At 50.7% G+C, this 72,089-nt stretch overlaps 2 protein-coding genes and 1 long non-coding RNA gene across 3 annotated transcripts; 1 reads left to right on the plus strand and 2 right to left on the minus strand.

The window, feature by feature from the left end:
- Positions 1-360: 360 nt before the first annotated feature.
- On the minus strand, positions 361-17,835 carry LOC123763116 (uncharacterized protein DKFZp434B061-like). The gene is made up of 2 exons (XM_069302337.1): positions 17,704-17,835; positions 361-1,905 (listed from the first exon to the last, which is right to left on the minus strand). Exons 1-2 carry the CDS (start codon positions 17,833-17,835, stop codon positions 361-363), a joined length of 1,677 nt encoding a protein of 558 aa, XP_069158438.1.
- Positions 17,836-20,627: 2,792 nt separating this feature from the next.
- LOC123763115 (collagen alpha-2(IV) chain-like) lies at positions 20,628-23,408 on the plus strand. Its single transcript, XM_045750065.2, has one exon. It carries the CDS (start codon positions 20,628-20,630, stop codon positions 23,406-23,408), a length of 2,781 nt encoding a protein of 926 aa, XP_045606021.2.
- A 6,614-nt stretch (positions 23,409-30,022) lies between these two features.
- On the minus strand, positions 30,023-45,143 carry LOC138350717 (uncharacterized). Its single transcript, XR_011222242.1, has 2 exons — positions 44,909-45,143; positions 30,023-30,220 (listed from the first exon to the last, which is right to left on the minus strand). It is a non-coding gene; the product is annotated as an uncharacterized lncRNA (long non-coding RNA).
- Positions 45,144-72,089: the final 26,946 nt, after the last annotated feature.

A 72,089-nucleotide genomic window follows, 5' to 3' on the forward strand; every position in this document is an offset into this window, starting at 1 on the left:
CACATGCAGACGTTTAGGCAGAAAAAAAATACTTTTTGAAGAAAATGTATATTATTTTGTTGAAAGAAAGTTAATATATGAAAGATATCAATATCAAAATACCTAAAAAAGGTATATATAATAAATTTTCCTGTCCAGAATTATTGGCGATTCTGGAGGTTACCGGCTGGAGTAATATCGCGCGGTATCCGGTAAATTAAGACACCGCGAGAGTACGCGGCATTATTCTTAGTATACTGACACACTGATGTATACTTGGGGCCGCTAAATATTGTATAATAGTGTTAGTATCTACGGCCTCAAGGTCGATACCTCCTCCTCCACAGGTCTCTGATCTGAATTCTAAATTTAGATTCGCATTCAAGTGACAGCTAGTGGTCGTCCTTGGTGGTAGTGCCTTGGTGGTCGTCCTTGGTGGTCGTCCTTGGTGGTCGTCCTTGGTGGTCGTCCTTGGTGGTAGTGCCTTGGTGGTCGTCCTTGGTGGTCGTCCTTGGTGGTCGTCCTTGGTGGTCGTCCTTGGTGGTCGTCCTTGGTGGTCGTCCTTGGTGGTCGTCCTTGGTGGTCGTCCTTGGTGGTAGTGCCTAGGTGGTCGTCCTTGGTGGTCGTCCTTGGTGGTCGTCCTTGGTGATCGTCCTTGGTGGTCGTCCTTGGTGGTCGTCCTTGGTGGTCGTCTTTGGTGGTCGTCCTTGGTGGTCGTCCTTGGTGGTAGTGCCTTGGTGGTCGTCCTTGGTGGTCGTCCTTGGTGGTCGTCCTTGGTGGTCGTCCTTGGTGGTCGTCCTTGGTGGTCGTCCTTGGTGGTCGTCCTTGGTGGTCGTCCTTGGTGGTCGTCCTTGGTGGTCGTCCTTGGTGGTAGTGCCTTGGTGGTAGTGCCTTGGTGGTCGTCCTTGGTGGTCGTCCTTGGTGGTCGTCCTTGGTGGTCGTCCTTGGTGGTCGTCCTTGGTGGTCGTCCTTGGTGGTCGTCCTTGGTGGTCGTCCTTGGTGGTCGTCCTTGGTGGTCGTCCTTGGTGGTCGTCCTTGGTGGTCGTCCTTGGTGGTCGTCCTTGGTGGTAGTGCCTTGGTGGTCGTCCTTGGTGGTCGTCCTTGGTGGTCGTCCTTGGTGGTCGTCCTTGGTGGTCGTCCTTGGTGGTCGTCCTTGGTGGTCGTCCTTGGTGGTCGTCCTTGGTGGTCGTCCTTGGTGGTCGTCCTTGGTGGTCGTCCTTGGTGGTCGTCCTTGGTGGTCGTCCTTGGTGGTAGTGCCTTGGTGGTCGTCCTTGGTGGTCGTCCTTGGTGGTCGTCCTTGGTGGTCGTCCTTGGTGGTCGTCCTTGGTGGTCGTCCTTGGTGGTCGTCCTTGGTGGTCGTCCTTGGTGGTAGTGCCTAGGTGGTCGTCCTTGGTGGTCGTCCTTGGTGGTCGTCCTTGGTGATCGTCCTTGGTGGTCGTCCTTGGTGGTCGTCCTTGGTGGTCGTCTTTGGTGGTCGTCCTTGGTGGTCGTCCTTGGTGGTAGTGCCTTGGTGGTCGTCCTTGGTGGTCGTCCTTGGTGGTCGTCCTTGGTGGTCGTCCTTGGTGGTCGTCCTTGGTGGTCGTCCTTGGTGGTCGTCCTTGGTGGTCGTCCTTGGTGGTCGTCCTTGGTGGTAGTGCCTTGGTGGTAGTGCCTTGGTGGTCGTCCTTGGTGGTCGTCCTTGGTGGTCGTCCTTGGTGGTCGTCCTTGGTGGTCGTCCTTGGTGGTCGTCCTTGGTGGTCGTCCTTGGTGGTCGTCCTTGGTGGTCGTCCTTGGTGGTCGTCCTTGGTGGTCGTCCTTGGTGGTCGTCTTTGGTGGTCGTCCTTGGTGGTCGTCCTTGGTGGTAGTGCCTTGGTGGTCGTCCTTGGTGGTCGTCCTTGGTGGTCGTCCTTGGTGGTCGTCCTTGGTGGTCGTCCTTGGTGGTAGTGCCTTGGGGGAGACTCACCTTCAGTGTGGGGTGCTCACTGGTGGCCTCTTGATGTGCCACTCCGTAATAACCTGACCTACTAACCCAACAAGACAGGTATACGCACCCAAGCAACCCACTCAACCCGTCGAGTCCTAGTAATAGAACACTTCTATATTTGTGAGGCGTTACTTTTCATAAAAGGTTGCATTTTTAACGTTGGTTACCATAACGACCAATTAGGTTGTACCGTTGATATGTTGCAGCCTCGTTGGCACCCCCTGTGGGGCTTCCAGTCTAGTTCAGAAGCCTGGACAAGAAATGACAGATATACCTGACCTTGTGTCTCTGTAAGGTGTATACACAGAGACGGGGCCAAGGAGCCGAAGCTCAACCCCCCCCCCCCCCCCCCCCAGTACACCTAGACAAGTATTTCATAAGTTATGTAACACAGACACTGAGCAACACCAGGTGGTCCAGTGTGAGGGACAGGAGAGCCCGACTCCTCCTCCGCCTCCTCTTCACAGGAGCAAGAAACTTCTGTGTACAAGTTTGGAATTTCAGAAAAGTTTTAAAGTTAAATGTGATGTATATAATGCTTAGTGTGGTGATGACCTCGGTCACACGACACGTCGTGAACAACACCGCTCGTGCACTGGTCATGGAAGCAACCCATTCATACCCATCCTTACCCATCATCACCCATCCTCACCTAACCTCACCCAACCTCACCCAACCTCACTCATCCTCACCCAACCTTACCCAACCTCACGCAACCTTACCCAACCTCACCCAACCTCACCCAACCTCACCCAACCTTACCCAACCTCACCCAACCTCACCCAACCTTACCCAACCTCACGCAACCTTACCCAACCTCACCCAACCTCACCCAACCTTACCCAACCTTACTCAACCTCACCCAACCCCACCCAACCTCACTCATCCTCACCCAACCTTACTCAACCTCACCCATCTTCATCCAACCACACCCAACCTTACTCACACTCACCCAACCTCACCCATCCTCACCCAATCTCACCCATCCTCTCCCATATCCTCACCCAACCTCACCCATCCGAGCCTATAGCAGGTTAATCTAAGCTAATTCATCCCAATCTAATAATGTGTGGGTTCAACAAACAGAAATCGAGCTTCGTTGTAACGTCTTGTGGACGACATGACTCACCCCATCACCCATCCCATCACCACCCGCCCTATCACCACCCGCCCCATCACCACCCGCCTCATCACCCACCCCATCACCACCCGCCCCATCACCACCTGCCCCATCACCCACCCCATCACCACCCGCCCTATCACCACCCGCCCCATCACCACCCGCCCCATCACCCACTCCATCTCCACCCACACCATCACCACCCACCCCATCATCACCCGCACCATCACCACCCACTCCATCACCACCTGCCCCATCACCATCCTCCCCATCACCACCCACCCCATCATCACCCGCACCATCACCATCCACCCCATCACCACCCACCCCATCACCACCTGCCCCATCACCACCCACCCCATCACTACCCGCACCATCACCACCCACCCCATCACCACCTGCCCCATCACCACCCACCCCATCACCATTCACCCCATCACCACCCACCCCATCACCACCTGCCCCATCACCACTCACCCTATCTACACCCGACCCATCACTACCCACTCCATCACCACCTGCCCCATCACCACCCACCCCATCACCACCCATCACATCACAACTCGCCCCATCACCACCCGGCGCCTTCACCACCCACCCCATCACCACCTGCCCTATCACCACCCGTCCCATCACCACCCACCCCATCACCACCCACCCCATCACCACCTGCCCCATCACCACCCACCCAATCACCACCTGCCCCATCACCACCCACCCCATCACCACCTGCCCCATCACCACCCACCCAATCACCACCTGCCCCATCACCACCCACCCCATCACCACCCACCCCATCACCACCCATCCCATCACCACCCACCACGTCACCACCCACCCCATCACCACCCACCCATCACAAAACAAAATTCACAAAGATGTTATCAAAAGGTCAATATTAGTATGTTTCATCTGTACCATGTATCTAGTTCCATGCAAGATTCTTTTTTTGTCAATAATTCAAAAATACCCTACACTCTAGTTTGCATATTATATCCAAAAATCCCAGCTATAGGAACAGAATTAAAATCAGATTAAAAAGTAAGTGAATCAAATATATATTTAACATGATAAGTATCATCATTCAAGCAATTCAAATTTATTGTTCAAGATTAATACACAAAGTGAGTCATTACACAAGAATTCGAGACCACTACAGCCGTCTGCCCCTGATCATCACACAACACTTTGAACACGACTAAGTCACCTTAATGTTCAACTCACCGAGGACTGGGCCTAACTTGGATAGAGAGGAGGTGAAGGGGGTTGACAGGCAGAGTCCTCACCCAGCCGGACAGCCTGACTGGCTGCTGTTCTCTGCTCTGCTCTGCTGTTCTCCTATTGCTCCCGAATCTACAGCTCCCTGGGTTTTTATTGGTAACCTAGGAACTAAGCTCCGCCCACAAGTATATAGCCCCAGGCCATCTATCAGGCCACATCTTAACTAGCGGCTTGTTTGAAGGACACCCCTCACCCCTGGCTAGCTGCCTGCAATTATGAGCTTAGCAGAAACAAGGTCAACTTCACATGACCTGACCTTGCTCACTTGGTGGTCATTAATACTCTAGAGGTGTGACTTTCAGGCCGACAGAATGGCGCCTCTCAAAATCTTGTCTGTGACTCATGTATCTCAATGTATATATTAAATACAAAACACCTTTATGGTGTTACATCACCACGCTCCCCATCAACACTCGCCCCATCACCACCCACCCTATCACCACCTGCCCCATCACCACCTGCCCCATCACCACCTGCCCTATCACCACCTGCCCCATCACCACCTGCACCATCACCACCTGCCCCATCACCACCTGCACCATCAACACTCGCCCCATCACCACCCACCCCATCATCACCCACCCCATCACCACCCACCCCATCACCACTCACCCCATCACAACCAGCCCCATCACCACCCACCCTATCACCACCCACCCCATCACCGCCCACCCCATCACCACTCGCCCCATCACCACCTGCCCCATCACCACCCACCCCATCACCACCCACCCCATCACCACCCACCCCATCACCATTCACCCCATCACCACCCACCCCATCACCACCCACCCCATCACCACCCACCCCATCACCCCCCACCCCATCACCACTCACCCCATCACCACCCACCCCATCACCACCCACCTCATCACCACCCGCCCCACCACCCCCCACCCCATCACCACTCACCCCATCACCACCCACCCCATCACCACCCACCCCATCACCACCCACCCCATCACCACCCACCCCATCACCACTCACCCCATCACCACCCACCCCATCACCACTCACCCCATCACCACCCACCCCATCACCACCCGCCCCATCACCACCCACCCCATCACCACTCACCCCATCACCACCCACCACTCACCCCATCACCACCCACCCCATCACCACTCACCCCATCACCACCCACCCCATCACCACTCCCCCCATCACCACCCACCCCATCACCACCCGCCCCATCACCACCCACCCCATCACCACTCACCCCATCACCACTCACCCCATCACCACTCACCCCATCACCACCCACCCCATCACCACCCACCCCATCACCACTCACCCCATCATCACCCACCCCATCACCACCCTCCCCATCACCACCCACCCCATCACCACTCACCCCATCACCACCCACCACTCACCCCATCACCACCCATCCCATCACCACTCACCCCATCACCACCCACCCCATCACCACTCACCCCATCACCACCCACCCCATCACCACTCACCCCATCACCACCCACCCCATCACAACCCACCCCATCACCACTCACCCCATCACCACCCGCCCCATCACCACCCACCCCATCACCACTCACCCCATCACCACCCACCCCATCACCACTCACCCCATCACCACCCACCCCATCACCACTCACCCCATCACCACTCACCCCATCACCACCCACCCCATCACCACCCACCCCATCACCACTCACCCCATCACCACTCACCCCATCACCACTCACCCCATCACCACCCACCCCATCACAACCCTTTAACGATCTGTGCAGATCATCGCTCTCCCCTTCCCCTTCCCCTTTCTCCCCTCCCTTCCCCTTCCCTCACTCGTCTTTCCTTCCTTTGTTCCCCTTCCCTCCCTTGTTGACCACCTTCGGTCATAAACCCATTGAGTGTAGGCAAGGGACATTGTCCAACCGTCTCAGGCCATATGTCTTCCTCTTCCAATCCCTTTACTGAACTTCCAATCCTCAATCCTACCCTTCCCCCACCCTCCAATCGTTCCCCTCTTCCCCCTGCAACCCGTCCTCTACTCAAGTCCATTACATTCAGCGGTCGACCCCACAGACGCATTCATAAATTTTTACATGCTGTTCATTCAAAACGGGAATATTCTCATGTATAAATTAATATTATAATATATTAACATATTGTGCATATATAGGCATAGGTTAGGTTAGGTTAGGTGTTTAGGTTCTGTTGGCGATTATTTCTATTTTTAGTGCGTGGGTGAAGCATTTATAGCATTGTGATTCGAACAAAATTCGTCAGTGAAGCATATGTTCCGGATATGTTCGAATATCAGCAGTTGTGAGTCGTGTGTAAACCGCTTTTCATTCATAAACAGGGGGTTTGGCGGGTGCATGGAATCACTTTTGGATCTTTGTTTGGAGGACGGGCTGCCCCCTGCCTTCGCCATGACCAGTGACGAATTCGAGCAGCAGTCCGCTCAGGGCTATCAACCGTAGTCTCAAATTTCGCCTCGGTGCCATAAACTCGGCCTACAACCAGCGTCTTGGGCCTCGGGCGCCAGGTTCCAGGGATGTGGGCGTGGGAACGTTGAAGATTTCTGTCAAGGGAAACAGAACCTTAAGGACAGGCCTACAGCCTAGCCAGGAGCCTTGATTGGTGGAAGACAAAGAGGCCTAGTGGGCGGAGGCTCCCAAGGTAGTGCCAGACGTCCCATTGGCTGGGCCCTCAGACCTAGAGCAAGTTTTTATACTCATTGGCTTAGGCGCCGAAAGGCGGGGCTTAATTGGACTTAGGAAAACTTAGAGGGGAAGGAGCCTGTTCCACTGAGAGAGTTTTAGAAAAAAATATTCCTTAGTGTGCCTTAGGGCTGACTGGAGTATAGGTCAGGTGACCTGAGGGCAGCCATCAACATCTTGGCCAGATTGCAGGTATAATGCAACATGAGTATTTAATGTATAATCGGTATATCATGCCTTTAGGATGTTATATTAGAGTTGGATATATGTTCATATGGTTTAAATATACGTGCCTGTTTCAATAAAGTGAATATTTGATTTAGTGGTATTTAGTTAATTCCCCCTTTGGTTTATTAATGCTGTGTAATTTGTTATATATGTTTTTTATGTGCGGTACTGGAAATCCCTCTGTGTTCTTCTCCATTTCAGGGATATTAGAATTACCCCTAAATCCTCAATAAGTAAAGTAAAATTTGTATAAATTAATTCCCAAGATTTATTTACCAATATTCGTATGCCTTGAGTTCCCATGATTATTGAGTTCCTTCCTTCCTGGGAGTTCAGTAATTTAGACACATTCAGGTATGTCAGGGAGAAGGTGGTGGCAGTCGAGTATGTGTAAGTCTAATTTAGTCATAATTAAATTCATAACCTTTTTCATTCTTGCTCTCTCCCCCATTTAATATTTCAGTTTAATAATTAGCTGTAGTTCAGTGAGGGTCGTACTGAGCTGCAAGTAGTGTTGAGCTGGGGTGTTGATTGGAGTAGGGAAGAGAAACAGTTGAGGGTTACTACAACCCGCCCCATCACCACCCGCCCCATCACCACCCACCCCATCACCACTCACCCCATCACCACCCACCCCATCACCACCCACCCTATCACCACCCACCCTATCACCACCGACTCCATCAACACCCGCCCCATCAACACCCACCCAATCACCACCCACCCTATCACCACCGACCCCATCAACACCCGCCCCATCACCACCACATTTTTACCCATTAATCCTGCCACTTTCTGTTTATATTGTTATAAAGAAAAGTCATAGGGGGTTTTATTACCAGAAACCAGAAACCAGAAGCATTTTACCCAAAACATTATCTATAAATAAAAATGGAAATGTTAGTTTGTTCAAAATTGCTAATCTCCAAAAGTTCTTCGCCGATTGCTTTGAAATTTTCACACAACGTTCCATTCACACTATTCACATCTGAACAGGTTTTTATGTACATACTATATTGATGTCATGTCTGTGACAGGAAAACCATGCTTTTTTTTTTAAACTGTGTTTTTCATGTGTTTTATCATGTGAGAGAATTTGTTGAAACCTCTTTACCGATTGCTTTGAAATTTTGAAACGACGTTGCATTCGAATAGATGCGTGTTTTTATATCCCTGCTATATGCTTGCTTTACCTGTGATAGGAAAAAAAACATGCTTTTAAAAAAAAAAAAAAACAGTGCCATCTGTTGGACGTAAGAGCAACACATACTGCAATCTCCCAAAGCTCTTCACCCATTGCTTTAAAATTCGGACACAACGTTCCATTCGAATATGCGTGTGTTTTTATATACCTACTATATAGATGCCACACCTGTGACAGGTAAAAACATGCTTTTTCAAAAACAGCGCCATCTGTTGCACGTAATAGCAACACAGATGCTATACTAAATACGTTACGAATTCCATTTCAATGTTTCCGATTGCATTGATAAATTTAATTTTCATAGATTTTGATTTATATATTTTTTTTTAATTATTTTGTGTGACATTGTGATGGAACTGAGCTCTGTTGTTTACCATACCATTCATTTTGTAAGTATAAGTATAGATGCCACACCTGTGACAAGTAAAAACATTTTTTTTTTAAGAAACAGCGCCATCTGTTGCACGTAAGAGCCACACATGCTATACTAAATATGTTACGATTTCATTTCAATGTTTTCGATTGCAATGACAAATTAAATTTTCATACATTTTCATTTTCATTTTGATTTAATTATTTTATGTGACATTGCATAGGAACTGAGGTGTGTTGTTTATCATACCATTCATTTTGTGATTATAAATATAGATGCAACACCTGTGACAGGTAAAAACATGATTTAAAAAAAAACATCACCATCTGTTGTACATAAGAGCAACTCACGCTATATTAAATATGTTTCGATTCCATTTCAGTATTTCCAATTTCATTGATAAATTGAATTTCATAGATTTCGAATTATTTTAATTTTGGTATAATTATTTTGTGACATTGCTTTGGAATTGAGCTTTGATGTTTACCATCCCGTTAATTTCATGAGTATGGTTTATTTTTTGTATTTTTTTCATTGTTTCTCATTTCGTTTTTTAATTGTTTTTCTTATATTTCAGTGATGGTAACTTCAGACCATTTGATGTTCCCAATTGTTTTATGGGAACATCAGATCATTTGGGAATGCATTGGACAAGGTAGTGGGGAATGGTGGGGAGAACGAGGGGATGGGGGAGCGGAAAATGGTAGGGAGGACGAGGGAACGGTAGAGTGGGGGATGATGGGGGATGACATAGGGATGGGGGAGGGAGGAAATGGTGGAGAGGACGAGGGGACAGGGGAGTGGGAATGGTGGAATGGTGGGGAAGACGAGGGGACGGTGGTGGGGGGTAAGGAATGATAGGGAGGACTGGGAGACAGGGGAAGGGTTACTGTTGCTCAGCAACACACATGCGTTGCTGAGCAGGTACAGCTAGTGTGTGTGTGTATATATATATATATATATATATATATATATATATATATATATATATATATATATATATATATATATATATATATATATATATATATATATATATATATATATATATATATATATGTCGTACCTAGTAGCCAGAACGCACTTCTCAGCCTACTATTCAAGGCCCGATTTGCCTAATAAGCCAAGTTTTCATGAATTAATGTTTTTTCGTCTACCTAACCTACCTAACCTAACCTAACCTAGCTTTTTTTGGCTACCTAACCTAACCTTACCTATAAATATAGGTTAGGTTAGGTTAGGTAGGGTTGGTTAGGTTCGGTCATATATCTACGTTAATTTTAACTCCAATAAAAAAAAATTTACCTCATACATAGAGAAAAGGGTTGCTTTATCATTTCATAAGAAAAAAATTATAGTAAATATATTAATTCAGGAAAACTTGGCTTATTAGGCAAATCGGGCCTTGAATAGTAGGCTGAGAAGTGAGTTCTGGCTACTAGGTACGACATATATATATATATATATATATATATATATATATATATATATATATATATATATATATATATGTCGTACCTAGTAGCCAGAACGCACTTCTCGGCCTACTATGCAAAGCCCGATTTGCCTAATAAGCCAAGTTTTTTCTGAATTAATATATTTTCTCTAATTTTTTTCTTATGAAATGATAAAGCTACCCATTTCATTATGTATGAGGTCAATTTTTTTTATTGGAGTTAAAATTAACGTAGATATAAGACCGAACCTAACCAACCCTACCTAACCTAACCTAACCTATCTTTATAGGTTAGGTTAGGTTACATAGCTTAAAAAGTTAGGTTAGGTTAGGTAGGTTAGGTTGTCCAAAAACAAATAATTCATGAAAACTTGGCTTATTAGGCAAATCGGGCCTTGCATAGTAGGCTGACAAGTGCGTTCTGACTACTAGGTACGATATATATATATATATATATATATATATATATATATATATATATATATATATATATGTCGTACCTAGTAGCCAGAACTCACTTCTCAGCCTACTATTCATGGCCCGATTTGCCTAATAAGCCAAGTTTTCCTGAATTAATATATTTACTATAATTTTTTTCTTATGAAATGATAAAGCAACCCTTTTCTCTATGTATGAGGTCAATTTTTTTTTATTGGAGTTAAAATTAACGTAGATATATGACCGAACCTAACCAACCCTACCTAACCCAACCTAACCTATATTTATAGGTAAGGTTAGGTTAGGTAGCCAAAAAAAGCTAGGTTAGGTTAGGTTAGGTAGGTTAGGTAGACGAAAAAACATTAATTCATGAAAACTTGGCTTATTAGGCAAATCGGGCCTTGAATAGTAGGCTGAGAAGTGCGTTCTGGCTATTAGGTACGACATATATATATATATATATATATATATATATATATATATATATATAACATATATATAATATATATCTGTATATATCTATCTGTAAGGTAATTGGCTCGTCCACTGGCTGACAGTTAATTACAAGTTTTCGTTCATAAGATATGCATTTCGAAATACTTTTTTGTTTTTTGTTTTTGCTAGCGTCATAGAAGCCTTCATTAGGCCCCAGATAATTTAGTAAGATAATACGCTCTAATAGTATATACATTTACAGTCATATATTAGCAAAATTTTCACCGTATTTTAGTGACTAGAAATTTCTGTAATTTTGAAATGGCATTTGCATTCAGTAAAAGGACAGAAGTCATGCAGTAAGTCAATTTCATTTAGAAAATCTACAAAATATGTATAAATCTTATGTTTGCCGGATAGGTAAGGAACAAAGAATAGTTCTGCGGTTGGAAGAAAACGCTCACAGAGTGGGGGACTTATTTTATTTTATAATAATAATAATTAATTATTTAAATACAAATAATTAATTAATAATAATAGTCATAATTAATGATTAAATAATTTATAATCCTTAAATGAAGAAGCATAATAGTTCATTATAACGAATAAATAGATAATTAAAGTGGAATTAATTATGGTGACTAATAATGATTAGTGAATAACCATAACTTATTATACAGAAATAAAATTAATGGATAGCCGTTATAATGATAATGAATTTACGGTAATTCCAATTCTTGGTATTCTTGGCTTATCACTTTGGGGGTTCCGTCAGAGCACTCACAAGGTAACACAAATTCGTTGCAAGATGGAACAAGTGTCCCCAGCAAACTGCTTTAGCGTCTTCCCTTGGAAAGTAAAACCGGGGAAGCAAGGTTTCCCGGGAGGAGGGTGGGCGTTTTGTAGTGTATCTGGCGAGGCGGAGGCGAGCAAGAGGCGCTGAGACCGCGGGCGCGCTTTTAAGTACCCCGCTCGATGGGCGCGCACGCTACTTAGTCGGTTTAGTCTCCAAATCATGGTAATACACTTTCTTCCTCGCAGAACTTCACCGCTTTTGTTGTGAAAGCAGTGACTATTTCTGCGGTTGGAAGAAAACGCTTACAGAGTGGGGGACTTATTTTATCGCGGGCAAAAATACGCAATCCGGCCAACATCGTTTAATACTTTTAAGTTCTGAAAGGTATTCAGTTAATTTTCATTCTGAAAATGATGAAAGCAGTTACAACCACAGCCACGTGTGCCAGGGACAATCACAACCACAGCCACGTGTGCCAGGGACAATCACAACCACAGCCACGTGTGCCAGAGACAATCACAACCACAGCCACGTGTGCCAGGGACAATCACAACCACAGCCACGTGTGCCAGGGACAATCACAACCACAGTCACGTGTGCCAGGGACAACCACAACCACAGCCACGTGTGCCAGGGACAAACACAACCACAGCCACGTGTGCCAGGGACAATCACAACCACAGTCACGTGTGCCGGGGACAACCACAACCACAGCCACGTGTGCCAGGGACAACCACAACCACAGCCACGTGTGCCAGGGACAATCACAACCACAGTCACGTGTGCCAGGGACAACCACAACCACAGCCACGTGTGCCTGGGACAATCACAACCACAGCCACGTGTGCCAGGGACAACCACAACCACAGCCACGTGTGCCAGGGACAATCACAACCACAGCCACGTGTGCCGGGGACAAACACAACCACAGCCACGTGTGCCTGGGACAATCACAACCACAGTCACGTGTGCCAGGGACAATCACAACCACAGCCACGTATGCCAGGGACAATCACAACCACAGCCACGTGTGCCAGGGACAACCATAGTCACGTGTGCCAGGGAAAATCACAACCACAGCCACGTGTGCCAGGGACAACCACAACCACAGCCACGTGTGCCAGGGACAACCATAGTCACGTGTGCCAGGGAAAATCACAACCACAGCCACGTGTGCCGGGGACAACCACAACCACAGTCACGTGTGCCAGGGACAACCACAACCACAACCACGTGTGTCAGGGACAACCACAGCCACGTGTGCCGGGGACAATCACAACCACAGCCACGTGTGCCAGGGACAACCACAACCACAGCCACGTGTGTCAGGGACAACCACAGCCACGTGTGTCAGGGGCATCAAACAAACACAGTGAGGGACGGGTTGTGGCTGGGATGGGATTCTCACACCTCGCGGCTCCCACAGGTAATTGTTCCTGACGTCACAGGATGACAACTATTCCCGCCAGTACGCCTGCACTCCCACGCTCCGCCCTCCTGCCCTCCCACGCTCCGCCCTTCTCCAACACTGGCCTAGTCTCTACGCTCCCCCTCGCCAGGAGCCGGAGACCAACAGCACACTCGCCTCAGCGCCTGGGATATAGACGTATCTGGCAGCATTCTCAAAACTCAAATGTCGAGTACACAATGTGTCAACTTTGTGAAAGAGAAAACATGCACTCTCTTGAACATTATATTGTAGAATGTCTCATATTGACTGACTTTCGCCCTCCTGGGCTGAGGTATCTTGAACTCTGTAACTACTATGGGAGCAGGTCGGCCGAGCGGACAGCACGCTGGGCTGTGATCCTGTGGTCCCGGGTTCGATTCCGAGCGCCAGCGAGAAACAATGGGCAGAGTTTCTTTCACCCTATGAAGTGAAGTGCGTTCTGGCTACTAGGTACGACATATATATATATATATATATATATATATATATATATATATATATATATATGTCTGAAAACTCACACCCCAGAAGTGACTCGAACCCATACTCCCAGGAGCAACGCAACTGGTAACTACAGGGCGCCTTAATCCACTTGACCATCACGGCCAGACAAAAGGAAGTGATAGCCGAAGCTATTTGAACCACTTCCCCGCCGGCAACTCGGATGGTAATCTTGGGCATAGCTTTTATCAAATCACCTCATTCTTTGGGGCACACGTGAGGAACACAAATGCGAACAAGCCTGAATGGTCCCCAGGACTATATGCGTCTGAAAACTCACACCCCAGAAGTGACTCGAACCCATACTCCCAGGAGTAACGCAACTGGTAACTACGGGGCGCCTTAATCCACTTGACCATCACGGCCGGACAAAAGGAAGTGATAGCCGAAGCTATTTGAAGCTTCGGCTATCACTTCCTTTTGTCCGGCCTTTATATATATAAATATATATATAAATATATATATAAATATATATATATATTTATATATATGTATTTATATATATATATATATATATATATATATATATATATATATATATATATATATACATATATATATACTAGCTGTACCCGGCCACGCGTTGCTATGGCTCAGCAACACAGCAACACTGCGTTGCTGAGCCACAATAACCTTCCCCCGTCTCCCAAACCTCCCCACCATTCCTCCTGCTCCGTCCCCTCATCCTCACAACAATTCTCCACTCCCCATCCCCTTGTCCTCCCCACTATTTCTCCCTTCTTCCGGTCCCTTGTCCTCTCCAACAATCCCCACTCCAGCGTCCGCTCGTCCTCCTAACCATTCCCCATTCCACTGTCCCCCCTACTCTTCCCCCCCCCATCTCCCAATCCCCCATCCCCTCATACTTCCTACCATTCCACCCACCCCCTCGTCCTTTCCACCAACCCCCACTCTTCTGTCCCTCTTGTCCTCCCCACCTTTCTCCATTCCCCTATCTCGTCCTCCCCACCATCCCTAACTGCCCTGTCCCCTCGTCCTCCCCACATCCCCCTCTCCCGTCTCCTCTTCCTCCCCAACATTCCCCACTCCGTAGTTCAATGCATTCCCAAACGATCTGATATGCTCATCAGAAAATTGGGAACATCAAATGGTCTCATGTTCTCATCACTGAAATATTAAAAAAAACAGTTAAAAAACGAAATGAAAAATAACGAAAATACACTAAAATATACTATATTCAGGAAATGAACGGTATGGTAAACAACACAGTTCAATTCCAATGCAATGTCATGCAAAAATATTAAATCAAAATGAAAATCAATCGAAATCTATGAAAATTAAATTTGTCAATGCAATCAGAAACATTGAAATGGAATCGTAACAATTTTAGTATAGTGTCTGTTGCGCTTATGTGCAACAGATGGCGCTGTTTCTTAAAAAAAATGAATGATTTTTACCTGTCACAGGTGTGGCATTTATACTTATATTTACGAAATGAACGATATGGTAAACAACACAGCTCAATCTCAACGCAATGTCACCCAAAATAATTAGATCAAAATGAAAATAAATCAAAATTTAAGAAAATTCAACTTATCAGTGCAATCGGAAACATTGAAATGGAATCGTAACATATTTAGCATAGCGTGAGTTAATATTATGTGCAACAGATGGCGCTGTTTAAAAAAAAAAAAAACATTATTTTACCTATCACAGGTGTGGCGTCAATATAGTCGGTATATAAAAACATGTGTGTATTTGAATGGATCGTTTTGTCAAAATTTCAAGGCAATCGATGAATAACTTTCGGAGATTACAGGGTGTGTTGTTCTTACGTCCAACAGATGGCGCTGATTTTCAAAAAAATTTTGTTTTTTTCTGTCACAGGTGTGGCATGCATATAGTAGGTATATAAAAACACGCGCCTATTTGAATGCAACGTTGTGTCAAAATTTCAAAGCAATCGGTAAAGAGGTTTCGAAGATTTCCCTCACATGAAAAACACCATTTTTTCAAAAAAACTATTTTTTCCCGTCACAGACGTGACATCTATATAATATGTATATATAAACCTGCTCGGGTGCTCGGGTGCTCGGGTGCGAATGGAACATTGTGTGAAAATTTCAAAGCAATCGGTGAAGAACTTTTGGAGATTAGCGATTTTGAACACACGAACATTTACATTTTTATTTATATAGATATATGTATATATGTATGTATGTGTGTGTGAATGTATATGTATGTGTATAAAGTATATGTGGAAGCTGATTAGAATTACATTTCACCTTTGTAAATGCACATTAATGACACTCTGTAAAAGACACATCAAACACTTTATGTAGGGCAGACGTAAATCTGTATATCTATGTATTTACGTATGAAGGTTAGCTTTGCATTTTAAAAGCACTACAATCACCTTCTGTGGTTGATTGTTCAATAAATCCCTGAACTATATGTTTAACAGATCTCTAACCCTGTCCATGGAGAACAGAAGGAAATGTGTATATGTGGTTAGCATTGTAAATGTCTGGCCACGTTTGTGGTAGAATATAATAATAATAAAAAATAATAATCAAAAATAAAAAATAAAAATAAAAAAGAAAAAACTTAGCTGCAATGTCCTCCTCCCAGGCGGGCAGACACCCTGGGGGCGGAGGAAGCCCGCGCTGCTCCTGCTGCTGTAAACTCTTCTAGTATGTAATGGTAGGCAGCTTATGTGTGTCCACGGCTGCCGTCCGCGACGCCTGGGTCTTCTCTATGGTCCCACAGTCTGTCCTGCTCCGACGAAATTATTATTTCATACTTCTTGGTCGTATTTAAAGTGCTCGAAAACATTGAGCTATGCCCGAAACGCTTTGCGTAATTGTGGCTTTAGGCATTGTATGTACTAGCTCTATCTATAAGTCCACCAATCTTTGTAAAAATCTCTTGTATGTATGTACCTTACCTAAATAAACATTTATTTATTTATATTTATATTTAGAGCAGCGGGACTTTCGTACCCCAGGTCCGAACTACACTAGCGGACTCAGTGCTGCACTGGGCAAAAGACTCTTATAATCTTATAGGAAAATCATTGCTGAAGCTTTGACTATAGGCCATGGTATACGCCCTAGGGTCTTCCTCCATTTGTAAGTTTAAAGATTAGGTTAGTTTGCTGGGACTAATTAGCCACGTGTCCGGGGGATTATGGTCAACAGCCCACCTGGATCACTCACACAAGTGACATGATCTGGGGTCGTGACCCCACACACACACAGACCCATGAATTAGTTGACTCGTGTATAATTACGATCCCTATACTGGGAAAGGGGAAAATTTACCTTTGCTTGCCCTAGAGTTGAGTTTTTTATCAATTATTTCCGATTATGGGGAAAACTGACTCGTGGGATTTATTTATTTATGAGCAATTTATTAATTTATATTAATTGATTTCTTAGGTTAATTGATTTATTTTGATAGCGGACTTCATGAATTTAAAGTGGACTTTATGATACTAAATTCCTACAAAAATGTTTGCTACACAAGATGGGGTTTATTACTTATATTGTCTATCAATCGAAATTATAGATTGGCAGACTTTCACTACAATGTTAAGACCACATTGGTTAGTAAATCAAATATAACAAATACAGATTATCTGTATTGTTGATTTTGGGCTGGAGAACCAGATATGAACACGGAAGATCACAGACAAATACTCCTTGTAGTTGATGCTCGTGTAATCACACGTCCTGTGTTATAGCAGGTAATTGATTGCTAATTCTTCTCCCCCTTCAATTTCACCCGTCAAAGGGCACCCACAATAATACTCGTAACTATATATGTTACGTCTTCATGTGGTAGAGTGATAGTTGGAGTTGCTTCTACTTCATAGACTCTGGAGAGGGCGTCGGCTATGATGTTGTCAGACCCCTTGATGTAGAGATCTCCAGGTTGAATTTCTGCAGTTATCAAGCCCATTGTACAAGCGGTCGAGTGTTGAATTGGGCTTGCTGCAGGAAGTGTAGGGTGTTGTGGTCCGTGTTGATGGTGGTAGACCGAGCACTTTTCAGGTATTGTTTGAAGTGCTGCAAGTTCAGGACGATGAGTAGCTCCCTGTCGATTGTTCTGTAGTTCCTTGTAGCTGTGGTCGCTAACAGGTATATTCTCCTTGCCTCGTTGTTGTATTAGGTCACCCCCGATGTCGGTACCACTGGCGTCGACATGAAGGATGAAAGGCTTGGTGATATCTGACGAGGTGAGAATAGGATTAGAATATGGCAAAGGAGCACTATTATGGTCCTGAAAATGGTTATGAAGATCAGTTAGGATTTCCGAATTGGAAAGCGCTGACTCCGTGTCAGTGCTTTCGGGAGGAGAGGCAGGGAAGGTCTGACTGTGGATGTATGGACTTTTAAAGGAAGAATATGTTATCAATACAGTGGGAGGAGTACCATTATATAGCTTCAGGAGGTTGACGTGGCACAACTGGGTCTTCCGCCGCCTATCTGGAGTCTCTAGAACGTAGTTGTGGTTGTTTCTGCACTCCTTGATGCGGTAGGGTCCTGAAAACCTGTTTTGCAAAGGAGAACCTGGGATAGGGAAATAGGCAAGCACGAAGTCTCCCGGTTTAAATTTCCTTACTTTGCTGTTCTGGTCGTAATGAGTCTTCATCCTCTCCTGTGCTTTCAATAGATTATCCTTAGCAAAGTTATGCACCCACTCTAGAATGTGTTGTAGGTTTTGAAGAAACTGGGGCACATTCTGATGCTCACTGAAGGTGGCATCACGTAGAGAGTCTTTAAAAGCTTTGAGAGGAGTACGGCACTTACGTCCGTAGAGCATCTCATAAGGAGAGATACTCCTAGAGACTCATTGGGAAGACTTCTCAATATACACATGATTAAATCTATTTGCTTATCCCAATCCTTAGAGGTTTCATTGCAAAACTTCTTCAGGAGTGCTTTAATAGTCTGATGACTACGCTCAAGAGAACCCTGTGAAGCAGGATGATAGGGGCTGGACAATACCTGTTGAACTCTTCCAGTGTCCTCTTGAAGAGATCACTGGTGAAGTTGGTGCCACAGTCGCTCTGAACCTCCCTTGGAAATCCATACTGGGTGAAGATCTTCAATAAGTGTTTCACCGCCGTAGCAGCCGTAATGTTCTTTACTGGAACTGCTATGGGAAATCTGGTGGTAGGACACAGGATGGTTAAGATATAGGCGTTACCAGAACTGGTCCGAGGTAAAGGACCAACACAGTCTATAATAAGTCTGTGGAAAGGTTCCGCAGGCACCTGGATGGGTGTCAGTGGTGCTCTGGGGATAGAGATGTTCGGTTTACCTGCCATCTGACATGTATGACACTGTTTGATGTACTGTTTGAAGCTCACTGAGGAATCCTTCAGAAGATTCCTTCTGAAGATGTATTTAATATACGAAAGTACTTAAGGAAATTCCTGTTTCATTTTCCTCCGTGGTCTGACATTGTCACATTCTTAATCACGTGTTTATTTTTGTGATATACACACACACACACACATATATATATATATATATATATATATATATATATATATATATATATATATATATATATATATATATATATATATATATATATATATATATATATATATATATATATATAATCGTTTGTGTTTGTTTATACCAACACAAACGAAGAACAGTGACAAGTCGAGATAAGACAGCATCTTTCTGAAGGAATACAATCCATGACACTTGACTAACTCCCCTGTACTTATTTAATTGTAAGTGAACAGGAATCTTTAGATGTAAGTGAACATCCAAAAGTATCCAAAATTTCTCGCCCCTGCCCGCGAATGGCACCCAGGACCATTTGGGTACTGTCACGGTCCTCATGTTATCGTACGCAACCCCATCCTCCTGAAATGATGGGACTTACGGTAACTTTGTGGTTGAAAATACCAGTATGTAGTGATGGGCCGCGATTGGTCCACTTTTTGTACTATTACTTGTATAGAAAACGGGAAAAAATACAGCTTAAAGCCAAACTTAAATATTCCTAGGCCTAGTGCAGCACATATATATATGTACCGAATTAGGCCTAAGATAGCGTGTGTTACAGCTAGGATTGCTGGGAGCTGGTGAAGCTTGCAGCACAGGACCACTACCGCTCCTGTACTGAAAAGCTTCCCACACACCACAGCTTCCCCCCCCCCCCCCTTGACGTGTACCGGGGTGACCCACGATGGGTTATTCATTGACTCACTGTGTACCCAGCGGCCACAATGTCCACGAGCAAACGCCAACTCAACGCCGAATACACTTCATCAACGTCGAACCAACGCCATTCTTGCCTGTTGTTCCCGTTAGGTAATGATTTTCCGCTTCTGTAAAGGACATTTTTATTATATGTTTTATGTTATTTGATCTCTAGCCTAAGTTTTTTCTTGACAATATGCTGTTTATTTTGAAGGCAGCCAACATGCGTAGTTCTGAGGTGTTCGGGTTAGCCTATATATGTTCCTCTCAAACATTTATATTTGCTGCTGATATTTCCTATCAATTTCTAATCACTCATCCCTTTTATTCTTAGCTTTTGATTTGGTAAATTTCATCATAATCTTCACGTGTCTTGCTACTGTCTGTTTCCCCTCAATAATAAACACAACATGTTAGCACAAAAATGGAAGTTAACATGCTAATTATTTAGCTTTTTATATTTCCTGTCACTAAATTCGTGAGTAAAACATTGAATAAACATTTCTTTTTGGCAAGGGTTCCCTTATGCAACACAATGGCCTGTACGGTCTGTACGGTCTGCACGGTCTGTACGGCCTGCACGGTCTGTACGGCCTGCACGGTCTGTACGGCCTGCACGGTCTGTACGACCTGCACGACCTGTACGGTCTGTACGGCCTTCACGACCTGTACGGCCTGCACGATCTGTACGACCTTCACGACCTGTACGGTCTGTACGGCCTTCACGACCTGTACGGCCTGCACGATCTGTACGGCCTGCACGGTCTGTACAGCCTGCACGGTCTGTACGACCTGTACGGTCTGTACGGCCTTCACGACCAGTATGGCCTGCACGATCTGTACGGTCTGTACGGCCTGCACGGTCTGAACGGTTTGTACGGACTGCACGGTCTGTACGGCCTGCATGGTCTGTACGGTCAGAACGGTTTGTACGGACTGCACGGTCTGTACGGCCTGCATGGTCTGTACGGCCTGCATGGTCTGTACGGTCTGTACGGCCTGTACGGCCTGCATGGTCTGTACGGCCTGCACGGTCTGTACGGCCTGCATGGTCTGTACGGCCTGCACGGTCTGTACGGTCTGCACGGTCTGTACGGACTGCATGGTCTGTACGATCTGCACGGTCTGTACGGCCTGCACGGTCTGTACGGCCTGCACGGTCTGTACGGTCTGTACGGCCTGCACGGTCTATACGGACCGCACGGTCTGTACGGCCTGCATGGTCTGTACGGCCTGCACGGTCTATACGTACTGCAAGGTCTGTACGGCCTGCATGGTCTGTACGGCCTGCACGGTCTGTACGGCCTGCACGGTCTGAACGGTCTGTACGGACTGCATGGTCTGTACGGTCTGAACGGTCTGTACGGCCTGCATGGTCTGTACGGCCTGCACGGTCTGTACGACCTGCATGGTCTGTACGGCCTGCACGGTCTATATGGACTGCATGGTCTGTACGGCCTGCATGGTCTGTACGGCCTGCATGGTCTGTACGGCCTGCACGGTCTATACGGACTGCATGGTCTGTACGGCCTGCATGGTCTGTACGGCCTGCATGGTCTGTACGGCCTGCATGGTCTGTACGGACTGAATGGTCTGTACGGTCTGAACGGTTTGTACGACCTACATGGTCTGTACGGCCTGCATGGTCTGTACGGCCTGCACGGTCTGTACGGCCTGCATGGTCTGTACGGCCTGCACGGTCTATATGGACTGCATGGTCTGTACGGCCTGCATGGTCTGTACGGCCTGCATGGTCTGTACGGCCTGCACGGTCTATACGGACTGCATGGTCTGTACGGCCTGCATGGTCTGTACGGCCTGCATGGTCTGTACGGCCTGCATGGTCTGTACGGACTGCATGGTCTGTACGGACTGCATGGTCTGACCGGCCTGCATGGTCTGTGCGGACTGCATGGTCTATACGGCCTGCATGGTCTGTACGGCCTGCACGGTCTGTACGGCCTGCACGGTCTATACGGACTGCATGGTCTGTACGGCCTGCATGGTCTGTACGGCCTGCATGGTCTGCATGGTCTGTACGGCCTGCATGGTCTGTACGGCCTGCATGGTCTGTACGGACTGCATGGTCTGACCGGCCTGCATGGTCTGTGCGGACTGCATGGTCTGTACGGCCTGCACGGTCTATACGGACTGCACGGTCTGTACGGACTGCACGGTCTGTACGGCCTACACGGCATGTACGGCCTGTACGGCCTGCACGGTCTGTACGGCCTGCACGGTCTGTACGACCTGCATGGTCTGTACGGCCTGCACGGTCTATATGGACTGCATGGTCTGTACGGCCTGCATGGTCTGTACGGCCTGCATGGTCTGTACGGCCTGCACGGTCTATACGGACTGCATGGTCTGTACGGCCTGCATGGTCTGTACGGCCTGCATGGTCTGTACGGCCTGCATGGTCTGTACGGCCTGAATGGTCTGTACGGTCTGAACGGTTTGTACGGCCTGCATGGTCTGTACGGCCTGCATGGTCTGTACGGCCTGCACGGTCTGTACGGCCTGCATGGTCTGTACGGCCTGCACGGTCTATATGGACTGCATGGTCTGTACGACCTGCATGGTCTGTACGGCCTGCACGGTCTATACGGACTGCATGGTCTGTACGGCCTGCATGGTCTGTACGGCCTGCATCGTCTGCATGGTCTGTACGGCCTGCATGGTCTGTACGGACTGCATGGTCTGTACGGACTGCATGGTCTGACCGGCCTGCATGGTCTGTGCGGACTGCATGGTCTATACGGCCTGCATGGTCTGTACGGCCTGCACGGTCTGTACGGCCTGCACGGTCTATACGGACTGCATGGTCTGTACGGCCTGCATGGTCTGTACGGCCTGCATGGTCTGCATGGTCTGTACGGCCTGCATGGTCTGTACGGCCTGCATGGTCGGTACGGACTGCATGGTCTGACCGGCCTGCATGGTCTGTGCGGACTGCATGGTCTGTACGGCCTGCACGGTCTATACGGACTGCACGGTCTGTACGGACTGCACGGTCTGTACGGCCTACACGGCATGTACGGCCTGTACGGCCTGCACGGTCTGTACGGCCTGCACGGTCTGTACGGCCTGCACAGTCTGCACGGCCTGTACGGTCTGTACGGCCTGCACGGGCTGTACGGCCTTCACGGTCTGTACGGCCTTCACGGTCTGCACGGTCTGTACGGCCTTCACGGTATGTACGGCCTGCACGGCCTGCAAGGCTATTCCCATCTCCCGAAATTTTCCTGTTCTCATTTTCAAACAATTTTGGAATCAAAACACTCAGATTTTCATGCGTCTTCCTGATAGTTCTATATTATTTTATTCCTTGATTATTCTCATTTGTTTAATTAATACAGATTTTTGGTCGATCAATATATAATATATTAGAGACGCTCACACCCCTACCCTCCGTCTCCTCCCTCCCTCCCTCCCTGACACTCACACCCTTACCCTCCGTCTCCTCCCTCCCTCCCTCCCTGCCACACACACCCCTACCCTCCGTCTCCTCCCTCCCTCCCTCCCTGCCACACACACCCCTACCCTCCGTCTCCTCCCTCCCTCCCTCCCTGCCACACACACCCCTACCCTCCGTCTCCTCCCTCCCTCCCTCCCTGCCACACACACCCTTACCCTCCGTCTCCTCCCTCCCTCCCTGCCCACACACACCCTTACCCTCCGTCTCCTCCCTCCCTCCCTGCCCACACACACCCTTACCCTCCGTCTCCTCCCTCCCTCCCTGCCCACACACACCCTTACCCTCCGTCTCCTCCCTCCCTCCCTGCCCACACACACCCTTACCCTCCGTCTCCTCCCTCCCTGCCACACACACCCTTACCCTCCCTGCCCACACACACCCTTACCCTCCATCTCCTCCCTCCCTGCCCACACACACCCTTACCCTCCATCTCCTCCCTCCCTGCCCACACACACCCTTACCCTCCATCTCCTCCCTCCCTGCCCACACACACCCTTACCCTCCATCTCCTCCCTCCCTGCCCACACACACCCTTACCCTCCGTCTCCTTCCACCTGCAAATTCTGTAACTCCTCTGATCAACTGTTGTTTCCATTCCGAATCTCCATAAACATGGGTAACCAAGACGGATTGTTGCTATTACTGATTCTCTCCCGCGGCCACCTCCTCTTCGTCCATAATGATTGGGATTGCCAGCTGCAACCACATTATACCACCGGACAGATTCACTGGTGTGTTCTTCTGTCCTTTCCTCAGTGCCCTTCTCACGGTGATGTTGCCTGATACTACCTCTAACTTTAACGTCATTGTGATGGTCAGAACAATAATGTACACAGGAACACCCACTGTTAGTCTTTCTGTACACTCTGAACTTTAAATATTTATTAATCCTATTAATCGTAATATCCACGAAAGGCAACATTCCATTTGTTGTTTATTTCTCTCTATAGTAAACTTGAGTTTAAACTTCAACACAAAATGGCTTTACTTCTCGTTTTCAAATTTGAGTATATCAGAAAATAATGAACATTGAGAGAAAACCTAATCTATTTCCTCTAAATTCGTATGAATATTTGCTATTTTGATCATCTCTTTTTCAATAATTAAATACTTTATTAAACAAACTTACAGTTACAAAATTCATTGGTTATGAAATACAAACAAAAAATAAATATAGTTTGTTTTGAAGAAGCTGTAAATTTCCTCCCGGTGTCGGAGGAGCGTCTTAAACTCCTCCAAGACTGGGCAGGAAACTCTCTGGAGTGATACACTGAGGTGCTGTAAAATAAGCCTGCTGCTATAGAGTCTCTTGTTGCTTCGATGATCCTGGAACCCAATTCATTGTATTTTCTTCCCATATACTAAGAGCCTCGGATCCTCTAGGAACAAAGTTGTACTGGAAGTCTATTTTCCTGTATTGTTTCTTTTGACTCTTTTCCTGTTTATGTCAATGGCACCTGTTTGACCAGCAGAGAGGGTAACATATGTGGCTGCCAAGATGGATACACATATATATAGTCCCAAGTCAGTTATCTACCATTTCTTCATGGAATGTTACACAACAGTACAGACCATTCAGTCTATCAGTGAGGACAGTAGAATTATGGGACATTAGAAAAGAAGGCTCTCTCTCTGCTGGACACTGGCAGAGGTAAGGCAATGACGTTATTGATGTCCTCGTTCATTGTGTGCCATGCCATGGGTTTTCTTCAGAGCGGGCCGTGCAACCCATGTTCTGCCCGCCACTTTTACACTTGTGTGGAGTGTGGATTGGAGCAGCCAAAACCGAAGACCACTGTGATACAAAGTTGCTGTGAATAATGACGTGTGCCTGTGTCAAACATGAGCAGGACACGAAGCTGTGTGGCGGGAACTATTACTGGGTATTTTTCTCCAGCAAAGTTGTATCTTCTTTATCCATGATGAGGCTGTTGCCAGCTGGATTGCATGTTGGTTTTTGGTAGGGTTGATCTGAGTGCCGAGGCGGCAAGGATATCTCATTTTCTGATGCATTCGGCAAAGTATGGGTCATGAGTCCCTGCTGAGTCACTTAGATTATTTGTAGAATTTCCTCGACCAAGTGATCAAGGGCTAAGAAAGCTGTGCAGACATCAAGGCCACCGAGTCTGACTGGAAGAGTGGCTTGTTTGAACAGAATGTTATTGAAAGAAAGGTTGACAACGTTTTCTTACCTCATCTATAGAAGAATGTCATACTCTTCAAGCTTTAGGCTGTCGTTTGAAGCTGCGCACATCAAAAATTAGGTTAGCCTTGGAAGGAATAGGCATTATGCGGAAAGAAAAAATGCACCAAGAGCATCGCTGTAGGCAATCCCATCTTCCATCCTTTTTAGGTCAGTGATTCTCTTTCCAAGGATCTCGTCAATGACGTTTGGTGCAAGAGGAGTTCTGAGGAAAGTGCTGTCTGAAGGCGTGATTATATAATCTCTCCTTGCAAGACAGCTTATACTCATTTTATGACGATTACGTCTAAGGAGACTTTCTCACACTTTGAGAAGTTTAGAGAGATACGTGTGTGTGTGTTATATATATATATATATATATATATATATATATATATATATATATATATATATATATATATATATATATATATATGTCGTACCTAGTAGCCAGAACGCACTTCTCTGCCAACTATGCAAGGCCCGATTTGCCTAATAAGCCAAGTTTTCATGAATTGTTTTTCGACTACCTAACTTTTTCAGCTACCTAACCTAACCTAAGATAGGTTAGGTTAGGTTAGGTAGGGTTGGTTAGGTTCGGTCATATATCTACGTTAATTTTAACTCCAATAAAAACAAATTGACCTCTTACATAATGAAATGGGTAGCTTTATCATTTCATAAGAAAAAAATTAGAGAAAATATATTACTTCAGTAAAACTTGGCTTATTAGGCAAATCGGGCCTTGCATAGTAGGCTGAGAAGTGCTTTCTGGCTACTTGGTACGACATATATATATATTAAATATGACCGAAAAAGTAAGATTAATAATTCTAACACGAATTTTCTCTATCTTTCGTACATTTCTTTTCACTGTTGATGGTAATTCAAAAATCAATTCTCCAAAATTCATTTTTATTTCTAGTCTGACGCGACACTTGAGCGCGTTTCGTAAAACTTATTACATTTTCAAAGACTTTAGTTTACACATACACAACTGAATAGAACTTACACATCTCCGATTTGTTTATATCTACATTTGAGTGAGGTGGATGGGGTGAGGTGGCATTAATAGGGTATTAATTTCATCAACACAAGACAGAACACGAAACAATGGGTATTGAATGGAAGTGATTGTAGAAAGCCTATTGGTCCATATTTCTTGATGCTTCTATATTGGAGCGGAGTCTTGAGGTGGGTAGAATATAGTTGTGCATTAATTGGCTGTTGATTGCTGGTGTTGACTTTTTAACGTGTAGTGCCTCGCAAACGTCAAGCCGCCTGCTATCGCTGTATCTATCGATGATTTCTGTGTTGTTTACTAGGATTTCTCTGGCGATGGTTTGGTTGTGGGTTCTCTTCCCACAACCAAACCAAACCAAACCAAAGACATGTGGTGAAGATGTTAAGTGGGTCATGAGCATCAATATCCTCAATCCTCCCATCCATCCTCTTAAGGTCGGCGATTTTTTTTATCAACGACCACATCAATGGCTTTCAACCCCAGGGAGGCTCCTAGGAGTGTACCGTCTTCAGGTTTAGTTATATGGATATTTGGCAGAACACCCTCTATTCTCTCTATGATGCCTCTGGTTAGAACATATTATTTCACACTTAGAAGGGTTCAGGTTGAGTCCTTAAACTGCACCTTGCTCCTGGATTCTTCTGATGTCCTCCAGGAGTCTTGGGAACCAGCTAGGGAACCATCATCCAAGAACCAGATGTTAAGCTCGCTGGAGAGAACTTTGTGACTTGTTTGATGACTAAGCAGAAAAGGAGAGGAGCAAGGGGGTCACCCTGTTGGACGCCTTCTCGCGAGTCAATTTCATATTCGCCAAAAAGTAGCTTTAGATCTATACTGTAGCATGAATGTACAAAAGGGTAGAGGGAAGGGAAATGACTATGAACCGCACGGAGTACAGCGTTCCTCCGCACCAAATTGAAGGCATTTTTTAAATCTAGCTTGATCAGGGCCTTTTCGTGTGTGATGTTAGCAACAAAAGTTCGAGCTGCGTGAGCTGCCGCGTCACATCCTTGTGGAATGCCGAACCCGAGCTGTTTTGGCTTTAGCATGGTGGCCGCTGCATCACTAACTGTTCTCGCAGCAGCCTTTGCGACGAGACGCCGGAGGGAATTCCCCACAGCTATTGATCTGATCCTTCCATCCTTTTTCTTTAGAGCACAGGGGGATGTTCCAAAAAATGGTAGGTCTTATGGTCTCTGGTATGTTGCCAACTAGACATGTGTTGGTGAATCTGGTTAGTTCCACTGGGAGGCCCTGTGTAATGTCCCCTAGTGCAGGGTTGAGCATTTGTTTGATGTGGTTGGGTTTTAGTCCTGTGAACCCACCTGCTGATCCTGTTGGGAAGGACAAGGCTGCTTTATGAACCACAGATTCTGCCACCCAGAGAGGTTCTGCTCGAGTAGACCCTACTTGTAGAATCTCGTCCTCACGTGGAGCCCTGGGTGGGTGTGTGTTTCTCCCTCAGGGCTTGAGCTGTTGTGGCATCTCTGTCAGCAATTGAGTCCTCACTGGTGATGACTCTTATTGCGCGAATAGTGTTTCCTTCTATTTTCTTGGTGACTGATGCTCTGATTTTTTATGCCTCTGATACGCCACTGTTGCTCTTCCTGCCGTGGGTGTTTCTCGCACAAGTGGGAAGGCGCACCTGGTTGTCCTCCCTGGGAAAATCGTTGATGGCTTTGATGACTGAGGCAGCTAAGGTTTTGTCTCTCCTTGCAGAGGTGGCTAGACATATGTTGCCAAACAGTAGGAGGTTGTGCCATACTTGGGTCGTTCCTGGAGAGTCATTAACCTTTCCCAGGAGGGAGGATAATTTGGCTGCTACATGGGGGGCGGGCTGCTCTAGGGATGTGTTGCAAGGTTCTGGCCGATGTCGTTTTGATAGCTTCTAATAAATTATCTGTGAAATGAAACTCTGGGAGGTGTTTTGGCTGACGGACGGTGTGGGCTGTTGCCTGGTGTTCTCTCTGGTAGGGCGCAGAGCACCCAAATACCTGGCTCTGTTGTAGTAATGATTGCGCACATGACCGTCACTCGACCGGATATAGAATACCCTGCCACACACACCTGACATCTGCCTTGTCTACCCCTGCTTGATGGCTCATCTTGGCTTGGAGAAGCCTGGCTGTCTGTTGAGAGCTGTGACAGGGGCGGGCGCTGGGCGGGAGGGTGGACGATGGGTGTTGGCTGGAGGGATGGTCAGCTGGGCATGGCACCTACCACTCAGATGAGTGGTAATACATACATCCCCTTATAAAATGGGTGCGTATACACCCAGTACACAATGGGTGGGTGGTGCGGAGGTGAGTGACCTGGTAGTGGGTGGCGTGGACACATGGGAGCCGCCCGGGTTCTGTGGGCGGGTGGCAAGGTGGCCTGGTGGGTGGGGAGGCTAGGTGGTGGGGTGGGGCAGGAGGGGGGAGGGCAGGTACTTCCCGGCCTGAGGGCTGGGTGGGTGGTCACGGTGACACTAACACTAGTGTGATTCCCCGTATATCACTGTACAATAATGAATATATCACACACTTGTGAACTTACGTCCCAGCTGTGTCTGGGTACAAGTGACAGGATGAACAACCCAGCGGGTTTTCTTCCTATTGGGGAGTGTTGTACATTCTGCTATGGCGGTATGTTCACTCACAAGATGAGTGGCGCTGCCCAATAAACTCGCCCCTCGGGGCAAAATTTAAAAAAAAAATTTGTGAACTGAGTCACTGCACGTATGATGTACTGAAAATATGATAGATATGTTACCCCAATTATCGCTGGCAACGTAACTTGTTCAACAAAACTTTCAAAAAATAAAAAGAAAAAACACTGGCCAGCACTCGAGTAACCCCCACCTCTCTCCTGACCACACAACACCCCACACTCACCCCCCACCTCCCCCTCACTATGGTAGACCTGCAGGGTCCATCCTGGCCCCTCACTCCAGCCTCCATGACTCGATAATGCCTACACACCTGTTTTGATAAGCTGTAGCAGAGATGGTACACCGTGGGCACTTGCAGCCACTCCCACACCTGCTGGGTGTATTCCCGGTGAGTATGGTTGAGTCTTGGTGCGGTCAGGCCAAGATGTCTAAGGGTAATGGCTGAGAAAGCAGCAACTCCTCCTCCACACGTCCGTCCGCGATCAACCCACCCATATTATATTATATATATATATATATATATTATACATATATATACATATATATATTAAGATGAATAGGAAAACCAGGGATATACTGAACATCTTGTTTCCGATTCTTTACTTTAAAATGCATAACATGAACAACCCAGCGGGTTTTCTTCCTATTGGGGAGTGTTGTACATGCTGCTATGGCGGTGTGTCCACTCACAAGATGAGTGGCGCTGCCCAATAAACTCGCCCCTCGGGGCAAAATTTAAAAAAATTTACGTTTCGAATACTTCTCGTATTCATCATCAGATCTGAAAGAAAAAACAGAAATCACAATCAAATAACTGGTAAACAAAGAACTCATTCTGAATATAATTGCCTATCAAAGAAAGGAAAATGCTTAAAATACAAAACACTTAAGCTTACTTAAAGTGATCAATACAAATAAACTTATTAACTGTCACATAGATAAAAGCTAATTTAAAAATCCATTAAACTACAAAAGGAATTTTATAACTACTAAAACAAACCATTCTATTAAACTTACGGGAAGTGATCAGAAGTGAAACTTGATACCTAACACATGGATACTAAACACTATAACAAGTATTCATATATTGACTACAAATCTACAAAAAATGTATATAAAATGCAAACAGAATAAACGACAGTTATAAAGTATTAACCAAAATCTTATAAAAACTCAAATATTAAATAAAACTAAATACCAAAAAATGTATTATATATCCTAAATAAAAGATTATAATAATGTACAATGTCAAGACTTGAAATAAGTAAGAAAAGGCAAAGACATGGTAAACTAAATTATAATAAAATTAAACTACCAGAATGAACTATAAATCAAATTACAGGGCCTACTGTGCACTATACAGTGTACAATTGAACAGCTGAAAGGTTACTATTTAACAGAGGCCGCAGCTCCTTTATATATAAGGATTCCATTACTCTCAAATCTGACTGGCCATTCATACAAGTGTCTAGAATTTTAAAATCAGATTCCAGCAGAGAATGATCAAACTCATAACAATGGTTTCTAATCTCCGAAAATGCTGGTTTAGACAATGGTAATCCAGTCCTAAAAGATAATCCCCGGTGCTCAAGTATCCTAATCTTAAAGTTCCGAATGGAACTCCCGATATATCCAGTATTACAGCTGGAACAATTATACATATATACGACACTTGAGCACAAAGGGGTAGGCACTATATCTTTAAATTTAAAATAAGAGCCTATGGTATTTGTGTTGACAAAAATAAATCTAAAGTCTACTTGAGGATAACACTGCTGCAACAGTCTCCTCAAACGACTCCTTACAGAAAAACTAATAGTGGCATAAAATGGTAATTTAATATATTTAATATCCCTTTCTACTGTAGTAATCCTACACGATGGGTGAAACTTCTTATTTAAAAAATTTCTTATAAAGGTATAAACCATATGCAAAGGATAACCATTATTTGAAAAAAAATTCACAAGAAAATTAATTTCTTGATCAAAGTTAACCAACCCAACCTAACCTAACCTAACACAACTATATCAATAATTTATGTTCTTAATATAATCTAATAATAATAAGTCAAATTAACTGAAAATTTTTTTATTGAAAATAAAGAAAATTACTCTGCCTATTAAGCAAATCGGGCCTTGCATATTCGGCCGAGAAGTGCATTCTGGCTACTAGGTACGATATATTGAATACTCACACCCCAGAAGTGACTCGAACCCATACTGCCAGGAGCAATGCAACTGGTGTGTACCGGACATCTTAATCCACTCGACCATCACGACCGGACATAATGAGGTGATAGCCGAAGCTATTTGAACGACCCCACCGCCGGCACTCGGATGGTAATCTTGGGCATAGTATTTTATCAAATCACCTCATTCTTTGGGGCACACGTGAGGAACACAAATGCGAACAAGCCTGAATGGTCCCCAGGACTATATGCAACTGAAAACTCACACCCCAGAAGTGACTCGAACCCATACTGCCAGGAGCAACGAAACTGGTGCGTACTCTGGATATGGGACTGTCAAGACCCACACACCTGGAAACCCACTTAGACCCATCATCAGGCAGATATCTACGCCCACAGACTGGCTAAGTGACTCAACTCCATTCTTGCCACGAGCCTTCAGCTGTATGTATACGTAGAAGAGAAGTGCTGGCAATGGCTATATCAACGGCGCCCTCACACAGCTCCAGTTGGAAGCAGGTTGACGAGGAACTCAGCAGAGTAAGGCAGGTCCTGGTCAATAATGGATATTCAACTGGATATGTCGAAGAAATCTTCAAAAGGAAGGTTAGCCGCCATGTAACTTCAGATACAACACACACTATTGGTCCATACTAATAAAATGTATTACAGGAACGTCTACTCCACGGCCCATAAAACGTAAGAAAAGTTCCTGAAAAACATTATTGATAGAAATGTGACCCCTACCGACACAGACCAGAAGATTAAACTAATAATGTACTATAAGAGCAAGAAGACTGCCAACTTACGTGTGAAAAACTCTCCAGACACCAAACAAACGCCTTGAAAGATAAGAAAGTCGTGTATGCCGTCACATGCCCAGACTGTCAGCCCTCAACAAATTCAATATACAGGCAAGACATCATCTTTCTGAAGACGCCTAACAATACACAGGCAGCAAGGCCCTATTAAGGAACATATAGTCTCTATACATAACCAGACCATCACCAGAGATATTCTCATAAACAACATCAAAATAATCGACAGATACAGCGACAACAGAAGACTGGACATGGACGGGGCATTATAATCCAAGCAAACCAAGTCACGCATCAAAAGCCATGCAAAATTACACTCTACCATCTTCCCGAACACGACGGAACGTGCAACATACTGCCCCAGCCATCGCGAAAAACAAGAGAATGACAAGATACAATGGACCTATAAGTGAAGTGTTTCACCTTCACCTCATCCACTTCACCACTCATCCACTGGTATACATCATCCAGCAAGAAGCCTTGTAATAACCTTTACGGGCTATTCGTGCCCTTGCCACCTTTTGAGTGGCTTAATCTCAATCAATCAATTAAGGTTCATTGATTGAGATCAATCAATCAATAATAACCACACCCCAATAATAACCAATCACGAATAACTGAACTCAATTACGGGCACACAATAGTCGGTGCTATATGGACATTTCGTTCTGAGTAGCTAAATCTAAAACAACAAGAACAACCTTGTAATCATTCGTACTCTGCCTATAACAATGTTAACAAGAGTTAACAAAATCGACTTCAGAATGGTCCAGGACGGACCGAAACGTCGTCGTCCCTTCACTTTCTAGTGTGTGGTTTGATCAACAGGAGCTGCATCGTATGGGCCAATAGGCACATACGTGGATAATAATAGCATAAGATAGTGTATATTAATAAGGTATTAGTGAGACAAATGTCTATCAATTATCCTACTCAAATCCCTCTCTAACTTATCAATCAAAAATGGATCTAAATTATACAAACCACTGCTAATGTTAATATTACATGATTTTTTAATCTGTATTAAAGCAGATTCAATTATGTTCCTATTGAAAGTACTTTTACGCTTCGTTATTGAAGTAGCCATCTCCCAATCAATTTGGTGAGAATTTTCTGACAAATGAACAAAGCATTAGACAATTGGCCATGTCTTACAGAGTATATTGCGAAATTTTATATTTCAAATCTTTAGATGATTGCCCAACATAGATCCTATTATAGTCTTTACAAGGTATTTTATAAAGGACCCAATTATCACTACGAGGACTGTTTCTAACTCATTGTTTTCCAACAGTATTTTCGTAATTAAACAATACATGTATATCAAAACGTTTCATATCCTTGACAATATTTTCAAACCTAGAAAAATATGGTAAACATAATACATTCTTTGGGCGAATTTTCTCGCTGCATATATTATAATATGTACGACGTGCTTTGTTACGGCAAACTTCCAAAAAATTCAGTGGATAACAAATCTTGAAACCAAAACACTAACAACCCAAAGAGCTCCTAGATACTGAGAAGAAAAATTAGATTGTTTCACATTGTATCTATGCCCTGAGAAATAATGAACAAGTTTATTATAAGTTTACAGAAAGCCTACAAATAATTTATCGTGTGTGTTCATTATGGCCACCGCAATCTTCTTACCTCCCTTCTCCCCTCAACCTCCCCACCATTCCCCACTCCCCCGTCTGATGAGCTCCCAAATGATCTGATGTTCCCATCAGAAAAATTGAAACATCAAGTGATAAGATGTTCCCATCACTGAAAAATAAGAACAGTTAAAAAACGAAATGAAAAACAATGAAAAAATAGAAAAATAAGGAAGGAACTATCATGGAGAAAGCGCCAAGCCATTAAGACTATATAGCACTGGGAAGGAGTCAGGATAAGGATTTTGTACTCTCTGGCAGCTTTCGCTAGGTCAAGTCCAGACATTTGTAATAGTTTCAACCAATCTGAACTTGCAGACCGACACAGCCACAACACTAAGACAATAATTATCAAAAACACTGGCGTCTCTGTGTGGGGGATCTCATTGCGGTTCTCCGAGTGCAATGAAATCCCGCCGGAATGAACCTCACCAACTCACTCTCTTAAATCTGGGAACAAACTGTCACGTTGGAACTAAGGCATCAAGTTACAGCCCCGCTCCTGTGCCAGGTAAGCCTACTACGGGCTCACCATAGCCCGTGCTACTTGGAACTTTCTGTTCCAAGTAGCGAATCTTAAACAACAACAACATATCACGTTGTGTCCAGACCAAGTGGGATGGGCCGGAAGGTGGCGTTGGAGCTCCTGCTGGATGACATATTCGACCTTGAGACACAAGGGAAGTTCTCGCACCACAGCAGGCGGCACTTAAGAAGAACAAAAATAACGAAAATGCTGGAATAGACACGACTGCCCCTACAAAGAATGAAGAATAAGAGACTGAAGCAATCATATCAGAACGACAAATTACAGTTAGAACAGAAAGCCGAACAAGAGATAAAGAAAAATCTGACATATTTCTTCTCATATACGAAATCGAAATAAAAAAATATAAATAAAAAATCCAATACTCTGTCAGTATTGGACCTGTTCTTACAGAGAAGTTCATACACGGAGGACGATAGAGACATCAGTGAAATCCTAAAAAAAACAGTATAAGGACATTACACACAGAAATCACACTAACGTGATGCATCAATTGATGCATATAAGGACATGTTTAGTACTCCAATAAACAGCATGGAAGTGGAAGATCCGGACAACTTCTTTATGCGTGATATCCAAACCACTGGAAATATAACCGATATCAACACGGACGCTGCAGATTGTGAAAGAGAAATTGACAACATTCCCATGCACTCAGCTCCGGCTCCAGACTCATGGAATTCAATATTTATAAAGAAATGCAAAGTGCCAGTAGCAGAGGCACTCAGTATAGTGTGGAGGAAGAGCTTGGACACAGGGGAGATACCAGATGCTCTTAAAGCAGCTGACATAGCCCCTCTACACAAGGGAGGGAGCAAAGCATTGATAAAGAATTATAGACCAGTTGCACTAACGTCCCACATAATAAAGGTATTTGAGAGACTGATCAGGAGTCAGGTGAGGTTCGTGGAATTTCTATTCCACTAGTTTCATGGAGGCCAATGACCTTCACAACCCAGGCCAACATGAATTTAGAGCAGGAAGATCTTGCCTCTCACAGCTACTTGACCATTACGACAAAATCACCGAGGCATTAGAAGAAACACAGAATGCTGTTGGACTTTGCAAAGGCATTTTGATTAATGTGACCATAGAATAACAGCACAAAAAATGAGGTCAATTGGAATAACAGGTAAAGTTGGGTGATGAATTTTAAAATTTCTCTCGAGCAGAACGCAAAAAGTAACAGTCACTCAAATAAAATCGAAGTTAACCACAGTGAAAAGCTCTGTACCTTAAGAGCATTAGTTCTTGTACCAATGCTGTTCCTTGCACAAATCAACAACCCTGGTACTGAACCAGTATTTACCCAGGTCTTTCCTAAAGCTAAAGCTAAACTTATCCAATTTATACCGATTGTTTTCGTGTTCTGGCAATGCTCATACTGTTCATATCGCTTGTGCTGTCCCGCCATGTTTTCAGAGCAGGAGAGACTGCTGAAATAGAGGGAATACAGAGAACATATACGACACGCATAGACACGATTAAGCATCTAAACTATTTGGACCGCCTCAAAGCTCTCAAATTGTTCTGTCTAGAAAAGAAATGAGAGAGGTACCAATATACTTGGAAGATATTGAAAGGCCAGGTCCCAAATGTGCACAGCACCCTTCCTCGCCACCAGTGAGCACATGAAGTGGGGGGGGGGGGGAGTTCCCTGCACCCTTCCTCGCCACTAGTGAGCACATGAAGGGGGGGGGGGGGGAGTTCCCTGCACCCTTCCTCGCCACTAGTGAGCACATGAAGGGGGGGGGGGAGTTCCCTGCACCCTTCCTCGCCACTAGTGAGCACATGAAGGGGGGGGGGTGTTCCCTGCACCCTTCCTCACCACCAGTGAGCACATGAAGGGGGGGGGGGGGGAGTTCCCTGCACCCTTCCTCACCACCAGTGAGCACATGAAGGGGGGGGGGGGAGTTCCCTGCACCCTTCCTCGCCACCAGTGAGCACATGAAGGGGGGGGGGGGAGTTCCCTGCACCCTTCCTCGCCACCAGTGAGCACATGAAGGGGGGGGGGGGAGTTCCCTGCACCCTTCCTCGCCACCAGTGAGCACATGAAGGGGGGGGGGGAGTTCCCTGCACCCTTCCTCGCCACTAGTGAGCACATGAAGGGGGGGGGGGAGTTCCCTGCACCCTTCCTCGCCACTAGTGAGCACATGAAGGGGGGGGGGGAGTTCCCTGCACCCTTCCTCGCCACTAGTGAGCACATGAAGGGGGGGGGGGTGTTCCCTGCACCCTTCCTCACCACCAGTGAGCACATGAAGGGGGGGGGGAGTTCCCTGCACCCTTCCTCGCCACTAGTGAGCACATGAAGGGGGGGGGGAGTTCCCTGCACCCTTCCTCGCCACTAGTGAGCACATGAAGGGGGGGGGGAGTTCCCTGCACCCTTCCTCGCCACTAGTGAGCACATGAAGGGGGGGGGGGGAGTTCCCTGCACCCTTCCTCGCCACTAGTGAGCACATGAAGGGGGGGGGGTGTTCCCTGCACCCTTCCTCACCACCAGTGAGCACATGAAGGGGGGGGGAGTTCCCTGCACCCTTCCTCACCACCAGTGAGCACATGAAGGGGGGGGGGGAGTTCCCTGCACCCTTCCTCGCCACCAGTGAGCACATGAAGGGGGGGGGGGAGTTCCCTGCACCCTTCCTCGCCACCAGTGAGCACATGAAGGGTGGGGGGGAGTTCCCTGCACCCTTCCTCGCCACCAGTGAGCACATGAAGGGGGGGGGAGTTCCCTGCACCCTTCCTCGCCACTAGTGAGCACATGAAGGGGGGGGGGGAGTTCCCTGCACCCTTCCTCGCCACTAGTGAGCACATGAAGGGGGGGGGGAGTTCCCTGCACCCTTCCTCGCCACTAGTGAGCACATGAAGGGGGGGGGGGTGTTCCCTGCACCCTTCCTCACCACCAGTGAGCACATGAAGGGGGGGGGAGTTCCCTGCACCCTTCCTCACCACCAGTGAGCACATGAAGGGGGGGGGGGAGTTCCCTGCACCCTTCCTCGCCACCAGTGAGCACATGAAGGGGGGGGGGAGTTCCCTGCACCCTTCCTCGCCACCAGTGAGCACATGAAGGGTGGGGGGGAGTTCCCTGCACCCTTCCTCGCCACCAGTGAGCACATGAAGGGGGGGGGGGAGTTCCCTGCACCCTTCCTCGCCACCAGTGAGCACATAAAGGGGGGGGGAGGGGAGTTCCCTGCACCCTTCCTCGCCACCAGTGAGCACATGAAGGGGGGGGGGGAGTTCCCTGCACCCTTCCTCGCCACCAGTGAGCACATGAAGGGGGGGGGGGGGAGTTCCCTGCACCCTTCCTCGCCACCAGTGAGCATATGAAGGGGGGGGGGGTTCCCTGCACATGAAGAGGGGGGTTCCCTGCACATGAAGAGGGGGGGTTCCCTGCACATGAAGAGGGGGGGTTCCCTGCACATGAAGAGGGGGGGTTCCCTGCACATGAAGAGGGGGGGTTCCCTGCACATGAAGGGGGGGGGGACGGCTCCCTGCACATGAAGGGGAAGTACACCGTCACCCACGGAGCAACAGGGACGTATGTACAGCATGAACTAACACACTAGGATCATTAACAGTGCCGACCCATGAGGATCTCAACCAGGCTGGCACTGACTCTCCATAGCCCTCACTTCTTCCAAACTGCCCAAGAATTGTGCTGCCCAACCGGTTGGGCCTTAATGGCCCTGGCGTTAGCGCACGTGCCTCTAAGCACTGCAGGAACGCAGGTTCAATCCCTTCATGCGACTTCAATATTTTCTTTCCATGCATGTATCACGTTCCTGGGATGTCATTGTGTAGTGGTGGTGACACTACACAATGCGCCTCGCCTCCAGGACTCCCTGACCAAGGCAGCCACGGAGTCCTTAACACCACACACAAGCCAAGCAACACATAACGGCTTCCATGAAGCCAAAGTGAACACCTTAAGGCCTTAAGTGAACACCTTAAGTGAACACCTACTTGTTCTTCTGTAGCCAGAAGGGTCAGCTGGGCCTGACTAAGTCACACTCAGCTGGCCCGGTGCTGCCCGTGTTCTCCTGACTCTCGCTCGAACAGAATACAGTGTTCACAACTAGGAGGGAATGTGGGAGGGAACTTTCAGGAGAAAGCGCAAAGTCATTATGGCTATATAGCACTTGAAAGGGGTCAAGCTAAGGATTTGGGATGGGACGGAGGGAAGGAATGGTGCCCAACTTATTGGAGGGTCGGGGACTGAACGCCAACCTGCATGAAGCGAGACCGTCCAGTCCAAGTGGTTGGACGCCAACAAATTAATCCAGATCCAAAGTAAAACTACGAGATTTGTTGTAATCATCACACGTACTGTTAAAAATCTTATATTATATATCTATATATATCTATATATCTATATATCTATATATCTATATCTATATATCTATTATTAAATATGACCGAAAAAGTAAGATTAATAATTCTAACACGAATTTTCTCTATCTTTCTTATGTTTCTTTTCACTGTTGATGGTAATTCAAAGATCAATTCTCCAAAATTCATTTTTATTTCTAGTCTGACGCAACACTTGAGCGCGTTTCTTAAAACTTATTACATTTTCAAAGACTTTAGTTTACAAACACACAACTGAAACTGAATAGAGCTTTACACATCTTCGAGGTTTATATCTACATTTGGGTGAGGTGGATGAGGTGAAAAACGAACTTTCAACAATGGGTATTCAATGGGTATTAAATTCCAACACAAGACAGAACACGAAACAATGGGTATTGAATTCAAACACAAGAAACAATGGGTATTGAATGGAAGTAATTGTAGAAAGCCTATTGGTCCATATTTCTTGATGCTTCTATATTGGAGCGGAATCTTGAAGTGGGTAGAATATAGTTGTGCATTAATTGGCTGTTGATTGCTGGTGTTGACTTCTTGATATGTAGTGCCTCGCAGACGTCAAGCCGCCTGCTATCGCTGTATCAATCGATGATTTCTGTGTTGTTTGCTAAGATTTCTCTGGTGATGGTTTGTTTGTGGGAAGAGATTATATGTTCCTTAATGGAGCCCTGTTGCTTATGCATTGTTAAACGCCTGGAAAGAGATGTTGTTGTCTTGCCTATATACTGTTTTTTTTAGGCTTACAGTAACCAAGAGGGCATTTGAAGGAATAGACGACGTTGGTCTCTTTTAAAGCGTTCTGCTTTGTGTCTGGAGAGTTTCTCATGAGCAGGCTGGCCGTTTTTCTGGTTTTATAGTAAATCGTCAGTTGTATCTTCTGATTTTTGTCTGTAGGGATAACGTTTCTACTGACAATATCTTTCAGGACCCTTTCCTCCGTTTTATGGGCTGTGGAAAAGAAGTTCCTGTAAAATGGTCTAATAGGGGGTACAAGTGTTGTGTTAGTTGTCTCTTCAGAGGTTGCATGGCGTTTCACTTTCCTTCTTATGATGTCTTCGACGAAACCATTGGAGAAGCCGTTGTTGACTAGGACCTGCCTTACCCTACAGAGTTCTTCTACAGAGCGAAGAACTCTGTAGGGTAAGGCAGGTCCTAGTCAACAACGGCTTCTCCAATGGTTTCGTCGAAGACATCATAAGAAGGAAAGTGAAACGCCATGCAACCTCTGAAGAGACAACTAACACAACACTTGTACCCCCTATTAGACCATTTTACAGGAACTTCTTTTCCACAGCCCATAAAACGGAGGAAAGGGTCCTGAAAGATATTGTCAGTAGAAACGTTATCCCTACAGACAAAAATCAGAAGATACAACTGACGATTTACTATAAAACCAGAAAAACGGCCAGCCTGCTCATGAGAAACTCTCCAGACACAAAGCAGAACGCTTTAAAAGAGACCAACGTCGTCTATGCCTTCAAATGCCCTCTTGGTTACTGTAAGCCTTAAAAAAACCAGTATATAGGCAAGACAACAACATCTCTTTCCAGGCGTTTAACAATGCATAAGCAACAGGGCTCCATTAAGGAACATATAATCTCTTCCCACAAACAAACCATCACCAGAGAAATCTTAGCAAACAACACAGAAATCATCGATTGATACAGCGATAGCAGGCGGCTTGACGTCTGCGAGGCACTACACATCAAGAAGTCAACACCAGCAATCAACAGCCAATTAATGCACAACTATATTCTACCCACTTCAAGATTCCGCTCCAATATAGAAGCATCAAGAAATATGGACCAATAGGCTTTCTACAATTACTTCCATTCAATACCCATTGTTTCTTGTGTTTGAATTTAATACCCATTCAATACCCATTGTTTCGTGTTCTGTCTTGTGTTGGAATTTAATACCCATTGAATACCCATTGTTGAAAGTTCGTTTTTCACCTCATCCACCTCACCCAAATGTAGATATAAACCTCGAAGATGTGTAAAGCTCTATTCAGTTTCAGTTGTGTGTTTGTAAACTAAAGTCTTTGAAAATGTAATAAGTTTTACGAAACGCGCTCAAGTGTTGCGTCAGACTAGAAATAAAAATGAATTTTGGAGAATTGATCTTTGAATTACCATCAACAGTGAAAAGAAACATAAGAAAGATAGAGAAAATTCGCGTTAGAATTATTAATCTTACTTTTTCGGTCATATTTAATAATATATGTCTATAGGAAAGACAGCTACCAAAATATACTAATCTATATATATATATATATATATATATATATATATATATATATATATATATATATATATATATATATATATATATATATGTATATTAGATATATAACACAGGGAATTGTTTTATGTGTATAAAACTCTTCAAGATGACACGTGAGGGTTATGGGAGTGCCACAGGCCAGTCGGGGTCGGCCCAAGTGTCACACATTGAGAACAACGTAGCGACCCCCGACGGTTCTTATGAAGTCAGAAATCTAGAATGTGTTTTGTTGTTTATCACTTTTTCCGTGCTTAAAATATAAAATTTTATGAGAGAGAGAGAGAGAGAGAGAGAGAGAGAGGGGGGGGGTAAATGTTGGGAGAGGGGGAAAGAGAGAGGAGAGAGGAGGAGTCTGAACAATTTTTGTTGCTACCAAAAAAATTTCAACGTAATGGTAAAAATAAATCACACCGAGCAATTACACTCTTGAATTAAAATTTATTACATAGAAAACCAAGGGAAATAGCAGCTTATAAATCGTGAGAGAAACACGGGACACTCCCAGCACAAAGACTACGGCACACGTTCCGCCATGGTAGGACGAACCCAATGGTATAAAGGCAGATATATGTCCCCCGAGCACGAGGATTATTATTATTAACATCTTTATTGACAAAATTAATTACAATTTTGCCTAATCTGAGGATTTTGATAGTCTTATTAAATTGAGGTTAATGCTAGTATTCACTGTCACGCAGGACAGAGGGTCATACATAAGACAATAGGCCTAAACTGTAGGCTGAAGCACATATATATCACGGTTACAATCAATGTTTTAATGTGTGGATATGTGAAAACAACTTTCTATTGTGCACTGCCACACAAGGGCAGGGATGGGTTCATAAGTGATGCAGCTTAGAATATAAGTAGAAATTGTTCTTCATTCTTTAAAATGGACAAGCAAATTTTGGGTAAATTGTTAGGATGTCGTCCAGAACACCTGAGTCAATAAAATAGTTACACAGTTGGTGGTACAATAGGCCAGGAGGTCTAAAGTCCTTTACGGTTTCACATTCATCAATATAGTGTTCTAGTGAATGCATTAAAGGTTTATCACAGAGTTTACAATCTGAATATTCTGGTAGTGGCTCAGCCTCACTAACCTGCCAGATGTGTCTATAGCCAAGGCGAATTCGCGCAATTACTACATCACATTGCCTGGTCCGGTTACTGTGCTGACCATACAAATACCTATTATTACAGAACTTGTCATAACTTTTAATACTGCAGCTTTCAGGTCTCTGTGCATTTCTTAGTTCTTCTAAATCTGAATTAATTTCTTTAATTTGTATGTTTCTAATAACTGCATTAGATAGTCCAAAATCATAATCAATGTTTTCTTTCCTGCAAGCCTCATTGGCCAATTGATCTACAAAGTCATGTTTTTCAACTCCAACATGGGATGGGATCCACACAAATTTTATACAAGAATTATTATCATTGGCAAAAATTACATTCCATTTAATATTACAAGCTACTTCCGACATACATTGTGATGGGTTATTTAAGGACTGCAGAGCACTTTTAGAGTCACAGAAAATAACTCCACCACCATTGAGCTTAAGGTATTCAGTGGCTAGATAAATACCCAATAGCTCGGTCTGTGTCGTGCTTGCCCAGTTGTTCAATCTCTGTGTACTAGTCATGATCATTTCATTCCCTTTATACACTGCACATGCACAACCTGTTCTACCAGTGCCTAACTGCACAGAGCCATCAGTAAAGGCATAGGATTCAGTCGGTTTGAGAGCACGAGGAGGGACTCCCACAGCCATTATCAATGCTGAATTTTCGTAGGGGTTTCGAGCAGATATTCACCGATGAATCAGTGGATCTTGAAAGCGGTCCTCATACCTGTGAACCAGCAGAGGCTAAGGTTGCAGCCCTGGGTGGCGCTGTGGTAACATACTCGCCCCGCGCCTTGCCAGCGATCTGGCGTCAGTTCGTTTCCTGTTCGGGGAAGATTGACTTGGCGCTAATCCTTAACGTATGCGTCTCTGTTCACCCAGCAGTGAATGGGTACCCGGTTGTTAAACGATTAGCGGGTCGCGTTCCAGGGGAGAAACTAGTGGGTAAGGCTTACCACGAGCTGTGGGATGGGAACGGTCTCAGCAGTCGTCTGCTCTTGCACCCACCTACTGTATGGTAACAACAGTTGGAACTACCTAGATTACAAGGAAAACTTGTGGGTCCTTTAGTACAATTGTCTACATTCTTGACCCACAATCGAGGATTCCATGTTCGAGTATCCAGGCGGAACAGAAATGTTTGAGCACAATTCCCTACACTTCACACCTCTGCTCAGCAAGCAGTAACTAGGTAAATACACCTGTTGTATGCAACTGTTGTGGGTTGTATTCTGATGGTCAGTAGCTGGCTTAATGGGGGGGGGGGACGGCTTCGATAGCCTAAATAAAGACTTCTTTTTCACGCCAAAGGAAATTGCAATTAATAATTAACTATTCATAGTCAATACTACAAACAACTATAGTGTGAGATATATCACTCTAGCACTAGGGAAGGGAGCCGGCGGTGCCCGGGTCGACCCCGTGGCCAGACCCCTCCACCACACCCTTACACGTCTCCCCCCCCCCCCGGCACACACCATCACCCCCTCACACACCCTCCCCACCACCACCTCTACAGGAGTATACTGTGTGTAGGCTACAGGAGTATACTGTGTGTAGGCTACAGGAGTATACCTGTGTGTAGGCTACAGGAGTATACCTGTGTGTAGCCTACAGGAGTATACCTGTGTGTAGCCTACAAGAGTATAAATGTGTGTAGGCTACAGGATTATACCTGTGTGTAGGCTACAGGAGTATACCTGTGTGTAGGCTACTGGAGTATACTGTGTGTAGGCTACTGGAGTATACTGTGTGTAGGCTACAGGAGTATACTGTGTGTAGGCTACAGGAGTATACCTGTGTGTAGGCTACAGGAGTATACCTGTGTGTAGGCTACAGGAGTATACCTGTGTGTAGGCTACAGGAGTATACCTGTGTGTAGGCTACAGGAGTATACCTGTGTGTAGGCTACAGGAGTATACCTGTGTGTAGGCTACAGGAGTATACCTGTGTGTAGGCTACAGGAGTATACCTGTGTGTAGGCTACAGGAGTATACCTGTGTGTAGGCTACAGGAGTATACCTGTGTGTAGGCTACAGGAGTATACCTGTGTGTAGGCTACAGGAGTATACCTGTGTGTAGGCTACAGGAGTATACTGTGTGTAGGCTACAGGAGTATACTGTGTGTAGGCTACAGGAGTATACTGTGTGTAGGCTACAGGAGTATACTGTGTGTAGGCTACAGGAGTATACCTGTGTGTAGGCTACTGGAGTATACTGTGTGTAGGCTACTGGAGTATACTGTGTGTAGGCTACAGGAGTATACTGTGTGTAGGCTACAGGAGTATACCTGTGTGTAGGCTACTGGAGTATACTGTGTGTAGGCTGCAGGAGTATACCTGTGTGTAGGCTACAGGAGTATACTGTGTGTAGGCTACAGGAGTATACTGTGTGTAGGCTACATGAGTATACCATGTATCTAGCCTACAAGCGTACACAGTACATGTAAACATTACACATTAGTCAGTACGTAACATTACCGTCACATAGTTGGAACTATCGACTTTAATCCACTGGAACATTGAGAGATGGATGGAGGGAGGAGGCAGTGACGGCGTGCATCAATCATCAGCACTGTATGGTCACTGTCCCGGTCATACGGCAGGATGCAACCACTGCAACATTATAGCACAGTATACAAGACGTTATCATAAGATAGCAATATGATAGAATGATCAGTTCAGCGTTTAAGGCTACTTTAAGATTTCCTAGATATTAAGCACCTGTAGTGTAGAGCAACACTCTGGGGGGACCTGTGGTGTAGAGCAACACTCTGGGGGGACCTGTGGTGTAGAACAACACTCTGGGGGGACCTGTGGTGTAGAGCAACACTCTGGGGGGGACCTGTGGTGTAGAGCAACACTCTGGGGGGGGGACCTGTGGTGTAGAGCAACACTCTGGGGGGACCTGTAGTGTAGAGCAACACTCTGGGGGGACCTGTGGTGTAGAGCAACACTCTGGGGGGACCTGTGGTGTAGAGCAACACTCTGGGGGGACCTGTTGTGTAGAGCAACACTCTGGGGGGACCTGTGGTGTAGAGCAACACTCTGGGGGGACCTGTGGTGTAGAGCAACACTCTGGGGGGACCTGTAGTGTAGAGCAACACTCTGGGGGGACCTGTGGTGTAGAGCAACACTCTGGGGGGACCTGTGGTGTAGAGCAACACTCTGGGGGGACCTGTAGTGTAGAGCAACACTCTGGGGGACCTGTAGTGTAGAGCAACACTCTATTGGGGGACCTGTGGTGTAGAGTAACACTCTGGGGGGACCTGTGGTGTAGAGCAACACTCTGGGGGGGGGACCTGTGGTGTAGAGTAACACTCTGGGGGGACCTGTAGTGTAGAGCAACACTCGGGGGGGGGACCTGTGGTGTAGAGTAACACTCTGGGGGGACCTGTGGTGTAGAGCAACACTCTGGGGGGGGACCTGTGGTGTAGAGTAACACTCTGGGGGGACCTGTAGTGTAGAACAACACTCTGGGTGGGGACCTGTGGTGTAGAGTAACACTCTGGGGGGACCTGTGGTGTAGAGTAACACTCTGGGGGGGGACCTGTGGTGTAGAGTAACACTCTGGGGGGACCTGTGGTGTAGAGCAACACTCTGGGGGGGACCTGTGGTGTAGAGCAACACTCTGGGGGGACCTGTGGTGTAGAGCAACACTCTGGGGGGGGACCTGTGGTGTAGAGTAACACTCTGGGGGGACCTGTGGTGTAGAGCAACACTCTGGGGGGGGACCTGTGGTGTAGAGTAACACTCTGGGGGGACCTGTGGTGTAGAGCAACACTCTGGGGGGGGACCTGTGGTGTAGAGTAACACTCTGGGGGGACCTGTAGTGTAGAGCAACACTCTGGGGGGGACCTGTGGTGTAGAGTAACACTCTGGGGGGACCTGTGGTGTAGAGCAACACTCTGGGGGGGACCTGTGGTGTAGAGTAACACTCTGGGGGGGACCTGTGGTGTAGAGCAACACTCTGGTGGGACCTGTAGTGTAGAGCAACACTCTGGGGGGGACCTGTGGTGTAGAGCAACACTCTGGGGGGACCTGTGGTGTAGAGCAACACTCTGGGGGGGACCTGTGGTGTAGAGCAACACTCTGGGGGGGAGGCCTGTGGTGTAGAGCAACACTCGAGGGGGGGACCTGTGGTGTACAGTAACACTCTGGGGAGGACCTGTGGTGTAGAGTAACACTCTGGGGGGGACCTGTGGTGTAGCGCAACACTCTGGGGGGGGACCTGTGGTGTAGAGCAACACTTGGGGGGGACCTGTGGTGTAGAGCAACACTCTGGGGGGACCTGTGGTGTAGAGCAACACTCTGGGGGGACCCGTGGTGTAGAGCAACACTCTGGGGGGGACCTGTGGTGTAGAGCAACACTCTGGGGGGGACCTGTGGTGTAGAGCAACACTCTGGGGGGGGACCTGTGGTGTAGAGCAACACTCTGGGGGGACCTGTGGTGTAGAGCAACACTCTGGGGGGGATCTGTGGTGTAGAGCAACACTCGAGGGGGGACCTGTGGTGTAGAGTAACACTCTGGGGGGGACCTGTGGTGTAGAGTAACACTCTGGGGGGGGACCTGTGGTGTAGAGTAACACTCTGGGGGGGGGACCTGTGGTGTAGAGTAACACTCTGGGGGGGACCTGTGGTGTAGAGCAACACTCGGGGGGGACCTGTGGTGTAGAGCAACACTTGGGGGGGACCTGTGGTGTAGAGCAACACTCTGGGGGGGAACTTGTGGTGAAGAGCAACAATAGGGGGGGACCTGTGGTGTAGAGCTACACTCTGGGGAGGGACCTGTGGTTTAGAGCAACACTCTGGGGGGGGACCTGTGGTGTAGAGCAACACTCGGGGGGGACCTGTGGTGTAGAGCAACACTCGGGGGGGGGACCTGTGGTGTAGAGCAACACTCTGGGGGGACCTGTGGTGTAGAGCAACACTTTAGGGGGACCTATGGTGTAGAGCAACACTCTGGGGGGACCTATGGTGTAGAGCAACACTCTGGGGGGACCTGTGGTGTAGAGCAACACTCGGGGGGGACCTGTGGTGTAGAGCAACACTCGGGGGGGGACCTCTGGTGTAGAGCAACACTCGGGGGGGGACCTGTGGTGTAGAGCAACACTCGGGGGGGGGGACCTGTGGTGTAGAGCAACACTCTGGGGTGACCTATGGTGTAGAGCAACACTCTGGGGGGACCTATGGTGTAGAGCAACACTCTGGGGGGACCTGTGGTGTAGAGCAACACTCTGGGGGGGGATCTGTGGTGTAGAGCAACACTCGGGGGGAACTGTGGTGTAGAGCAACACTCGGGGGGGGGGGCCTGTGGTGTAGAGCAACACTCTGGGGGGGGACCTGTGGTGTAGAGTAACACTCTGGGGGGGACCTGTGGTGTAGAGCAACACTCGGGGGGGACCTGTGGTGTAGAGTAACACTCTGGGGGGGGGGGACCTGTGGTGTAGAGCAACACTCTGGGGGGGGACCTGTGGTGTAGAGCAACACTCTGGGGGGGGGACCTGTGGTGTAGAGCAACACTCTGGGGGGACCTGTGGTGTAGAGTAACACTCTGGGGGGGACCTGTGGTGTAGAGCAACACTCTGGGAGGACCTGTGGTGTAGAGTAACACTCTGGGGGGGGGGGGACCTGTGGTGTAGAGCAACACTCGGGGGGGGACCTGTGGTGTTGAGTAACACTCTGGGGGGGGGACCTGTGGTGTAGAGCAACACACTGGGGGGGGACCTGTGGTGTAGAGCAACACTCTGGGGGGACCTGTGGTGTAGAGTAACACTCTGGGGGGGGACCTGTGGTGTAGAGTAACACTCTGGGGGGGACCTGTGGTGTAGAGCAACACTCTGGGGGGGACCTGTGGTGTAGAGTAACACTCTGGGGGGGACCTGTGGTGTAGAGTAACACTCTGGGGGCGACCTGTGGTGTAGAGCAACACACTGGGGGGGACCTGTGGTGTAGAGCAACACTCTGGGGGGGAACTGTGGTGTAGAGCAACACTCTGGGGGGGGGGAACTGTGGTGTAGAGCAACACTCTGGGGGGACCTGTGGTGTAGAGCAACACTCTGGTGGGACCTGTGGTGAAGAGCACCACTCTGGGCGGGACCTGTGGTGTAGAGCAACACTCGGTGGGGGGACCTGTGGTGTAGAGCAACACTCGGGGGGGGGGGACCTGTGGTGTAGAGCAACACTCTGGTGGGACCTGTGGTGTAGAGCAACACTCTGGTGGGACCTGTGGTGTAGAGCAACACTCTGGGGGGGACCTGTGGTGTAGAGCAACACTCGGGGGGGGACCTGTGGTGTAGAGCAACACTCTGGTGGGACCTGTGGTGTAGAGCAACACTCTGGGGGGGACCTGTGGTGTAGAGCAACACTCTGGGGGGACCTGTGGTGTAGAGCAACACTCTGGGGGGACCTGTGGTGTAGAGCAACACTCTGGGCGGGACCTGTGGTGTAGAGCAACACTCGGGGGGGACCTGTGGTGTAGAGCAACACTCTGGGCGGGACCTGTGGTGTAGAGCAACACTCGGGGGGGGACCTGTGGTGTAGAGCAACACTCTGGTGGGACCTGTGGTGTAGAGCAACACTCTGGTGGGACCTGTGGTGTAGAGCAACACTCGGGGGGGGGGACCTGTGGTGTAGAGCAATACTCGGGGGGGGGGGGGGACCTGTGGTGTAGAGCAACACTCGGGGGGGGGGGACCTGTGGTGTAGAGCAACACTCTGGTGGGACCTGTGGTGTAGAGCAACACTCTGGTGGGACCTGTGGTGTAGAGCAACACTCTGGTGGGACCTGTGGCGTAGAGCAACACTCTGGTGGGACCTGTGGTGTAGAGCAACACTCTGGTGGGACCTGTGGTGTAGAGCAACACTCTGGTGGGACGTGTGGTGTAGAGCAACACTCTGGTGGGACCTGTGGTGTAGAGCAACACTCTGGTGGGACCTGTGGTGTAGAGCAACACTCTGGTGGGACCTGTGGTGTAGAGCAACACTCTGGTGGGACCTGTGGTGTAGAGCAACACTCTGGTGGGACCTGTGGTGTAGAGCAACACTCTGGTGGGACCTGTGGTGTAGAGCAACACTCTGGTGGGACCTGTGGTGTAGAGCAACACTCTTGTGGGACCTGTGGTGTAGAGCAATACTCTGGTGGGACCTGTGGTGTAGAGCAACACTCTGGTGGGAACCTGTGGTGTAGAGCAACACTCTGGGCGAGACCTGTGGTGTAGAGCAACACTCGGGGGGGGACCTGTGGTGTAGAGCAACACTCTGGGGGGGACCTGTGGTGAAGAGCAACACTCTGGTGGGAACCTGTGGTGTAGAGCAACACTCTGGGCGAGACCTGTGGTGTAGAGCAACATTCGGGGGGGACCTGTGGTGTAGAGCAACACTCTGGGGGGGAACCTGTGGTATAGAGCAACACTCTGGTGGGAACCTGTTGTGTAGAGCAACACTCTGGGGGGACCTGTGGTGTAGAGCAACACTCTGGGGGGACCTGTGCTGTAGAGCAACACTCGGGGTGGACCTGTGGTGTAGAGCAACACTCTGGGGGGGACCTGTGGTGTAGAGCAACACTCTGGGGGGACCTGTGGTGTAGAGCAACACTCTGGGGGGGACCTGTGGTGTAGAGCAACACTCTGGGGGGGGGACCTGTGGTGTAGAGCAACACTCTGGGGGGGACCTGTGGTGTAGAGCAACACTCTGGGGGGGGACCTGTGGTGTAGAGTAACACTCTGGGGGGACCTGTGGTGTAGAGTAACACTCTGGGGGGGACCTGTGGTGTAGAGCAACACTCTGGGGGGGACCTGTGGTGTAGAGCAACACTCTGGGGGGGACCTGTGGTGTAGAGCAACACTCGGGGGGGACCTGTGGTGTAGGGCAACACTCTGGGGGGACCTGTGGTGTAGAGTAACACTCTGGGGGGGACCTGTGGTGTAGAGCAACACACTTGGAGGACCTGTGGTGTAGAGTAACACTCTGGGGGGGGGGACCTGTGGTGTAGAGCAACACTCGGGGGGGGGACCTGTGGTGTAGAGTAACACTCTGGGGGGGGGGACCTGTGGTGTAGAGCAACACACTGGGGGGGGACCTGTGGTGTAGAGCAACACTCTGGGGGGACCTGTGGTGTAGAGTAACACTCTGGGGGGGGACCTGTGGTGTAGAGTAACACTCTGGGGGGGACCTGTGGTGTAGAGCAACACTCTGGGGGGGACCTGTGGTGTAGAGTAACACTCTGGGGGGGGACCTGTGGTGTAGAGTAACACTCTGGGGGCGACCTGTGGTGTAGAGCAACACACTGGGGGGGACCTGTGGTGTAGAGCAACACTCTGGGGGGGAACTGTGGTGTAGAGCAACACTCTGGGGGGGGAACTGTGGTGTAGAGCAACACTCTGGGGGGACCTGTGGTGTAGAGCAACACTCTGGTGGGACCTGTGGTGAAGAGCAACACTCTGGGCGGGACCTGTGGTGTAGAGCAACACTCGGTGGGGGGACCTGTGGTGTAGAGCAACACTCGGGGGGGGGACCTGTGGTGTAGAGCAACACTCTGGTGGGACCTGTGGTGTAGAGCAACACTCTGGTGGGACCTGTGGTGTAGAGCAACACTCTGGGGGGGACCTGTGGTGTAGAGCAACACTCGGGGGGGGACCTGTGGTGTAGAGCAACACTCTGGTGGGACCTGTGGTGTAGAGCAACACTCTGGGGGGGGACCTGTGGTGTAGAGCAACACTCTGGGGGGACCTGTGGTGTAGAGCAACACTCTGGGGGGGACCTGTGGTGTAGAGCAACACTCTGGGGGGACCTGTGGTGTAGAGCAACACTCTGGGCGGGACCTGTGGTGTAGAGCAACACTCGGGTGGGGACCTGTGGTGTAGAGCAACACTCTGGACCTGTGGTGTAGAGCAACACTCTGGTGGGACCTGTGGTGTAGAGCAACACTCTGGTGGGACCTGTGGTGTAGAGCAACACTCGGGGGGGGGGACCTGTGGTGTAGAGCAATACTCGGGGGGGGGGACCTGTGGTGTAGAGCAACACTCGGGGGGGGACCTGTGGTGTAGAGCAACACTCTGGTGGGACCTGTGGTGTAGAGCAACACTCTGGTGGGACCTGTGGTGTAGAGCAACACTCTGGTGGGACCTGTGGCGTAGAGCAACACTCTGGTGGGACCTGTGGTGTAGAGCAACACTCTGGTGGGACCTGTGGTGTAGAGCAACACTCTGGTGGGACGTGTGGTGTAGAGCAACACTCTGGTGGGACCTGTGATGTAGAGCAACACTCTGGTGGGACCTGTGGTGTAGAGCAACACTCTAGTGGGACCTGTGGTGTAGAGCAACACTCTGGTGGGACCTGTGGTGTAGAGCAACACTCTGGTGGGACCTGTGGTGCAGAGCAACACTCTGGTGGGACCTGTGGTGTAGAGCAACACTCTGGTGGGACCTGTGGTGTAGAACAACACTCTGGTGGGACCTGTGGTGTAGAGCAATACTCTGGTGGGACCTGTGGTGTAGAGCAACACTCTGGTGGGAACCTGTGGTGTAGAGCAACACTCTGGGCGAGACCTGTGGTGTAGAGCAACACTCGGGGGGGACCTGTGGTGTAGAGCAACACTCTGGGGGGACCTGTGGTGAAGAGCAACACTCTGGTGGGAACCTGTGGTGTAGAGCAACACTCTGGGCGAGACCTGTGTTGTAGAGCAACACTCGGGGGGGACCTGTGGTGTAGAGCAACACTCTGGGGGGGGGGGACCTGTGGTATAGAGCAACACTCTGGTGGGAACCTGTTGTGTAGAGCAACACTCTGGGGGGACCTGTGGTGTAGAGCAACACTCTGGGGGGGACCTGTGGTGTAGAGCAACACTCGGGGTGGACCTGTGGTGTAGAGCAACACTCTGGGGGGGACCTGTGGTGTAGAGCAACACTCTGGGGGGGACCTGTGGTGTAGAGCAACACTCTGGGGGGGACCTGTGGTGTAGAGCAACACTCTGGGGGGGACCTGTGGTGTAGAGCAACACTCTGGGGGGGACCTGTGGTGTAGAGCAACACTCTGGGGGGGACCTGTGGTGTAGAGTAACACTCTGGGGGGACCTGTGGTGTAGAGTAACACTCTGGGGGGACCTGTGGTGTAGAGCAACACTCTGGGGGGGACCTGTGGTGTAGAGCAACACTCGGGGGGGACCTGTGGTGTAGGGCAACACTGGGGTGGACCTGTGGTGTAGAGCAACACTCGGGAGGGGGACCTGTGGAGTAGAGCAACACTCTGGTGGGACCTGTGGTGTAAAACAACACTCTGGTGGGACCTGTGGTGTAGAGCAACACTCTGGTGGGACCTGTGGTGTAGAGCAACACTCTGGTGGGACCTGTGGTGTAGAGCAACACTCTGGTGGGACCTGAGGTGTAGAGCAACACTCTGGTGGGACCTGTGGTGTAGAGCAACACTCTGGTGGGACCTGTGGTGTAGAGCAACACTCTGGTGGGACCTGTGGTGTAGAGCAAAACTCTGGTGGGACCTGTGGTGTAGAGCAACACTCTGGTGGGACCTGTGGTGTAGTGCAACACTCTGGTGGGACCTGTGGTGTAGAGCAACACTCTGGTGGGACCTGTGGTGTAGAGCAACACTCTGGTGGGACCTGTGGTGTAGAGCAACAATCTGGAGGGGAGACCTGTGGTGTAGAGCAACACTCTGGAGGGGAGACCTGTGGTGTAGAGCAACACTCGGTGGGGGGGGGACCTGTGGTGTAGAGCAACACTCTTGTGGGACCTGTGGTGTAGAGCAACACTCGGGGGGAGGGGGGACCTGTGGTGTAGAGCAACACTCGGGGGGGACCTGTGGTGTAGAGCAACACTCTGGTGGGACCTGTGGTGTAGAGCAACACTCTGGGGGGACCTGTGGTGTAGAGCAACACTCTGGGGGGACTTGTGGTGTAGAGCAACACTCTGGGGTTGACCTGTGGTGTAGAGCAACACTCTGAGGGGGACCTGTGGTGTAGAGCAACACTCTTGGGGGGGGGACCTGTGGTGTAGAGCAACAATCTGGGGGGACCTGTGGTGTAGAGCAACACTCTGGGGGGGGGACCTGTGGTGTAGAGCAACACTCTGGGGGGGAGGACCTGTGGTGTAGAGCAACACTCTGGGGGGGAGGACCTGTGGTGTAGAGCAACACTCTGGGGGGGGACCTGTGGTATAGAGCAACAATCTGGGGGGGACCTGTGGTGTAGAGCAACACTCTGGGGGGGACCTGTGGTGTAGAGAAACACTCTGGGGGGGACCTGTGGTGTAGAGCAACACTCTGGCGGGGACCTGTGGTGTAGAGCAACACACTGGGGGGGACCTGTGGTGTAGAGCAACACTCTGGGGGGGACCTGTGGTGTAGAGCAACACTCTGGGGGGGACCTGTGGTGTAGAGTAACACTCTGGGGGGAACCTGTGGTGTAGAGTAACAATCTGGGGGGGAGGACCTGTGGTGTTGAGCAACACTCTGGGGGGGAGGACCTGTGGTGTAGAGCAACACTCGGGGGGGAGGACCTGTGGTGTAGAGCAACACTCGGGGGGGACCTGTGGTGTAGAGTAACACTCTGGGGGGGACCTGTGGTGTAGGGCAACACTGGGGTGGACCTGTGGTGTAGAGCAACACTCGGGGGGGGGACCTGTGGTGTAGAGCAACACTCTGGTGGGACCTGTGGTGTAGAGCAACACTCTGGTGGGACCTGTCGTGTAGAGCAACACTCTGGTGGGACCTGTGGTGTAGAGCAACACTCTGGTGGGACCTGTGGTGTAGAGCAACACTCTGGTGGGACCTGTGGTGTAGAGCAACACTCTGGTGGGACCTGTGGTGTAGAGCAACACTCTGGTGGGACCTGTGGTGTAGAGCAACACTCTGGTGTGACCTGTGGTGTAGAGCAACACTCTGGTGGGACCTGTGGTGTAGAGCAACACTCGGGGGGGACCTGTGGTGTAGAGCAACACTCGGGGGGGACCTGTGGTGTAGAGTAACACTCTGGGGGGGAGACCTGTGGTGTAGAGCAACACTCTGGGGGGGGACCTGTGGTGTAGAGCAACACTCGGGGGGGGGACCTGTGGTGTAGAGCAACACTCTGGTGGGACCTGTGGTGTAGAGCAACACTCTGGTGGGACCTGTCGTGTAGAGCAACACTCTGGTGGGACCTGTCGTGTAGAGCAACACTCTGGTGGGACCTGTGGTGTAGAGCAACACTCTGGTGGGACCTGTGGTGTAGAGCAACACTCTGGTGGGACCTGTGGTGTAGAGCAACACTCTGGTGGGACCTGTGGTGTAGAGCAACACTCTGGTGGGACCTGTGGTGTAGAGCAACACTCTGGTGGGACCTGTGGTGTAGAGCAACACCCGGGGGGACCTGTGGTGTAGAGCAACACTCGGGGGGGACCTGTGGTGTAGAGTAACACTCTGGGGGGGAGACCTGTGGTGTAGAGCAACACTCTGGGGGGGGACCTGTGGTGTAGAGCAACACTCTGGTGGGACCTGTGGTGTAGAGCAACACTCTGGTGGGACCTGTGGTGTAGAGCAACACTCGGGGGGGACCTGTGGTGTAGAGTAACACTCTGGGGGGGGACCTGTGGTGTAGGGCAACACTGGGGTGGACCTGTGGTGTAGAGCAACACTCTGGGGGGGACCTGTGGTGTAGAGCAACACTCTGGGGGGACCTGTGGTGTAGAGCAACACTCTGGGGGGGGACCTGTGGTGTAGAGCAACACTTGGGGGGGACCTGTGGTGTAGAGCAACACTCTGGGGGGACCTGTGGTGTAGAGCAACACTCTGGGGGGACCCGTGGTGTAGAGCAACACTCTGGGGGGGACCTGTGGTGTAGAGCAACACTCTGGGGGGGACCTGTGGTGTAGAGCAACACTCTGGGGGGGGACCTGTGGTGTAGAGCAACACTCTGGGGGGGACCTGTGGTGTAGAGCAACACTCTGGGGGGGGACCTGTGGTGTAGAGCAACACTCTGGGGGGACCTGTGGTGTAGAGCAACACTCTGGGGGGGATCTGTGGTGTAGAGCAACACTCGAGGGGGGACCTGTGGTGTAGAGTAACACTCTGGGGGGGACCTGTGGTGTAGAGTAACACTCTGGGGGGGGACCTGTGGTGTAGAGTAACACTCTGGGGGGGGACCTGTGGTGTAGAGTAACACTCTGGGGGGGACCTGTGGTGTAGAGTAACACTCTGGGGGGACCTGTGGTGTAGAGTAACACTCTGGGGGGGACCTGTGGTGTAGAGCAACACTCTGGGGGGACCTGTGGTGTAGAGCAACACTCTGGGGGGGACCTGTGGTGTAGAGCAACACTCGGGGGGGACCTGTGGTGTAGGGCAACACTCAGGGGGGACCTGTGGTGTAGAGTAACACTCTGGGGGGGACCTGTGGTGTAGAGCAACACACTGGGAGGACCTGTGGTGTAGAGTAACACTCTGGGGGGGGGACCTGTGGTGTAGAGCAACACTCGGGGGGGGGACCTGTGGTGTAGAGTAACACTCTGGGGGGGGGACCTGTGGTGTAGAGCAACACACTGGGGGGGGACCTGTGGTGTAGAGCAACACTCTGGGGGGACCTGTGGTGTAGAGTAACACTCTGGGGGGGGGACCTGTGGTGTAGAGTAACACTCTGGGGGGGACCTGTGGTGTAGAGCAACACTCTGGGGGGGACCTGTGGTGTAGAGCAACACTCTGGGGGGGAACTGTGGTGTAGAGCAACACTCTGGGGGGGGAACTGTGGTGTAGAGCAACACTCTGGGGGGACCTGTGGTGTAGAGCAACACTCTGGTGGGACCTGTGGTGAAGAGCAACACTCTGGGCGGGACCTGTGGTGTAGAGCAACACTCGGTGGGGGGACCTGTGGTGTAGAGCAACACTCGGGGGGGGGACCTGTGGTGTAGAGCAACACTCTGGTGGGACCTGTGGTGTAGAGCAACACTCTGGTGGGACCTGTGGTGTAGAGCAACACTCTGGGGGGGACCTGTGGTGTAGAGCAACACTCGGGGGGGGGACCTGTGGTGTAGAGCAACACTCTGGTGGGACCTGTGGTGTAGAGCAACACTCTGGGGGGGGACCTGTGGTGTAGAGCAACACTCTGGGGGGACCTGTGGTGTAGAGCAACACTCTGGGGGGGACCTGTGGTGTAGAGCAACACTCTGGGGGGACCTGTGGTGTAGAGCAACACTCTGGGCGGGACCTGTGGTGTAGAGCAACACTCGGGGGGGGACCTGTGGTGTAGAGCAACACTCTGGACCTGTGGTGTAGAGCAACACTCTGGTGGGACCTGTGGTGTAGAGCAACACTCTGGTGGGACCTGTGGTGTAGAGCAACACTCGGGGGGGGGGACCTGTGGTGTAGAGCAATACTCGGGGGGGGGGGACCTGTGGTGTAGAGCAACACTCGGGGGGGGGACCTGTGGTGTAGAGCAACACTCTGGTGGGACCTGTGGTGTAGAGCAACACTCTGGTGGGACCTGTGGTGTAGAGCAACACTCTGGTGGGACCTGGGGCGTAGAGCAACACTCTGGTGGGACCTGTGGTGTAGAGCAACACTCTGGTGGGACCTGTGGTGTAGAGCAACACTCTGGTGGGACCTGTGGTGTAGAGCAACACTCTGGTGGGACCTGTGATGTAGAGCAACACTCTGGTGGGACCTGTGGTGTAGAGCAACACTCTAGTGGGACCTGTGGTGTAGAGCAACACTCTGGTGGGACCTGTGGTGTAGAGCAACACTCTGGTGGGACCTGTGGTGTAGAGCAACACTCTGGTGGGACCTGTGGTGTAGAGCAACACTCTGGTGGGACCTGTGGTGTAGAACAACACTCTGGTGGGACCTGTGGTGTAGAGCAATACTCTGGTGGGACCTGTGGTGTAGAGCAACACTCTGGTGGGAACCTGTGGTGTAGAGCAACACTCTGGGCGAGACCTGTGGTGTAGAGCAACACTCGGGGGGGACCTGTGGTGTAGAGCAACACTCTGGGGGGACCTGTGGTGAAGAGCAACACTCTGGTGGGAACCTGTGGTGTAGAGCAACACTCTGGGCGAGACCTGTGTTGTAGAGCAACACTCGGGGGGGACCTGTGGTGTAGAGCAACACTCTGGGGGGGGACCTGTGGTATAGAGCAACACTCTGGTGGGAACCTGTTGTGTAGAGCAACACTCTGGGGGGACCTGTGGTGTAGAGCAACACTCTGGGGGGGACCTGTGGTGTAGAGCAACACTCGGGGTGGACCTGTGGTGTAGAGCAACACTCTGGGGGGGACCTGTGGTGTAGAGCAACACTCGGGGGGGGACCTGTGGTGTAGGGCAACACTGGGGTGGACCTGTGGTGTAGAGCAACACTCGGGAGGGGGACCTGTGGAGTAGAGCAACACTCTGGTGGGACCTGTGGTGTAAAACAACACTCTGGTGGGACCTGTGGTGTAGAGCAACACTCTGGTGGGACCTGTGGTGTAGAGCAACACTCTGGTGGGACCTGTGGTGTAGAGCAACACTCTGGTGGGACCTGAGGTGTAGAGCAACACTCTGGTGGGACCTGTGGTGTAGAGCAACACTCTGGTGGGACCTGTGGTGTAGAGCAAAACTCTGGTGGGACCTGTGGTGTAGAGCAACACTCTGGTGGGACCTGTGGTGTAGAGCAACACTCTGGTGGGACCTGTGGTGTAGAGCAACACTCTGGTGGGACCTGTGGTGTAGAGCAACACTCTGGTGGGACCTGTGGTGTAGAGCAACAATCTGGAGGGGAGACCTGTGGTGTAGAGCAACACTCTGGAGGGGAGACCTGTGGTGTAGAGCAACACTCGGTGGGGGGGGGGACCTGTGGTGTAGAGCAACACTCTGGTGGGACCTGTGGTGTAGAGCAACACTCGGGGGGAGGGGGGACCTGTGGTGTAGAGCAACACTCGGGGGGGACCTGTGGTGTAGAGCAACACTCTGGTGGGACCTGTGGTGTAGAGCAACACTCTGGGGGGACCTGTGGTGTAGAGCAACACTCTGGGGGGACTTGTGGTGTAGAGCAACACTCTGGGGTTGACCTGTGGTGTAGAGCAACACTCTGAGGGGGACCTGTGGTGTAGAGCAACACTCTTGGGGGGGGGGACCTGTGGTGTAGAGCAACAATCTGGGGGGGACCTGTGGTGTAGAGCAACACTCTGGGGGGGACCTGTGGTGTAGAGCAACACTCTGGGGGGGAGGACCTGTGGAGTAGAGCAACACTCTGGGGGGGAGGACCTGTGGTGTAGAGCAACACTCTGGGGGGGGACCTGTGGTATAGAGCAACAATCTGGGGGGGACCTGTGGTGTAGAGCAACACTCTGGGGGGGGACCTGTGGTGTAGAGAAACACTCTGGGGGGGACCTGTGGTGTAGAGCAACACTCTGGCGGGGACCTGTGGTGTAGAGCAACACACTGGGGGGGACCTGTGGTGTAGAGCAACACTCTGGGGGGGACCTGTGGTGTAGAGCAACACTCTGGGGGGGACCTGTGGTGTAGAGTAACACTCTGGGGGGAACCTGTGGTGTAGAGTAACAATCTGGGGGGGAGGACCTGTGGTGTTGAGCAACACTCTGGGGGGGAGGACCTGTGGTGTAGAGCAACACTCGGGGGGGAGGACCTGTGGTGTAGAGCAACACTCGGGGGGGACCTGTGGTGTAGAGTAACACTCTGGGGGGGACCTGTGGTGTAGGGCAACACTGGGGTGGACCTGTGGTGTAGAGCAACACTCGGGGGGGGACCTGTGGTGTAGAGCAACACTCTGGTGGGACCTGTGGTGTAGAGCAACACTCTGGTGGGACCTGTCGTGTAGAGCAACACTCTGGTGGGACCTGTCGTGTAGAGCAACACTCTGGTGGGACCTGTGGTGTAGAGCAACACTCTGGTGGGACCTGTGGTGTAGAGCAACACTCTGGTGGGACCTGTGGTGTAGAGCAACACTCTGGTGGGACCTGTGGTGTAGAGCAACACTCTGGTGGGACCTGTGGTGTAGAGCAACACTCTGGTGGGACCTGTGGTGTAGAGCAACACTCGGGGGGGACCTGTGGTGTAGAGCAACACTCGGGGGGGACCTGTGGTGTAGAGTAACACTCTGGGGGGGAGACCTGTGGTGTAGAGCAACACTCTGGGGGGGGACCTGTGGTGTAGAGCAACACTCGGGGGGGGGGGGACCTGTGGTGTAGAGCAACACTCTGGTGGGACCTGTGGTGTAGAGCAACACTCTGGTGGGACCTGTCGTGTAGAGCAACACTCTGGTGGGACCTGTCGTGTAGAGCAACACTCTGGTGGGACCTGTCGTGTAGAGCAACACTCTGGTGGGACCTGTGGTGTAGAGCAACACTCTGGTGGGACCTGTGGTGTAGAGCAACACTCTGGTGGGACCTGTGGTGTAGAGCAACACTCTGGTGGGACCTGTGGTGTAGAGCAACACTCTGGTGGGACCTGTGGTGTAGAGCAACACTCTGGTGGGACCTGTGGTGTAGAGCAACACTCTGGTGGGACCTGTGGTGTAGAGCAACACTCGGGGGGGACCTGTGGTGTAGAGCAACACTCGGGGGGGACCTGTGGTGTAGAGTAACACTCTGGGGGGGAGACCTGTGGTGTAGAGCAACACTCTGGGGGGGGACCTGTGGTGTAGAGCAACACTCTGGTGGGACCTGTGGTGTAGAGCAACACTCTGGTGGGACCTGTGGTGTAGAGCAACACTCGGGGGGGACCTGTGGTGTAGAGTAACACTCTGGGGGGGGACCTGTGGTGTAGGGCAACACTGGGGTGGACCTGTGGTGTAGAGCAACACTCTGGGGGGGGCCTGTGGTGTAGAGCAACACTCTGGGGGGACCTGTGGTGTAGAGCAACACTCTGGGGGGGGACCTGTGGTGTAGAGCAACACTTGGGGGGGACCTGTGGTGTAGAGCAACACTCTGGGGGGACCTGTGGTGTAGAGCAACACTCTGGGGGGACCCGTGGTGTAGAGCAACACTCTGGGGGGGACCTGTGGTGTAGAGCAACACTCTGGGGGGGACCTGTGGTGTAGAGCAACACTCTGGGGGGGGATCTGTGGTGTAGAGCAACACTCTGGGGGGGACCTGTGGTGTAGAGCAACACTCTGGGGGGGGACCTGTGGTGTAGAGCAACACTCAGGAGGGACCTGTGGTGTAGAGCAACACTCTGGGGGGGATCTGTGGTGTAGAGCAACACTCGAGGGGGGACCTGTGGTGTAGAGTAACACTCTGGGGGGGACCTGTGGTGTAGAGTAACACTCTGGGGGGGGACCTGTGGTGTAGAGTAACACTCTGGGGGGGGGACCTGTGGTGTAGAGTAACACTCTGGGGGGGACCTGTGGTGTAGAGTAACACTCTGGGGGGACCTGTGGTGTAGAGTAACACTCTGGGGGGGACCTGTGGTGTAGAGCAACACCCTGGGGGGGACCTGTGGTGTAGAGCAACACTCTGGGGGGGACCTGTGGTGTAGAGCAACACTCGGGGGGGACCTGTGGTGTAGGGCAACACTCTGGGGGGACCTGTGGTGTAGAGTAACACTCTGGGGGGGACCTGTGGTGTAGAGCAACACACTGGGAGGACCTGTGGTGTAGAGTAACACTCTGGGGGGGGGACCTGTGGTGTAGAGCAACACTCGGGGGGGGGACCTGTGGTGTAGAGTAACACTCTGGGGGGGGGACCTGTGGTGTAGAGCAACACACTGGGGGGGGACCTGTGGTGTAGAGCTACACTCTGGGGGGACCTGTGGTGTAGAGTAACACTCTGGGGGGGGACCTGTGGTGTAGAGTAACACTCTGGGGGGGACCTGTGGTGTAGAGCAACACTCTGGGGGGGACCTGTGGTGTAGAGTAACACTCTGGGGGGGGACCTGTGGTGTAGAGTAACACTCTGGGGGCGACCTGTGGTGTAGAGCAACACACTGGGGGGGACCTGTGGTGTAGAGCAACACTCTGGGGGGGAACTGTGGTGTAGAGCAACACTCTGGGGGGGGAACTGTGGTGTAGAGCAACACTCTGGGGGGACCTGTGGTGTAGAGCAACACTCTGGTGGGACCTGTGGTGAAGAGCAACACTCTGGGCGGGACCTGTGGTGTAGAGCAACACTCGGTGGGGGGACCTGTGGTGTAGAGCAACACTCGGGGGGGGGACCTGTGGTGTAGAGCAACACTCTGGTGGGACCTGTGGTGTAGAGCAACACTCTGGTGGGACCTGTGGTGTAGAGCAACACTCTGGGGGGGACCTGTGGTGTAGAGCAACACTCGGGGGGGGGGACCTGTGGTGTAGAGCAACACTCTGGTGGGACCTGTGGTGTAGAGCAACACTCTGGGGGGGACCTGTGGTGTAGAGCAACACTCTGGGGGGACCTGTGGTGTAGAGCAACACTCTGGGGGGGACCTGTGGTGTAGAGCAACACTCTGGGGGGACCTGTGGTGTAGAGCAACACTCTGGGCGGGACCTGTGGTGTAGAGCAACACTCGGGGGGGGACCTGTGGTGTAGAGCAACACTCTGGACCTGTGGTGTAGAGCAACACTCTGGTGGGACCTGTGGTGTAGAGCAACACTCTGGTGGGACCTGTGGTGTAGAGCAACACTCGGGGGGGGGGACCTGTGGTGTAGAGCAATACTCGGGGGGGGGACCTGTGGTGTAGAGCAACACTCGGGGGGGGGACCTGTGGTGTAGAGCAACACTCTGGTGGGACCTGTGGTGTAGAGCAACACTCTGGTGGGACCTGTGGTGTAGAGCAACACTCTGGTGGGACCTGTGGCGTAGAGCAACACTCTGGTGGGACCTGTGGTGTAGAGCAACACTCTGGTGGGACCTGTGGTGTAGAGCAACACTCTGGTGGGACGTGTGGTGTAGAGCAACACTCTGGTGGGACCTGTGATGTAGAGCAACACTCTGGTGGGACCTGTGGTGTAGAGCAACACTCTAGTGGGACCTGTGGTGTAGAGCAACACTCTGGTGGGACCTGTGGTGTAGAGCAACACTCTGGTGGGACCTGTGGTGTAGAGCAACACTCTGGTGGGACCTGTGGTGTAGAGCAACACTCTGGTGGGACCTGTGGTGTAGAACAACACTCTGGTGGGACCTGTGGTGTAGAGCAATACTCTGGTGGGACCTGTGGTGTAGAGCAACACTCTGGTGGGAACCTGTGGTGTAGAGCAACACTCTGGGCGAGACCTGTGGTGTAGAGCAACACTCGGGGGGACCTGTGGTGTAGAGCAACACTCTGGGGGGACCTGTGGTGAAGAGCAACACTCTGGTGGGAACCTGTGGTGTAGAGCAACACTCTGGGCGAGACCTGTGTTGTAGAGCAACACTCGGGGGGGACCTGTGGTGTAGAGCAGCACTCTGGGGGGGGACCTGTGGTATAGAGCAACACTCTGGTGGGAACCTGTTGTGTAGAGCAACACTCTGGGGGGACCTGTGGTGTAGAGCAACACTCTGGGGGGGACCTGTGGTGTAGAGCAACACTCGGGGTGGACCTGTGGTGTAGAGCAACACTCTGGGGGGGACCTGTGGTGTAGAGCAACACTCTGGGGGGGACCTGTGGTGTAGAGCAACACTCTGGGGGGGACCTGTGGTGTAGAGCAACACTCTGGGGGGGGACCTGTGGTGTAGAGCAACACTCTGGGGGGGACCTGTGGTGTAGAGCAACACTCTGGGGGGGGGGGACCTGTGGTGTAGAGTAACACTCTGGGGGGACCTGTGGTGTAGAGTAACACTCTGGGGGGACCTGTGGTGTAGAGCAAAACTCTGGGGGGACCTGTGGTGTAGAGCAACACTCTGGGGGGAACCTGTGGTGTAGAGCAACACTCGGGGGGGGACCTGTGGTGTAGGGCAACACTGGGGTGGACCTGTGGTGTAGAGCAACACTCGGGAGGGGGACCTGTGGAGTAGAGCAACACTCTGGTGGGACCTGTGGTGTAAAGCAACACTCTGGTGGGACCTGTGGTGTAGAGCAACACTCTGGTGGGACCTGTGGTGTAGAGCAACACTCTGGTGGAACCTGTGGTGTAGAGCAACACTCTGGTGGGACCTGTGGTGTAGAGCAACACTCTGGTGGGACCTGTGGTGTAGAGCAACACTCTGGTGGGACCTGTGGTGTAGAGCAACACTCTGGTGGGACCTGTGGTGTAGAGCAAAACTCTGGTGGGACCTGTGGTGTAGAGCAACACTCTGGTGGGACCTGTGGTGTAGAGCAACACTCTGGTGGGACCTGTGGTGTAGAGCAACACTCTGGTGGGACCTGTGGTGTAGAGCAACACTCTGGTGGGACCTGTGGTGTAGAGCAACACTCTGGTGGGACCTGTGGTGTAGAGCAACAATCTGGAGGGGAGACCTGTGGTGTAGAGCAACACTCTGGAGGGGAGACCTGTGGTGTAGAGCAACACTCGGTGGGGGGGGGACCTGTGGTGTAGAGCAACACTCTGGTGGGACCTGTGGTGTAGAGCAACACTCGGGGGGAGGGGGGACCTGTGGTGTAGAGCAACACTCGGGGGGGACCTGTGGTGTAGAGCAACACTCTGGTGGGACCTGTGGTGTAGAGCAACACTCTGGGGGGACCTGTGGTGTAGAGCAACACTCTGGGGGGACTTGTGGTGTAGAGCAACACTCTGGGGTTGACCTGTGGTGTAGAGCAACACTCTGAGGGGGACCTGTGGTGAAGAGCAACACTCTTGGGGGGGGGGACCTGTGGTGTAGAGCAACAATCTGGGGGGGACCTGTGGTGTAGAGCAACACTCTGGGGGGGGGACCTGTGGTGTAGAGCAACACTCTGGGGGGGAGGACCTGTGGTGTAGAGCAACACTCTGGGGGGGAGGACCTGTGGTGTAGAGCAACACTCTGGGGGGGGGGACCTGTGGTATAGAGCAACAATCTGGGGGGGACCTGTGGTGTAGAGCAACACTCTGGGGGGGGACCTGTGGTGTAGAGAAACACTCTGGGGGGGACCTGTGGTGTAGAGCAACACTCTGGCGGGGACCTGTGGTGTAGAGCAACACACTGGGGGGGACCTGTGGTGTAGAGCAACACTCTGGGGGGGACCTGTGGTGTAGAGCAACACTCTGGGGGGGACCTGTGGTGTAGAGTAACACTCTGGGGGGAACCTGTGGTGTAGAGTAACAATCTGGGGGGGAGGACCTGTGGTGTAGAGCAACACTCTGGGGGGGAGGACCTGTGGTGTAGAGCAACACTCGGGGGGGAGGACCTGTGGTGTAGAGCAACACTCGGGGGGGACCTGTGGTGTAGAGTAACACTCTGGGGGGGACCTGTGGTGTAGGGCAACACTGGGGTGGACCTGTGGTGTAGAGCAACACTCGGGGGGGGGGACCTGTGGTGTAGAGCAACACTCTGGTGGGACCTGTGGTGTAGAGCAACACTCTGGTGGGACCTGTCGTGTAGAGCAACACTCTGGTGGGACCTGTCGTGTAGAGCAACACTCTGGTGGGACCTGTGGTGTAGAGCAACACTCTGGTGGGACCTGTGGTGTAGAGCAACACTCTGGTGGGACCTGTGGTGTAGAGCAACACTCTGGTGGGACCTGTGGTGTAGAGCAACACTCTGGTGGGACCTGTGGTGTAGAGCAACACTCTGGTGGGACCTGTGGTGTAGAGCAACACTCGGGGGGGACCTGTGGTGTAGAGCAACACTCGGGGGGGACCTGTGGTGTAGAGTAACACTCTGGGGGGGAGACCTGTGGTGTAGAGCAACACTCTGGGGGGGGACCTGTGGTGTAGAGCAACACTCGGGGGGGGGGACCTGTGGTGTAGAGCAACACTCTGGTGGGACCTGTGGTGTAGAGCAACACTCTGGTGGGACCTGTGGTGTAGAGCAACACTCTGGTGGGACCTGTGGTGTAGAGCAACACTCTGGTGGGACCTGTGGTGTAGAGCAACACTCTGGTGGGACCTGTGGTGTAGAGCAACACTCTGGTGGGACCTGTGGTGTAGAGCAACACTCTGGTGGGACCTGTGGTGTAGAGCAACACTCTGGTGGGACCTGTGGTGTAGAGCAACACTCTGGTGGGACCTGTGGTGTAGAGCAACACTCTGGTGGGACCTGTGGTGTAGAGCAACACTCTGGTGGGACCTGTGGTGTAGAGCAACACTCGGGGGGGACCTGTGGTGTAGAGCAACACTCGGGGGGGACCTGTGGTGTAGAGTAACACTCTGGGGGGGAGACCTGTGGTGTAGAGCAACACTCTGGGGGGGGACCTGTGGTGTAGAGCAACACTCTGGTGGGACCTGTGGTGTAGAGCAACACTCTGGTGGGACCTGTGGTGTAGAGCAACTCTCGGGGGGGACCTGTGGTGTAGAGTAACACTCTGGGGGGGGACCTGTGGTGTAGGGCAACACTGGGGTGGACCTGTGGTGTAGAGCAACACTCTGGGGGGGACCTGTGGTGTAGAGCAACACTCTGGGGGGACCTGTGGTGTAGAGCAACACTCTGGGGGGGGACCTGTGGTGTAGAGCAACACTTGGGGGGGACCTGTGGTGTAGAGCAACACTCTGGGGGGACCTGTGGTGTAGAGCAACACTCTGGGGGGACCCGTGGTGTAGAGCAACACTCTGGGGGGGACCTGTGGTGTAGAGCAACACTCTGGGGGGGAACTGTGGTGTAGAGCAACACTCTGGGGGGGGACCTGTGGTGTAGAGCAACACTCTGGGGGGGGACCTGTGGTGTAGAGCAACACTCTGGGGGGGGGGACCTGTGGTGTAGAGCAACACTCTGGGGGGACCTGTGGTGTAGAGCAACACTCTGGGGGGGATCTGTGGTGTAGAGCAACACTCGAGGGGGGACCTGTGGTGTAGAGTAACACTCTGGGGGGGACCTGTGGTGTAGAGTAACACTCTGGGGGGGGACCTGTGGTGTAGAGTAACACTCTGGGGGGGGACCTGTGGTGTAGAGTAACACTCTGGGGGGGACCTGTGGTGTAGAGCAACACTCGGGGGGGACCTGTGGTGTAGAGCAACACTTGGGGGGGACCTGTGGTGTAGAGCAACACTCTGGGGGGGAACTTGTGGTGAAGAGCAACAATAGGGGGGGACCTGTGGTGTAGAGCTACACTCTGGGGAGGGACCTGTGGTTTAGAGCAACACTCTGGGGGGGGACCTGTGGTGTAGAGCAACACTCTGGGGGGACCTGTGGTGTAGAGCAACACTCTGGGGGGGATCTGTGGTGTAGAGCAACACTCGAGGGGGGACCTGTGGTGTAGAGTAACACTCTGGGGGGGACCTGTGGTGTAGAGTAACACTCTGGGGGGGACCTGTGGTGTAGAGTAACACTCTGGGGGGGGGACCTGTGGTGTAGAGTAACACTCTGGGGGGGGACCTGTGGTGTAGAGCAACACTCGGGGGGGACCTGTGGTGTAGAGCAACACTTGGGGGGGACCTGTGGTGTAGAGCAACACTCTGGGGGGGAACTTGTGGTGAAGAGCAACAATAGGGGGGGACCTGTGGTGTAGAGCTACACTCTGGGGAGGGACCTGTGGTTTAGAGCAACACTCTGGGGGGGGACCTGTGGTGTAGAGCAACACTCGGGGGGGACCTGTGGTGTAGAGCAACACTCGGGGGGGGGGACCTGTGGTGTAGAGCAACACTCTGGGGGGACCTGTGGTGTAGAGCAACACTTTAGGGGGACCTATGGTGTAGAGCAACACTCTGGGGGGACCTATGGTGTAGAGCAACACTCTGGGGGGGATCTGTGGTGTAGAGCAACACTCGGGGGGGACCTGTGGTGTAGAGCAACACTCGGGGGGGGGGGGACCTGTGGTGTAGAGCAACACTCGGGGGGGGACCTGTGGTGTAGAGCAACACTCGGGGGGGGGACCTGTGGTGTAGAGCAACACTCTGGGGGGACCTATGGTGTAGAGCAACACTCTGGGGGGACCTATGGTGTAGAGCAACACTCTGGGGGGACCTGTGGTGTAGAGCAACACTCTGGGGGGGATCTGTGGTGTAGAGCAACACTCGGGGGGAACTGTGGTGTAGAGCAACACTCGGGGGGGGGCCTGTGGTGTAGAGCAACACTCTGGGGGGGACCTGTGGTGTAGAGTAACACTCTGGGGGGGACCTGTGGTGTAGAGCAACACTTGGGGGGGGACCTGTGGTGTAGAGTAACACTCTGGGGGGGGGGACCTGTGGTGTAGAGCAACACTCTGGGGGGGACCTGTGGTGTAGAGCAACACTCTGGGGGGGACCTGTGGTGTAGAGCAACACTCTGGGGGGACCTGTGGTGTAGAGTAACACTCTGGGGGGGACCTGTGGTGTAGAGCAACACTCTGGGAGGACCTGTGGTGTAGAGTAACACTCTGGGGGGGGGACCTGTGGTGTAGAGCAACCCTCGGGGGGGGACCTGTGGTGTAGAGTAACACTCTGGGGGGGGGACCTGTGGTGTAGAGCAACACACTGGGGGGGACCTGTGGTGTAGAGCAACACTCTGGGGGGACCTGTGGTGTAGAGCAACACTCTGGGGGGGGACCTGTGGTGTAGAGTAACACTCTGGGGGGGACCTGTGGTGTAGAGCAACACTCTGGGGGGGACCTGTGGTGTAGAGTAACACTCTGGGGGGGACCTGTGGTGTAGAGTAACACTCTGGGGGCGACCTGTGGTGTAGAGCAACACACTGGGGGGGACCTGTGGTGTAGAGCAACATTCTGGGGGGAACTGTGGTGTAGAGCAACACTCTGGGGGGGGAACTGTGGTGTAGAGCAACACTCTGGGGGGACCTGTGGTGTAGAGCAACACTCTGGTGGGACCTGTGGTGAAGAGCAACACTCTGGGCGGGACCTGTGGTGTAGAGCAACACTCGGTGGGGGGACCTGTGGTGTAGAGTAACACTCTGGGGGGGACCTGTGGTGTAGAGTAACACTCTGGGGGGGGACCTGTGGTGTAGAGTAACACTCTGGGGGGGGGGACCTGTGGTGTAGAGTAACACTCTGGGGGGGACCTGTGGTGTAGAGCAACACTCGGGGGGGACCTGTGGTGTAGAGCAACACTTGGGGGGGACCTGTGGTGTAGAGCAACACTCTGGGGGGGAACTTGTGGTGAAGAGCAACAATAGGGGGGGACCTGTGGTGTAGAGCTACACTCTGGGGAGGGACCTGTGGTTTAGAGCAACACTCGGGGGGGGACCTGTGGTGTAGAGCAACACTCGGGGGGGACCTGTGGTGTAGAGCAACACTCGAGGGGGGGGACCTGTGGTGTAGAGCAACACTCTGGGAGACCTGTGGTGTAGAGCAACACTTTAGGGGGACCTATGGTGTAGAGCAACACTCTGGGGGGACCTATGGTGTAGAGCAACACTCTGGGGGGGATCTGTGGTGTAGAGCAACACTCGGGGGGGACCTGTGGTGTAGAGCAACACTCGGGGGGGGACCTGTGGTGTAGAGCAACACTCGGGGGGGGGACCTGTGGTGTAGAGCAACACTCGGGGGGGGGACCTGTGGTGTAGAGCAACACTCTGGGGGGACCTATGGTGTAGAGCAACACTCTGGGGGGACCTATGGTGTAGAGCAACACTCTGGGGGGACCTGTGGTGTAGAGCAACACTCTGGGGGGGATCTGTGGTGTAGAGCAACACTCGGGGGGAACTGTGGTGTAGAGCAACACTCGGGGGGGGCCTGTGGTGTAGAGCAACACTCTGGGGGGGGACCTGTGGTGTAGAGTAACACTCTGGGGGGGACCTGTGGTGTAGAGCAACACTCGGGGGGGGGACCTGTGGTGTAGAGTAACACTCTGGGGGGGGACCTGTGGTGTAGAGCAACACTCTGGGGGGGGACCTGTGGTGTAGAGCAACACTCTGGGGGGGGGACCTGTGGTGTAGAGCAACACTCTGGGGGGACCTGTGGTGTAGAGTAACACTCTGGGGGGGACCTGTGGTGTAGAGCAACACTCTGGGAGGACCTGTGGTGTAGAGTAACACTCTGGGGGGGGGGGACCTGTGGTGTAGAGCAACACTCGGGGGGGGACCTGTGGTGTAGAGTAACAGTCTGGGGGGGGGACCTGTGGTGTAGAGCAACACACTGGGGGGGACCTGTGGTGTAGAGCAACACTCTGGGGGGACCTGTGGTGTAGAGTAACACTCTGGGGGGGGGACCTGTGGTGTAGAGTAACACTCTGGGGGGGACCTGTGGTGTAGAGCAACACTCTGGGGGGGACCTGTGGTGTAGAGTAACACTCTGGGGGGGGACCTGTGGTGTAGAGTAACACTCTGGGGGCGACCTGTGGTGTAGAGCAACACACTGGGGGGGACCTGTGGTGTAGAGCAACACTCTGGGGGGGAACTGTGGTGTAGAGCAACACTCTGGGGGGGGGGAACTGTGGTGTAGAGCAACACTCTGGGGGGACCTGTGGTGTAGAGCAACACTCTGGTGGGACCTGTGGTGAAGAGCAACATTCTGGGCGGGACCTGTGGTGTAGAGCAACACTCGGTGGGGGGACCTGTGGTGTAGAGCAACACTCGGGGGGGGGGGACCTGTGGTGTAGAGCAACACTCTGGTGGGACCTGTGGTGTAGAGCAACACTCTGGTGGGACCTGTGGTGTAGAGCAACACTCTGGGGGGGACCTGTGGTGTAGAGCAACACTCGGGGGGGGGGACCTGTGGTGTAGAGCAACACTCTGGTGGGACCTGTGGTGTAGAGCAACACTCTGGGGGGGACCTGTGGTGTAGAGCAACACTCTGGGGGGACCTGTGGTGTAGAGCAACACTCTGGGGGGACCTGTGGTGTAGAGCAACACTCTGGGCGGGACCTGTGGTGTAGAGCAACACTCGGGGGGGACCTGTGGTGTAGAGCAACACTCTGGGCGGGACCTGTGGTGTAGAGCAACACTCGGGGGGGGACCTGTGGTGTAGAGCAACACTCTGGTGGGACCTGTGGTGTAGAGCAACACTCTGGTGGGACCTGTGGTGTAGAGCAACACTCGGGGGGGGACCTGTGGTGTAGAGCAATACTCGGGGGGGGGACCTGTGGTGTAGAGCAACACTCGGGGGGGGGGGACCTGTGGTGTAGAGCAACACTCTGGTGGGACCTGTGGTGTAGAGCAACACTCTGGTGGGACCTGTGGTGTAGAGCAACACTCTGGTGGGACCTGTGGCGTAGAGCAACACTCTGGTGGGACCTGTGGTGTAGAGCAACACTCTGGTGGGACCTGTGGTGTAGAGCAACACTCTGGTGGGACCTGTGGTGTAGAGCAACACTCTGGTGGGACCTGTGGTGTAGAGCAACACTCTGGTGGGACCTGTGGTGTAGAGCAACACTCTGGTGGGACCTGTGGTGTAGAGCAACACTCTGGTGGGACCTGTGGTGTAAAGCAACACTCTGGTGGGACCTGTGGTGTAGAGCAACACTCTGGTGGGACCTGTGGTGTAGAGCAACACTCTGGTGGGACCTGTGGTGTAGAGCAATACTCTGGTGGGACCTGTGGTGTAGAGCAACACTCTGGTGGGAACCTGTGGTGTAGAGCAACACTCTGGGCGAGACCTGTGGTGTAGAGCAACACTCGGGGGGGACCTGTGGTGTAGAGCAACACTCTGGGGGGGACCTGTGGTGAAGAGCAACACTCTGGTGGGAACCTGTGGTGTAGAGCAACACTCTGGGCGAGACCTGTGGTGTAGAGCAACACTCGGGGGGGACCTGTGGTGTAGAGCAACACTCTGGGGGGGAACCTGTGGTATAGAGCAACACTCTGGTGGGAACCTGTTGTGTAGAGCAACACTCTGGGGGGACCTGTGGTGTAGAGCAACACTCTGGGGGGGACCTGTGCTGTAGAGCAACACTCGGGGGGGACCTGTGGTATAGAGCAACACTTGGGGGGGACCTGTGGTGTAGAGCAACACTCTGGGGGGGAACTTGTGGTGAAGAGCAACAATAGGGGGGGACCTGTGGTGTAGAGCTACACTCTGGGGAGGGACCTGTGGTTTAGAGCAACACTCTGGGGGGGGGACCTGTGGTGTAGAGCAACACTCGGGGGGGACCTGTGGTGTAGAGCAACACTCGGGGGGGGGGGACCTGTGGTGTAGAGCAACACTCTGGGGGGACCTGTGGTGTAGAGCAACACTTTAGGGGGACCTATGGTGTAGAGCAACACTCTGGGGGGACCTATGGTGTAGAGCAACACTCTGGGGGGGATCTGTGGTGTAGAGCAACACTGGGGGGGGACCTGTGGTGTAGAGCAACACTCGGGGGGGGACCTGTGGTGTAGAGCAACACTCGGGGGGGGACCTGTGGTGTAGAGCAACACTCGGGGGGGGGACCTGTGGTGTAGAGCAACACTCTGGGGGGACCTATGGTGTAGAGCAACACTATGGGGGGACCTATGGTGTAGAGCAACACTCTGGGGGGACCTGTGGTGTAGAGCAACACTCTGGGGGGGATCTGTGGTGTAGAGTAACACTCGGGGGGAACTGTGGTGTAGAGCAACACTCGGGGGGGCCTGTGGTGTAGAGCAACACTCTGGGGGGGGGACCTGTGGTGTAGAGTAACACTCTGGGGGGGACCTGTGGTGTAGAGCAACACTCGGGGGGGGACCTGTGGTGTAGAGTAACACTCTGGGGGGGGGGACCTGTGGTGTAGAGCAACACTCTGGGGGGGGACCTGTGGTGTAGAGCAACACTCTGGGGGGGGACCTGTGGTGTAGAGCAACACTCTGGGGGGACCTGTGGTGTAGAGTAACACTCTGGGGG

The sequence above is a fragment of the Procambarus clarkii genome, chromosome 47 (assembly GCF_040958095.1).
Source record: "Procambarus clarkii isolate CNS0578487 chromosome 47, FALCON_Pclarkii_2.0, whole genome shotgun sequence".
NCBI lineage: Eukaryota > Metazoa > Arthropoda > Malacostraca > Decapoda > Cambaridae > Procambarus > Procambarus clarkii.

What these genes read in the sequence shown, in the direction of transcription:
- LOC123763116 (XM_069302337.1), bottom strand. Translation starts at nt 17,835, where the DNA reads ATGGGCTTGATAACTGCAGAAATTCAACCTGGAGATCTCTACATCAAG. An exon ending in TCACTCTACCACATGAAGAC is followed by an intron (nt 1,906 to 17,703) that starts GTAACATATATA and finishes GTCTCCCCCAAG; the next exon opens with GCACTACCACCAAGGACGAC.
- LOC123763115 (XM_045750065.2), top strand. Translation starts at nt 20,628, where the DNA reads ATGCAACACAATGGCCTGTACGGTCTGTACGGTCTGCACGGTCTGTAC.